The sequence below is a fragment of the Electrophorus electricus genome, chromosome 26, assembly GCF_041902795.1.
Source record: "Electrophorus electricus isolate QZ-2024a chromosome 26, ASM4190279v1, whole genome shotgun sequence".
In the NCBI taxonomy this organism is placed as follows: Eukaryota; Metazoa; Chordata; class Actinopteri; order Gymnotiformes; family Gymnotidae; genus Electrophorus; species Electrophorus electricus.
Genome location: NC_137522.1, coordinates 9,344,846 through 9,408,685, shown reverse-complemented (window position 1 = coordinate 9,408,685; position 63,840 = coordinate 9,344,846). Strand labels below are relative to the sequence as shown.

At 41.0% G+C, this 63,840-nt stretch overlaps 1 protein-coding gene, 1 long non-coding RNA gene and 10 other non-coding genes across 20 annotated transcripts; all 12 read right to left on the bottom strand.

Annotated features, from left to right (window-relative positions):
- Positions 1 to 11,993: 11,993 nt before the first annotated feature.
- LOC113591273 (C2 calcium-dependent domain-containing protein 4C) lies at positions 11,994 to 20,621 on the bottom strand. 2 transcript variants are annotated; one of them, XM_035523277.2, is made up of 4 exons: positions 20,549 to 20,621; positions 20,408 to 20,467; positions 18,725 to 19,545; positions 11,994 to 15,031 (listed from the first exon to the last, which is right to left on the bottom strand). In XM_035523277.2, the coding sequence occupies exon 4, from the start codon at positions 14,995 to 14,997 to the stop codon at positions 13,735 to 13,737; it is 1,263 nt and encodes a 420-aa protein (XP_035379170.1). In that variant the 5' UTR covers positions 14,998 to 15,031; positions 18,725 to 19,545; positions 20,408 to 20,467; positions 20,549 to 20,621; the 3' UTR covers positions 11,994 to 13,734. The 2 variants fall into 2 exon arrangements, with proteins under 2 accessions (XP_035379170.1, XP_026887531.2); XM_027031730.3 differs by lacking the exons at positions 18,725 to 19,545; positions 20,408 to 20,467; positions 20,549 to 20,621 and adding an exon at positions 16,152 to 16,587.
- Positions 20,622 to 31,506: 10,885 nt separating this feature from the next.
- Positions 31,507 to 39,132, bottom strand: LOC145653854 (uncharacterized). Of its 8 annotated transcripts, XR_014120095.1 has the most exons (6): positions 37,507 to 39,132; positions 37,246 to 37,395; positions 36,001 to 36,116; positions 35,384 to 35,544; positions 35,196 to 35,293; positions 31,507 to 35,016 (listed from the first exon to the last, which is right to left on the bottom strand). It is a non-coding gene; the product is annotated as an uncharacterized LOC145653854 (long non-coding RNA). The 8 variants fall into 8 exon arrangements; XR_014120093.1 differs by having other exon boundaries at positions 36,001 to 37,395; XR_014120091.1 differs by having other exon boundaries at positions 35,384 to 36,116.
- Positions 39,133 to 43,170: 4,038 nt separating this feature from the next.
- trnai-uau (transfer RNA isoleucine (anticodon UAU)) lies at positions 43,171 to 43,263 on the bottom strand. Its single transcript is given in 2 exon segments — positions 43,171 to 43,206; positions 43,226 to 43,263. It is a non-coding gene; the product is annotated as a tRNA-Ile (tRNA).
- An 897-nt stretch (positions 43,264 to 44,160) lies between these two features.
- On the bottom strand, positions 44,161 to 44,253 carry trnai-uau (transfer RNA isoleucine (anticodon UAU)). Its single transcript is given in 2 exon segments — positions 44,161 to 44,196; positions 44,216 to 44,253. It is a non-coding gene; the product is annotated as a tRNA-Ile (tRNA).
- An 897-nt stretch (positions 44,254 to 45,150) lies between these two features.
- Positions 45,151 to 45,243, bottom strand: trnai-uau (transfer RNA isoleucine (anticodon UAU)). Its single transcript is given in 2 exon segments — positions 45,151 to 45,186; positions 45,206 to 45,243. It is a non-coding gene; the product is annotated as a tRNA-Ile (tRNA).
- Positions 45,244 to 46,140: 897 nt separating this feature from the next.
- Positions 46,141 to 46,233, bottom strand: trnai-uau (transfer RNA isoleucine (anticodon UAU)). Its single transcript is given in 2 exon segments — positions 46,141 to 46,176; positions 46,196 to 46,233. It is a non-coding gene; the product is annotated as a tRNA-Ile (tRNA).
- Positions 46,234 to 47,130: 897 nt separating this feature from the next.
- Positions 47,131 to 47,223, bottom strand: trnai-uau (transfer RNA isoleucine (anticodon UAU)). Its single transcript is given in 2 exon segments — positions 47,131 to 47,166; positions 47,186 to 47,223. It is a non-coding gene; the product is annotated as a tRNA-Ile (tRNA).
- Positions 47,224 to 48,115: 892 nt separating this feature from the next.
- On the bottom strand, positions 48,116 to 48,208 carry trnai-uau (transfer RNA isoleucine (anticodon UAU)). The gene is given in 2 exon segments: positions 48,116 to 48,151; positions 48,171 to 48,208. It is a non-coding gene; the product is annotated as a tRNA-Ile (tRNA).
- An 897-nt stretch (positions 48,209 to 49,105) lies between these two features.
- On the bottom strand, positions 49,106 to 49,198 carry trnai-uau (transfer RNA isoleucine (anticodon UAU)). The gene is given in 2 exon segments: positions 49,106 to 49,141; positions 49,161 to 49,198. It is a non-coding gene; the product is annotated as a tRNA-Ile (tRNA).
- Positions 49,199 to 50,090: 892 nt separating this feature from the next.
- On the bottom strand, positions 50,091 to 50,183 carry trnai-uau (transfer RNA isoleucine (anticodon UAU)). The gene is given in 2 exon segments: positions 50,091 to 50,126; positions 50,146 to 50,183. It is a non-coding gene; the product is annotated as a tRNA-Ile (tRNA).
- Positions 50,184 to 52,070: 1,887 nt separating this feature from the next.
- On the bottom strand, positions 52,071 to 52,163 carry trnai-uau (transfer RNA isoleucine (anticodon UAU)). The gene is given in 2 exon segments: positions 52,071 to 52,106; positions 52,126 to 52,163. It is a non-coding gene; the product is annotated as a tRNA-Ile (tRNA).
- Positions 52,164 to 53,048: 885 nt separating this feature from the next.
- Positions 53,049 to 53,141, bottom strand: trnai-uau (transfer RNA isoleucine (anticodon UAU)). Its single transcript is given in 2 exon segments — positions 53,049 to 53,084; positions 53,104 to 53,141. It is a non-coding gene; the product is annotated as a tRNA-Ile (tRNA).
- Between the last annotated feature and the right edge of the window lie 10,699 nt (positions 53,142 to 63,840).

Below are 63,840 nucleotides of genomic sequence, written 5' to 3'. Positions count from 1 at the left end.
TCCGGGTGTAGTAGCGTGTTGCACTGATCCCGTGACAGCTTACAATCCGACTGGAGACCTGTCGGGCGGCATGGCTTTGTCAAGCGCCGGATTCCAGCAGACTGCGGGGGGAAACGCGACGGTGCGAGTCGAGACGAAGCATTAAGACGCGCAGAATAAAATGCTGGTTTTGCTGAAGCCTGTCAGAAGCAGGCAAGTGCGTTTCCCTTAAACGAGCTCCCACCGCGAAAGCGTACATTTGCGTTTTCCAAACGTCCACCCGTGTGCTCCGTGCGGCCTTGTTTCTGCGGTCAATTCAAATGTCATTTATGAGTATTTTAAGGGCAAGCACACGAGCTGACATTTTTTTAAATGGCAACACCGAATCTTAAACCTTTTATTATCTTACGTCGAGATAACCGCTCCGTTTCAAGCCATGAATATTATAATTATGCACAATAACGCAACAATGTATAAAACCAACCTGAAAAACATCAATTATAGAGACGTCAGCATTTGTGTATATGCACAGATTTATAGCCTATCTGCGTAATTGGTATTGGTAACGAAAGTCTGCTCAGTGTGATGAAGGCAGACAAGGTCTAACCCCAGTCCCCGGACCTGCCTGTTATATATGTTTATTCAAAGGGGGAGTCAAAGTCTCCTGAGGTGTTTTGCTTATTCCTGTTTGGAAGGGGATATCACGGAGAGCTGGCTTTGGGGCAGTCCAGTAATTATTCATTTGTATCTACAGGCCCTGTTCTCAGTCACAGATGAACAGCACAGAGCCTTTATATCACATATACGCTGGTCAGCATTAAAAGAGATAGCATTGATATGTAACCTAGTCTATTATATTAAGACATATGAAAATTAAAGAACTATGACTAAAGCCATTAGAGTTTCCCTGGGTACTTCATGAACATTGCCCAACTGGGGTGACTAAGGTACAGATGCTTACACACTACAGTAATAAGGCATAACTTCTCAATAATATCAGCATAGGCCTGAACTGTGGTAAAGTAACATACATAACTCTAATTACACATGAACTGTTCATTTAGAATAATCATTATTGTTATGATAAATATTATATATTAAAATTAATCATTTCACAACTTCCAGTATACAATAAAACACAGAATAAGCTACGCACAACACTGGATGGGTAACTGGGAGAACCTGGAGATTACCAGTCTCCACTGGTAAATACAATAATTTGGTATAATTTTGTAGACCATTGTGTAGATTGATGTTGCAGCTACGTAGACCATGTTAATGTACGATCTGCTCTCAGTGTCTTTCTTTCTCCTGTTTCTCTCTCTCTCTCAGACACACACTCACACACTCACACACACACACACACTCACACACACACACACTCACACACACACACACACACACACACACACACACACACTCACACACACTCACACACACACACACACACTCACACACACACACACACACTCACACACACACACACACACACACACTCACACACACACACACTCACACACACACACACACACACACTCACACACACACACACTCACACACACACACTCACACACACACACACTCACACACACACTCACACACACACTCACACACACACACACACACACACTCACACACACACACTCACACACACACACACACACACACACTCACACACTCACACACTCACACACACACACACACACACATACACACACACACACACACTCACACACTCACACACACACTCACACACACACACACTCACACACACACACACACACACACTCACACACACACACACTCACACACACACACTCACACACACACACACTCACACACACACTCACACACACACTCACACACACACACACACACACACTCACACACACACACTCACACACACACACACACACACACACACACACACACACACACACACACACACACACACACACATATAAACACACTGCTCTTGTTGAGCTACATCCTCAGCAATATAACACTCTAACTGACTGAATTATTCTCTAGAATACCCATTTACTATATTTTTGATATTGCACAGTATAAGGTATGATTTAAAGGTTTTAAGGGCTACAGTGCTTTAAATTCATGGTGCATTTGTTTGCTCAAAAATGACTGTTAACAATGATTAATAAATAAATCATTAAAATAAAATCACCAAAAATGTCCCAAATGTCAGTTTTGCATTGTGCTGACCGTGGCCAAAATGGATAGGTCAGATGCATGAATCTCTCACATAACGTAGGTTACATCATCAGTAATAATGTATGATGATGTTAAGGTCTTGTACTGTATTACAGCATTTTAATTGCATCTGTTAGGATTTGCAGCACAGCTATGGCATGTTTAAACAGAAAATAAATCTCCAGACCACAGAACAGTCTCAGGTTTATATGAATACAGTGATGCTGTACCCATCGTGACTTGGAATCTTAGCAAAGACTGTTCAAACTTTTCCGATTTGGTGACCATCATACTCATCACAGTCAGGGCACAGTGCTGGTCCTTCGTGGAGGATCTTAGCCCAAGTGTTCCTTGATATATGCCTCTGTGCTGATGCACTGCTTTCCCCAATGCCAAAAATGGAGATATGCATCACTCTCCAGATTTCCTCTCGAGCAAACAGCACTTCATCATGATTCTCGGAGAGGGTGGGCCACTCTTCCAACTGCATCAAGGGCAGCGCCTCATATGGCCCATGGCCTCTTTCGATTTTCTGCAGGTAAGACATTTGATGGAATTGTTCAATGTTTGTTCCAGAAGGCTGATGCAGAATTCATCTGATCAAGGCACTAGGGTAATTTTCATGGAAATGAGACAGTAAACAGAATAATATCAAAATAACTATTCTGAACCTCAGGGAGGGTGTAGATTACAGAGACAGAGTAGCAGGGTTAACTTGTTTAATTAACAAGCTTAATTTAAATTGAGCTAAACTAAATGGAATGTCCCCCCTCTCTCTCTCTCTCTCTCTCTCTCTCTCTCTCTCTCTATATATATATATATATATATATATATATATATATATATATATATATATATATAGTAAACAAGATTTTTAGAGAAACAGGATGTTTCGGATAGATGTCCATCATCTATGCAAGCAAAATACTTCTGGATTTCTAGGAGGAACCAGTTAATAGAAAAATAGTTAATTATTAGATATATTAGAAAAGTATTTGCTGTTTCCAGTGGTGACACATTTTAATGCTAATGGCCATTGCATTAATGACATATCTGTTTGCATTGCAAGTTGTTGCTATGGCAGCAGTGAAATTGGGAAACGCAAAGAAAAAGAACTGATCTACACTCTTGGAATTTCAGAACTCTGTGGATATTCAAAATTGTAGTAAAGTACACAGTTTCCAGAGAAACAGGACATTTTGGACAGAGGTCTTTCATCAGCTGTGCAAGCAAAGTGCTTCTGAATTAGTAGTAGGAGGAGCCAGTTTATATATGAAAAAGTAGATGTTTAAATCATAGCATTCATTCCATGGGGTTCTAAAGTTCCAAGAGTGTAGATCAGTTCTTTTTCTTTGAGTTTCCTCATTTCATTGCTGCCATAGCAACAACTGGTGATGAAAACAGATATGTCATTAATGCAGTGTCCATAAGTATTAAAATGCCTCGCCACTGGAAACGACAAATCTTTAATTCTGATGATCCAAAGGTCTCGACAAACCAGAGAAAATCATGTCTGTGAAGTACCACAGATTTCCAGAGTTTCCACAGTTGTTTCACATTGTTACAGTACATTGTTATTACACAATTATTACACAGTTATTACGCAACTACAATGTTATAACATTGTTATTATTACTCAGTGTTATTACAATATGTTATTACTGGAGATGGAGACAGTTGGAAGGAGGAGGTAGTAATAGCCTGCAAATATGTGTATGGTGAGAATGAACACACACTTTAGATGAATACCCACTGCTGACAATAATGGCAGTAATTAGAGTATTAGGAGAGTGTCCCTGCTCTGTGTGCTGTTTCTGTGGGCTCTCTGCTGAGAAATATTGGTCTATTTGTGCATAAACATGCTAGGATTTTGTGTTATGTCTTGGTGGGTTAACAACAACAGAACGCATAAAAATGATCTATCTTATATGATTTCAAAAAATAAAACTGATTTAAGAAGTCATATCCTGAACCATGTGGAAATGAATCTTACACTGCAGGTTGAACTTTTAAATTAGATGTTTGACGATCAGCAAGTTAGCAATCAAAGAAACAACAGCAACATAAAACACACTTTTATATGGCCATGCACAGGCACAGCTCTGAATGTAATTGTTTACAGTATAGCTGTATGTGTTGTGCATTATTCACCTTTTCTCTGACCTCATTCAGTGATCTCAACGACAACATCTACACAGTCTATGTGTAATAAGCTTTTATTCATTCCAAATAAGTCAAATGCATTAAGTTTTGGGTTGTTGGGGGGTTTTTTTTGTTTTTTTTTTGTTTTTTTACCACAGATTCCCTGTAAACAGATCCAAAAATGAAAAAGAAAAAAATGTGTTATTAAAATGAAAAACGTGTTATTAAACAAATGATGGATTGTAAAACTATGTATGTAGAGATTTCCAAAGTTGTTATTTCAGCTAGACGACAACACAGTGCATCTGACTCAACCACAAGAAAACTCAATGCATCTCTTGGAGCAGGTAAAAGGGAGAGAGGATCTGACAATCATCTAGAAGTGGCAGTTGTCCACACTGCTCAGGAGAGAAATAGACTACCAACATGAGTCTCTAAGGTCAAATTGTCTATGAAACAGCGTTTTAATATGTCCCATGAATATTCAGGTCTGACATTTGGATTCAAAATACTGACAGGCATTTGTGCATCTGAAGATTGAGTGGGGGCTGACCATTATGAAACCAGGTAAACAAAATTGTATTTCTATAGTTGCAATGTGTGGGTAAATAGGTATTATTAAGAGAAAGACTGAATTATTAATATATCCACAACTATTTTATATTTTAGGATCCCAAAAAACCCGAACCTTATAGCTTACGTATGTTGGTCATAAATTACATAACACGCAAATTATTTTTCTCTCACTCTGTCATTCCCTCTCTATCTTTGTGTGATACGTATACACTAAGTTTGCTTCGAATATTACCCTTCCACCTCACTCACCCCTTTGAGCTGAGATTCGAGCTGTTCCACTGATGACTCTGTGGTCGAGTTCCTCATAATTTACTTCAGGCAAGGTCGTATGCCTCGTCTTGGAGAGAACTGGGGCTGAAGCCTGACAGAAACATGGTCCTAGAAGATTGGCAACAGGCAGAAGGACTCCTGAACTCTATTCTCAGCCCAGCGAGAAGCACTAAGGCCAGGCAGAGCAGCACTCAGAGCACCAGCAGGACCCCTGGAGGGGCGAAGAGAACAGCTGCTAATGGAGTTGTGGACGACTGGGTGTCATCGTCTTTAACTGACCAACTGGGTGGAGTTGCAAGAGAGAAACTGTATAACGAATGACAGTTTCATTTAAAAAGTTTAGAAAAATGAGGGAAAGGAATGAAAAGAGAACCTGAGATGGAGTTGGTGGTTACTTTACTTGTCGTAATAGGGGTACAAAGATACGTCTAGATATAGAGAAGCACATCAGTCAGGCGAACACAGAGTTCACTCATATATACAAACTCAAATCTCAAAATTAATTAAAGCCTTAAAATTAATTAAAGCCTAGTCTCAAATTCTGATTGATCCTAGAAATTGAATGTGTGTGTAACGATTGAACGCACACACACAAGGAAGAGGATGCAATTGCAAGAGGTTTTATTACTGAAATCAAACACATCCGTGGGGTCAGGTTGTTCCAAGGTCGGGAACACTGGGCAGAGTCCGGGGGGGTGTCCAGGTATCAAGCGGGAGACGAGGTCTAAAAACAGGCAGAAGTCAAAAACCTGGAAGACAAACAAGATTCTAGACCACTCGGTATGCACCATGGAGTAGCCATATTACGCGATGTGAACACAGGGGAGGGAAACTTATAAAGTGGGCAGTAATGAGGAGAATGAGGATCAGGTGCGTGCTGGAACTCTGGTGAATCAGATCAGGGAGGGTGTGCGAGTAGGCGTATTTATCAGTAGACCTACTGATACTGATACTGTGTGCGAGTAGGCGTATTTATCAGTAGACCCTACTGATAAGCCAAATACGTCATTCATGATGAATGAAGGTGCTATTCCATTTTTATTTGTTCATTTTTGGATCAGACTTAACTGTATACTACTTTGATGAATATGGGGGCAGTGTTTGTATATTCAGGACTACACATTAGTTATGAGGGAAATACTTAATTACTTAATTACAGAGTGACAAAACCTCTGTCCAATGAGAGCCCTTGATTACTGAAGTGTCAGTTTAAAGAAACATCACTTACTGATGATATGCTATGCAGGTGTATCTCCCATCATCAAGTTCAACATCCAGAGAGATACATAACATGGTATAATTAGCAAGCAAACTAACAAACGTTAATCAAACATTGCTTGAACAATTTCTAATTTTTAGCCACTGAATTGATCAAATCAGCTGCTGACTGAAATAAATTATTGTTGTAGATTTAACACTGTAACGCGTGGTGGCCCGAGTGCCAAAAGGCGAGTGGCAGGACGCACAGACTCCAGCGCGGTGGACAAACATTTATTTACACATAACGATAGTGGCACTCAGTATTACACACAAAGAACATGAACATGTAACGGTTATTATTAAACAAGGACAATAAACACGCATACGTTTACCGATGACGAGAAGGACATTAACACGTTACATCCACATTGACCAACAATCCTGCACACACTGACGCTGGTTTAAATACAGACAGGACGAGGTGCAGGTGTGTGCCACTGCACGTGGCGGGCCAAACCACGTGACTCGCAGGAGGCGAGCGTTCCGTCACAAACACTACTGAGTATTACCTCAGCTACATTCATTGCATTAGACCTTGATATCTGCATGGATCTTTACATACACTTTCAGACCAAAAAAATGTTCATAAAGGGAGAATCTGCCTACTTGAAAAGCTAATGTGAACCTTGTGATTATCACAGCTATTCTGCCCCCAGAGGTCAGATGGTTAGTGCCCCAGAGTGGACTCGTGTTTCCTACAGTTTACCTCATCCAGCCCATTAGGAGATGATTCCACTCTTGCTCTGGCCACAGACTCCCTGCCTGTTCTTCCACAGTTCAGTTCTCAACAAACCAAACTTGCTGTTTATTCATTCATCCCATTCACACACAGATTCCCCCAGGTTCCACAGTGGAAGAGATTCCCTTCACCACCCTCCGTGAGTCTGATTTCTTTCAACTCTGGTGAGAGAAAGATGCGTAGGCAAAAACTGTTTTGTCAGGTTCTGTAAGATTCTCGTTTGCTAAACACCCTCTAAGACTCCTGCTGTTTCTATGTGAGAGCTTAATCTAGCTCCCACATACATGCACAGTTGCTATTAGTGTCTGTGTATAACTGTTAATTAATGAAACCTTTTTATCTTTCTTTCAACAAATATGAATCTCAGCTTTCTTAATATAATAAAACTTTAATAGCTAAAAGCAAATTAAAATGTATTATTAAGTATGACACTGCAATTTGGTGCCATCTTTCTTTAGAATTATCATATATAATTATTATGCTTAATTTCATAGATTTTAGATTTGACTGGTGTCTGAACTGAACATTTGGAGATTCTTGCTGCAGGTTTGAAAATCCTGTCTACTTATCTACTTATGTGTCTTAATTATATTCTTAGTGATAACTATACACTTTAAAGAACAATGGACAATGCACACACACGCACCCCCCCCCCCCCCCCAACACACACACTCACAGTGTATACATACGCAATCACACCTTAATAAAATTAGGTGTCTTGCCAACAGGGATGCATAAACAATAATATCAAATAACCCACTAGACAGACAGTGGTGTTATGTGGTAACTCCAAATAAAGCTTTAAGTGGATACCAGTAAAGGCAAAAAAATAGATGTCTAAAATGTGGATAAAGAAGAATGCAGAGCCAAAATCTGTGAAACAGGGTGGTAGGTGCTTGCTTACATTGATCAGACATGGGATCAATGTTAAGAAAGAGCCAGGCTAGTTTGGCTTTTAATATGTGTATGCCTAAGCACATATTGTGGAGTGAACGTGAGAAAATATAAGGTGCTACCAACACCAAGGTCATGGGTTCAGTTCACACACACACACATATATATATATATATATCACTCAGCCACATTAAAGTTGTAGTTACCTACAAGGAGTGTGAAATTCTTTGAAATTTTGATACTTGCAATCCTGAAATTTCTTTTTTTGACAACAAACTGTAAAAAATATATATATCCTTACAAATAAGAATCTGACCAACTGCTGAAAATGCTGACAAATAACTTATTGTCAAAACTGAGTCTCATTAACAGCTAATAATCCCTCTAAGGATTTTTTCCCATTTGCAACCAGCCAACAAGTACGATGTGTATGCACAACTTGACGGATAAAAATGTGTATGTTAAGAAAATGAAATACTATGTTTGTCAGTGCAACTTTGCTACTAGAAGTAGGTCTTACTAACAGTGAACGTGATCTACGGACTGGGGGGTGAAGTGATTCGTGACTGAAGCTCTGAAGAGTAATATTAATATTAATATGCTAATATCGTTCACTACCTAAGGGATTTATGAATCCTTGATCTTGTTCTTTTTTTTTTTCTTTTCTTCTTCTGTTTTAAAATGTTTAGCACTGACCAGTAACAAAGAGACTCAGAATTCAACCTTGCTAAAGGTACTGAACATTGGGCCTTCCATCATATGGTTCCTCCCTCCTGTTATCATGAGGGACAGACATCCTGGGGTTACCATAGGAACGTATGTCCCTCTGATTTTGATAGCACAGTCTGCGCCCCAAGGTTCCAAAGCCAGAGCTCCATGAGGACCTGTGTTCACTGGAGCGGGCTGCATCCGTGGCAAACTGTGGGAATTAGATGGTGCAAGTAGACTGGGAAGTCCACTGTTGAATCATTAAGCAACACCGATAGGTGTAATTGCAAAAGAATATACTAAATCTACAATAACCAGCCCAGGCTCCAGGCTTGTTTAGCACAACAGACACACACAACTGTTTCCAATACAGCTGATTTAAAGCTTTTAAGCAGTACAATTATCAGTATTAGAGAGGGTTTTTTTTTTTGTTCAGCATAATCTTTAAAAACAAATATATACCTAAGGTGATGCCTATGGAAATATCTTATTGATTTATAAAATATGATGCAAAAAAGATTATAAGCTCAATTAAACACTCTACCTAAGACCTTGAGGCATGGTGATCAGTAAATTCTTATATAGTATTACAGGAGTGTTGTGGAGCAAGCACAGTGTTGTCATGATATCAGTATTCTGCACATCATTAACACCTGACTTGTATGGTATCATAAACAAATAAATATTAATACATATGCTCTTGTGCGCGTCCCAGCAGAGAGCCTTCTGGAGCCATGGTTGGTCATTCTGCATGATTCGTCGCCTCATTCTCTCCCAAGTTCATTCCTCCACACGGTGGACAGGCAGAACCCCATTCTTCCTGCTCCCCAACTCAGCAGTTGCCATAGCAATCCCCTGGCCAATAATAGCCCTTGCATTTGCACCCTGAAGTCAAGAGAGACAGATGAAAATGTGCCCCCCCCCCCCCCCCCCCATACACACCCTTTGGTGTGTCTCATTCTGAAAAAGAGATTAGACTTGAATGTCTCCCAGTCTCGTAGAATGGACTGCAGAATATAAACGAATTACCTGAATGAATAACGTTATGCACGGCCAGATTTCCAAACTCATATCTGTCTAGTTCTAAACCAAAAGGGATTTTAAAATAGAAAATCACTACTGAAAGAATAATTGCATCCAGTCGTCTCTGTTCATGACACTGATGAGATTAACAAATTGAGATTATGAGAATATAAAATTCATGAATGTCTTAAACGTTTTTGTATTTCAGCATGCAGCTATCTGATAGAAACTTTGTTTGGGTATTTTACTCACACCCTCACACAAGCATACACATGCCCTCTTATTTTAATCTGGTTGACATCGACTGGAAGGTTCTTTCTCACGTCAGAGAGTTTGTGACTAAACATATTTTTCTCCTTTGCTTCCTACATGCTGGCCACACTGCAGAAAATCAGTTGCCAAACTGTGAGAGACGGCATGTGGAGAGAAATATGATGATACGACAAGTAAAGGGAAGAGCAGAGCTTCCCTGGTGCCAATAAAGACGAGATGCAGTAAATTTTATAACCAGTGCTTTCCCCCCTCGTAACAACCTGAGGAGAGACATGCATCAGAGGAAATGTTTTTGTCACCTTTAGCCAGAATAGGAACGAACAAGATTCTTATTCTATTTCCAGTATTTAGTTTTATTACATTTGATTGTACCAAACCTCAGTATGCTTGATGGACATGGACTAAATTCCATGTGTTTCTGCCAGCTGAATGTTCGTGCAGTTACATGGAGTGCCGGCTTTAGCCCCCAGAGGGACATAGACTTACACACCTAATATATTGATCACAAGCATTATGAATAGTCTACTGTCCTATTCTGTCCTATTCTTAATCTTAGCACCAATGTTGCATGTGACATTACAAAAATGAAACGTTACTTTAATAACTTGTGTAATTGTATTTGAAAATAAATATATTAGCACTCTGAGGTACTGACCTCGAAGTATAGGTGTTCTTTTTCTGCAAAAGTAGAATCTATACCAAGATTTGTTCTAGATTAGCAATGCAATTATCTAATCAGGCTTTGGTTCATAAAGAACAATCCCACTAAACCCACTGTAATATCTCTGCTTACAGAGTTTAAAACATTTTTGAGAATATTTTGGTGTTTGACACACACGAGCATGTATAGTTTGTACACCAAACCCTGGTCATTGAAATCTTGACCTCATCTTCCCCTACTGCTGTGCATATCTGTGATGTGCCACAGTGGTCACTTTGGCCGTGCCACAGGACTGAAAATCAATTCACTACCAGCTGAGGGTTCCTCTGTTACCTGATTGTTGTCCCATGGTGATGGTGTGTCACAGAAGCTGAAGGACAGCAACCATACCCCGGCCTCAACCCCAAGTCTTTCAGGAGGTAAATGTGTGCTCTGACCACCTGTAGTGCACCAGCTCTTGGGCATAGCATTTACCTTCCTGAATGACAGTCCCTATCACACTATCTTCTCCATGAGGTGTTGATGGTCTCTATCTCAGAGTGATACCAGTATGTGGTCATTTTATATGGTCAGTTGGGGCAAACTTTATTTTTTGGTCAAGATAAGTCTGAAGCAAGTCGGACTTTTAACAACATGCCGCTACACCATGCAGAGATTTTGTGGGGCAACTTACCGTGTGCAGTACAGTTCATGTTGGATGAAACAGGATGGTGCAGAAAGAATTTGTTTTGTGTGGTGAGACACAGTGAGTTGACAGAGAAAAGGGTTGTCAAATAAAGTCAAGTAAAAAGGATGAAGGCGACAGAGTATGGGTAGACAGAAAGAGTAAAGAAGAAGAAGAAGAAGAAGAAGAAGAAGAAGAAGAAATGAGGTCATATGGCTAGAAAGAGTCGACGAGGCCAAATGAAGAAAGTGTGGATAGCTCATTTGGAGGAACAGGTGTTCCATCGCTCTCTCCCTCTGCCCTAATGAGCCATGGGGACCAGCCCAGAGGAAGCAGAAACAGATTATTCCCTACCTCAGTCAGTTTACCAGCAAATGGCACCTAGACCTCCTCAGACACTTTTGATTGTCTCTGCTGACAGGCAAGTGTTATAAACTACTGGAAAAGTTCCTTCTGTGACCATAGATATGATTACTGCACTCTTTCATACAATACCATTGTTCATCCAATAAACCATTAAAATTCATGATTATAACTATATAATGAAGAACAATTATTAACTAGCATGGTGCCCAGAGACCTTCTATATACCACTTATATCTTTATTTTACTTACATTAACAAAAGTGCACAAAATAAAACTCTTACCACAAACCTGTAATTTTTCAGCATATACATTAAATGTTCCAGTACCCATGCAAAACTGTAAAGAGCATGCCACAAATATAGCACATCCAATCACCCATTCAGCATTTCACAGTTTCAAACACAGCAAGTCGGTCAAGCACACTAAAAATAACAGTTTGTAAACGAACTACAAAATACCAGAGTTGATAGAATCAACATCACGTCAGCAAAACAGTGTCTACGTCAAGTACGTTGGATCGGCGCTTTGAAAAGCTATTGCAACAGGAAGACGAGCGGCTCTGAGCCAAAATCGGGTAAAAGTGGCGGTAAGAGCGAGTATAAGCACGCTTTTCAAGCACATTAATGGCTCTGGAAGGCGCAGCTTTTCATGAGGCAAAAAAAAAAGATGGAAAGGAAAAAGATCTGCAGGTTAAAAACCTTTCACCTCTTGTTTAATTAAGTAGCATTTCATGATTTATTAGGGAGGGATCGTCAGCACGCTACAGGGCTGATCAATGGCAAGGTTATTCTGCCCGTCTTGTGGGGCATTTTAATGAGTTCCAGCACTCTAACCACTCATTTCGGACATTAAATTGTGAGATGCAGATGTGTGCTCCAGATGTGATTTATCTACAAATATCGTAGTATTTAGACATTAAGAATGCAGCAAGTACTGGCGCAAAAGTTTCACACCCAAGAGCTGCGTTTCCATGTGCATTAGCAAGGGCGCGATAGTGCCACAGTGATGCTCACATCATTGGCTCTACTCTCGTATAAGATAACAGGATACATACATTAGAACACACTGGCGCCAAAGCAGTGTTGTGCCAAGGCTAAACAAATCAGTTTCCTGAGAACTTGGGACCAATGTATACATCAATTCATGATTTTATATGGTGTCTACTAAGGAAAAAAAAACACACTAACAACATAGTGCTTAAATGTTTGGACTGAATCATGGTCCGCTATGCTTCACTATCTTTCATCGGTTCCATTTAGCGTGCAAGGAAATGTTTTCAAGATTAAACGGATAAAATTTGCAGGATGAAGACTTTATAAAATATCACCAGCATATAGTGACAGGTAACAAACACAGCCACCAGATATGACAATTAGTCCGAATACACAAACAAAGGCATGCGCAGCTCGACAGGCTGGTCTGGGCTGGTGAGGACATGCGATGCTCGTCCCTCTTCAGGAAGGCTTCTCTGGGTCTCACAAAGCTATTTACAGAAGGTGTGCATATGCCATCATGCTTCCATATTTAAGTCAGCGTCTTGGTGCAATGGCGCAACTTCCGGTGCAGCTTCTTCCACCGCGTTCCTCTTCCACATTGGTTGGCCTGCGGGGTCAAAGCCAGCGTTTGCATTTGCAGACTGGGTCATTGTGTCATTTCCGAGGTCCAGCACACCAAGGGCAAACACTTTTGATATCAAAAGGCAAATGTTCTCTCTGCATCACAAATACACTTACAAATAAGTACATAGATGAAGATGCAATATAATTTTATCTTCTATCCACAGCATATTCAAATGTAAACATATACGTACTGGAAATACCAAGCCCCTAGAGTGTGCTGGTAGTTATGAGTCGTGAAGTAGCTCTGTGACTGTCCAGTGAAGTGCGAGGAAATGGTACATGGAAGCAGTATATTTACACTAAAGATACGTTAGCCCACTCAACCCCCACAACCTCAAGCCCCTGTGCGGGATTAGAGCCCTGACAACAGCTTTCCCAGGGGGACTTCCCTCTCCCCCACCAAGCTGTCCCGTTTCAGACTCGTACCCTTATTTACCACTTTGATCTTCAGCGCCAGGTTTTTGGCCTGCACCGGGCTGATAGCATCAAAGAAGAAGTCCTCGTTGAAGACGGGGTTGCGGCTGTTCTTGATGATGGTGCTCCTCTGCTTCTGCAGCTTGCCGGGGTTGAGGTAGAGCGACACGCAGCAGTTGATGCTCTTCACGTCGACCGCCTGGTTGTACAGGTCCTCGGCAGCCAGGATGCGCACGCGCAGCCGTGCGGCACCGGCATCGTAGTCGGCATAGAGGCGCACAGCGCCACCCTTGTGGAGATTGACCGTGTGCTCCTGCTGCCACTCACGGGCGTGCGGGCGGTTGGGCGGCAGGCCGGCGCCTGGCGGGCGGTGCATACGCCTGGACACGCCGGGGCTGGGCTCGGCCGAGCTGCACTCGTCCGTGGAGAGGGAGCTGTGGCGCGCGAACGTCCTCTTGGCTTTCACCGCCTTGGCCTGCGTCTCGTGCGTGAAAAGCTTGAGCAGGGAAGCGGAGCGGGACAGCAGCGGCGAGCTGAAGGGCGAGGATTCCGCCGAGGAACACGTGTCGCTCTCGCCGCCGCTGAAGTAGCGGTACGGGTTGACATGCGCCGTGCTGAAGTCCAGCGGGTTCAGGTGGTTGCCCTCGATGCCGCTCTTGGCCTGGGACTTCCGTGGCACGCTGGGCGAGGTTACCGGGCTCGCATGGTCACAGTGGAACAGTGACTCTTTCCGCCGGGTGTGGGGGCTCTCCGTCAGCGTGGCGAAGCCATAGGAGGTCTGAGTCTTTGGAATGTATGGCAGGGACATGGCGGTCTGAGACTGCGGGTCAGCATTGGTGTCACCAGCGATGACATCCTCCGCACTCTCGATCTGGATGATGTGGCGATTGGCAGCCCTCAGCAGGTTCTTGGTGTCTCCAGCTAGCTTGCTGACCAGACGGGGGCTGTGGAGAATGCTCTCCGCCTTTGTGACGATGGTTTGCTCGGAGGCCGAGGGATGCAAGCCATCCTTGGGCTTCACGTCCGGTGACTCAGCCTCTGGGGGACAGCTGACAAGCTTGGGGGGTATGAAGAAGTCTGGGATCTTGTCAGGGGTGAGAACATTGCTGTAGGTAGGAGCTTTGTCCTGTCGGTCACCTGCTTCCCCTTGCCGGGGCACATTGTTCTCCACTGAGCTCCGGATTTTGTCCAGAACCCACATGATTTTTCTGGGATTGAACAACTGGGGTTGCTGTCTGAAAAATTAGACAGCAGTGTTGCTTACCGTATGTAAATGACAGAAAATAAAATGTGCATAAATCAGTATTCTCAGAAGAAAATGGAAAATGCTTTCCTAGTGGAAAATGTGGCACTTAAAAACACAAAATAGTCTTACTTATAAAAGTCGTCATATTGGTAGGAATCAGAACGTCTCAATGTTACTGTAAAGTACCTGAGATATTGTTATATTATGATACAACGTTACTTGTACCTCACTTACATATTACCTCATGTTAACCCAGAGCTGATCAATAAACATAATTAGCATTTTAATAAAACAAAAATATTTAAAGAAAATAAAAACGCTTATCGGGAAAGCTTGCCTTCATTCCGTATTGTGTATGTTCTTTGCGCAAAGTATGTTGCCTATAGCCAGTTTCATTAAAGTAGGCTTTAATTTCGTTAAGTAGACTATGTTTTATATTTTAAGAGGACCGTTTAAAGCGACATGAGCTGGACGTTAGCCCACATTTGTCGGACGGAGTCCACAATAAAAGAAGCAACAGGCAGTTTTGAGACAAACAAAACAATTCTGGAAATGTGCTTACAAAGACACAATACGAGAACTTTGTGTGTTCAGGGAATTGCCTTAGAGAAAAGATAGATCACTACTTTAAAATCATGCTTAAGAGACTCGAGCCTAACTGGACCTGCTAAATCAGAGAGACTGGGTTGACTGGCTCCAAGCGGCAAGCACACGCAGAGGTATCGGCAGGACAGTGTTGAAACAGACAAGCGAATTATTATAATTAAGTTTAACATTAACAACCCATTGTCGATGTTTCTTTTCAATGTAAACTGAATACAGTAAGTTTAAACTATTTTAAATCGATCGATGAGTATGTTTATTATGAATAATCTGCGTAACCATTTCACAAGCGCAAAATCGCTGCAGCTAAATAATGAATCCAAGTGACATTTCTTAATGGCTATCCGTCTGAATGAGTTACAAAGCTACAAAGTTGACTTTTAAAAAGATTCGTTTAATTACTTGATGAAAAATAAACTACATAGACTAAACCAATTACCTTACAAACACAGCGCAAGCATTACAACGGAAACATAACACCTGTTGCATTAAAGTGGGCTACTTACCCTGAGATATGAAATAGCTTTTTTTGCTTTGACCCTTTAGTAGCTTAACATTTCCTCAGTAGCTCATTGTGGGTCATAGATGAAAATGAGCTCTCTCTCCCTCCAGCCGCGGCGCGACTTAACGGACCAAGAGCGCTTGTTGCCCTTTTATAATCCCCAGCAGTTGTGTTGCGGGTCCTGACCAATGAGAGGGACCGCGGCGCTTCGCCAGATAGTCTCAGAATTTGAGATCGATCGATTAGGCGCCTGAACTGTAATGCAGACCTTCACAAAACCAGTAGGCTATTTTAAGGGTCAAATGTACAGATTACATCTTACATATAAATAAGTATGTACGTGGAAGATTTTTTTTTTTTTACAGAATTCCATAAATGAATATATGAATAACATTTAATCCTGCATTTATGTCAGAAAGAGTGTAATGCTGGCCATCATCTGCCTTGGCGACCAAACAATATCTTTAGCAACCAACAGACATTTAAAAAAATAAACAACAACAACACCACCACTCACAAGAGAACCTAAGAGGAATTGAACTACAGCTTTTAAAAGAAAATATCCCCTATTGTTTCTCAACTATAACAACTATTGTTGGACCATATCTGTGCATTTCCTTTATGTATCAGGTGAATATTCTGATATATGCTCTGAAATCCTAACACTCTCAAACAAAGCATAATAAAGACTGTTTATAAAAGCTCTGCAAAATCAGCCAAAGAGTGTGGCTGTGATTCTCTGCAGAACCACACTGTGTACCTCTTTAGAAAGAAATCTGTATAAGACAACACAGGATCTAGTTGGTCAGGATCGGTCCCTGCTGATGGGATGAGTACTAGTTGTGTCCTTCGAAAGCAAAAACCATTTACATTTCTGTTCTAATAAATGATGGTTCCCATCTCCATTTCATTCCTACTTGAAGATCACCATTCAGAAACTCATCAGGAAAGACAATATAATCGCAGTTCATAACAGAAGCAAACAAATATTTCACACAATTTGAATATCAAGCGATGCAATATACAAACCGCATGATAATAACGGAAAACATAAATGGATTGTGTGAGGAGCATGATTATAATTCTTTATGTCAATTGGCCATTTAGGAAGTCAAGCAGATAATATTATGAAATCACCTCACTAAGCAAGCATCAGTGTCTCCCCAGTCTGTATTTTCCCTTAGTTAGGGAGGGTGTCTCCTCCCTAACTAGTTTGTCCCCCTAGTCATGTGACTCTTGTTTTTGTTTTGCTGCCATCATTTTCCCTGCAACTCACCTGTGATTGATTTCTAGCCCCACGCCTAATAAATCTGTTCCACTTGTCCCTTGTCTTGCTTGCCTGCATATTCTCTGCTGTTTCTCTCTACATCCTTTGGCGTTCACTCTTTCAGCTATTCTTATTTATGATATGCTCTCCTTGTTCATTGTCTCACGTGTTCCTAGTGTTAGAGAATTTGGTTGTTTTATTCTGCCCTTGATCAGTGCCCCGTCTGGGCTGGTTTGGTTTTGCCGTTAGTGCCATTTCTTTGCCCTGCTCCTGCCGACCGTGGAGATGGGTTTTAGCACGTGCATCACGCGTTCTCCTTTATGTCGGCAGTCTTGTTTCAGTAAAACGGTGACACACTGCTACAGCTGGCCAGTTGACTGAGAAGAAAAATCATAGATTTTAATGCAAAAGCTTACCATAGAAAAATAAATGTCCAAAAGATTTGTGTCAGGCTACTAAAAATGGCTTCGTATATCCTAATGTAATTGTATATCATAAGATTCATACCGCTTCCATCAGTATGAATGTTATGATATACATTCTATATCCTCTTATTAAGAACAGAATTAGCATCCTGGTGATTTAAGCATACTGAGAGGCGGCTATGGAGAAGTTACAAGTCAACAGGAGCCAAGCCCTGAGTCACATGTCCTGGGAAGCCAAATCACTGGCCTCATTCTCCAAACAGCCACCGCGCGTCTCGGCCCTTGAGGCTTTTGTTAGGAACGTGAGTCACACAAAATGATTTAATGGCGTCTACTTCGAGTGCAGCCAAGGTTTGAATACACAGAGAGATACAATATGACGCCTATTACACAGATTGCCGCAGCGGAGAACAATTAACCATTTATTGCAGGGAGGAAAGCACTCATCAAATGGATGTTCACATAGTGAAATGTCGAGAGACCTTTCACAGTCACACGTGGAACATCTGTCTCAAGCCCCATGACAGCTAAAACAGGACAACACAGACCGGATCAGGAGTAAGGAGGGAAATGAGCTTGACCTGATGCAATTATCCTAAGGCACAGCGGGGCACCTACAAGTACAAAAAGGACCCTCCGAACGTAGTGTTCCAGTGAGTAATGTATGCTACATGGAAGCATTTTTAAATTGGGTCATAAACGTTAGGTGCCAGGATAAAAACGTCACTCATTTTCACAGTTGGGTTTATTGTTGCACTTTATTCCCCCCCCACTGGTTTCCTTGGCAACTGACTCACCATACCCTGTTGTGTGGTGTGAAGTCTGCCAAACCCATGCAGTCGTTCTGGACTGTGTGACCCTCCGATTCCAAATGGCGTTTCCTACCTGACTGAAGGGTGAGACTCTGGAGTTGATTCCTGAGATCACGGCAGAAAGCTCCAGGCCTGCTGCAGGAGCTTCTTCCACAAAACCCAGTCTGGTGGAGTCTTGCATCATCACAAATTGAAACAGTGGCCTGATTTCCTCCAAGCCTTTCAGGGAAGTCCAGGGAGTCTAGGGAAGGAGCCATTTATCTTGGTCGTCCTCCCACCACTGTGATCTACACACCACCAAACTGTCTTTGTAGTCTTTATCTTAAAACCTAATCTCCGGCTCTGCATCAAGCCAGGACGCGTCTTAAAATCCTGACTACAGCCGTATCTGTTCATCTCTGAGCTCTAAGAACACTGGCGTGAACTGGGATTATTACCCACGTTGCCACGGTTAACTTTCCTGACATTGTTGACGTGGACATTTAACTCCCTGTGTACGAGGTCTGCGGCATGGGCCTTTATCGTGCTCCTTTGTCTGCGGTGCAGCAGACCTTAAAGTTGATAGGGCTTATCATGGCTTGTGGGGTTCTTCCTCCTGTACCACTCAAAAGGATTCTTAACAATAAAAAGATCCGCTTCTACAAAGAAAGCCCAAAAGGTGGTTGAAATGTAGTTCCTTGCAGGGAGTTCTGGCAGGAGTAATGTGGACATTCTGACCACAAGATGTGTGGTCAGAAAATTTAGACAAGATTTCTTCCATTGAAGACGTCTGTTGCTGTCCTTTTCAACAGTATGACTGATTCATATCACTTTTTTTTTTTTTTTAACAATACAGTAGATCCATGCGATGTCATGATCTCATGTTGCCAAATCTCCCAAATGGGTCATGCCGTCCTGCAAATTACCGCAGTATTATGAGTGCTGTGTAGGTAATTTAGTGTTTAGGTAGGTTGTCATAGTGAAAACTAGACTAAGGAACGAAAGACTAGCACAGAATAGACTTGCATTGCCATGGTATAATAAAGCAGTCAATAGTGCCCTCTAGTGGCAATCTGACCCAATTGAGGTTCCACAACAGAGTAAATAATAAATGCGCTGATTATTTTTTTTTTTTTCTCAGGAAGAAGCATAAATGTTTTGGAGTATAGAGTTCATAGCCATAGGTATTTTCAGCGCTAGATATTCAATAACCATTACATCATAATTTATTTTTAAATGTAGACAATAGATGCACTTCAAAAAGAGGATACATTCAATTATCAAACATCAGAATTGAAATTAGTTGAATCGGCAGTAAAGATAAAATGACAATTAACAACCTATAAAGACCAACAAAAATCAACCTAAATAAAAGATTTTAGAGGTCTTAAAAACCACATGTTATGCAAACTAAATAGCACTGGGTGAACTGGGGAAAACAACTGGTCAGGCAAATCTGTTTTATATAAGTTCACGTATGACTTTTATATGTGTTTGCATAATCCACTGTATCCACAGTATCTTTTTCAGCTTCTCTAACATTAAAATATTCAGGAGGAAAGTAATTTTAATGGTACACTAAGCAGTAATACAGGCTATAACTTCTCCAAACATGGCACTCAATGCCAACTTAATGCCAAAACCCTAATGCTCATCACATCCTACAGCTTCCACACATCACCATCTGTAATATCTTAAATCAAAACAATTTACCTTACCTATACACATATTTCAAAAGACAAACATTAATGAGCAAAATACAAGAAAACACACCTACCCAAAACACCAGCACTGCAGATCTTTCTCCAAATCAGGGCAACCAATACGGACACTGAGGCTGTAACCAACAATTAACAACATTCAACAAGCACATTTGAACATGTCAAGACTTCAGTTAACATGTTAAAATAATACTTACATTGCTTTACCGTGCTGAAACCACTCAGTATTGCACCAAAACAACAAACAACAACCAAAACACAAAGATGCAGTCTTATGTGATATTACTGTTACGTGTATTACCATAAAATCTCTATTATACGTGCCTACAGTAATTATGGTAAACCCTGCACAAATTTCACAAGCAGCCAACCCAACCAACAGCACTACGTAGCATATTAGTATAGTATAGCAGTAATAGCTTCTTCAGGAAGACGACATTTCTTCTTGAAGTTGTAACTCAAGAGGAAAAAGGCAAAAGTACAAAATATTACCTTTAATTTGTGGAATTTTTTAGCATGCAGGTCAAGACCTCATTAAGAGCACAAGCATTTAGCCAGCTGGTCATACTATGGTTTCAATTAATCAGATACTTCTAGGTTTTTTTTTTGTTTTTTTTAAATCATCTGCTAAATGATCAACCACAACAGAAATTCAGTAAATGCCCATGAAATTATAACCAGAATTGTAATGCCCTAGAAAATAAGATGTAATTAGGATCATAACACAGCCTTGCTGACTTTAAAAACTAAGAACACACACAGCTGTGAGTGCTCAGTCCAGGAGATTCAAATTTTGACATACGTTTAAAATCACTGGTCAGATTTCCACTTAATTCCGTTCCAAAATAATATTTAATATATCCATTTTGTTCTATATTATATAATATGCAATCACCATTACCATTTCTGTGTGTGATTTGAACTGCACAGAAACTGTACACCTGAAACATTTAGCATCTGTTTGAGAGTCCCACTGGATGTGCCCATTTGACCACAGAATATTTGTAATTCAGGAAAGACTAATTTGAGATTCAATGTCACAGTTTAAATCAGATCTTTACTAATATAAATGTTTAATTAATAAAGTTAATTTTAGATCTCAAAAGAACTGTACATAAGCTTCCCTTGAATTTTTCAAACTCCCTATCCAACTGCATATCACAGTCCCAAAAAAAAAAGATAATTTAATGAAAAAAAGACATTAGGGTTAGAATAATCATATCACTAATTCTCTATAAGGAAGTAAAGTTTCTATAAACATTTGTGCAAAGTCTAGTTATTACCTGAGCTTCTGTGTCACCAATTACAGATTATTCCTACAGGATACAGGAAAAGCTATGCATCGATTAGGAAAAAGATTCTGTAAAAGTTCTGTCAGTGAACAGAAAAATATGTAAATTCTCTAGAACTGCTTAGAAAGATTCTGTAAAGTTTCTGTAATACAAGTCTGTTCTTTACCTGAACTCCAGAGATCTCCAGTGGGGCAATCAGGCTATCTGGATCCTCCCTGTGTATTGGATACTAGGGTTCGGGTTACAGAATATAGAAAACATACATATTTTATCTGTAAGGAAATAGAAATATTCTGTAAAAGGTCTGCCAGTGTACAGAAAAATAATATGTATTTTATCTACAAGGACATAAAAAGATTCTGTAAAAGATTCAGTGTATAAGAAAAAAAATGTAAATGACATACAACTCCTTAGAAAGATTCTGTAAATGTAAAAAAAAAAAATATTTCTAACCCGGACCTTTAACTGTTAAATTTCTTTTTCCAAAAAAATCCCTAGTTCTTTTTCCGATTCCTCAGGCATGGGCGGCTACTGGGCTGCTACTGGTGATGGTGGTGCTCCTTATGCTGCTGTCAACAGTAGCAGTGAAGATCTTTCCAAGTGATCCCACAACTGTTCATAAGGCAATTGGGAGCAGGGTTATTCTTGGATGCCATTTTACCTGGGAAGATATGGATCACGGACCTCTGGAGGTAGAATGGACACTTAAATTTGACCTTCATAAGGAAGATCCTACCATCCTTCTTTATACCTCTGATAAATTATATTCTAACTTCTATTTTTCCTTGTTGGACAGAGTTTACTTTAACTTTTTGGATCCAAGTCAAGCAGATAAATCGGTTATCATTGAGGGGATCAAGAGGTCAGATGCAGGGACCTACCAGTATCAGATGAAGAAGGTTCCAGGCACTGAACACTGGAGACAATATCTTCATCTCATGGTGGCTCCATGTTTGCCAAGCTGCACTGTCGAGGGGACAACATATATAGGGTCAGATGCATTTCTTAAGTGTCAATCAAATGGACCAAAACCGATTTTCTACTACTGGAACAAAATCAATGGACAGCAAATGCTGGTTTCTATCAGTGTGGACCATGGAGATGGCAGCTTGCACTTCATCTCAGCAAAACAAACTGATGCAGGAACATACATATGCACAGTTAAGAACTTAGCAGGCAAGCATATATGCACTCTTAAATTACATGTTACACAAGCCAAGAACATTTCAAACATCGTGTTACCATGTGCTGTTGCAGGATCCTTGGCCTTAATTCTGCTGGCAGGGCTATAATTCTACTGTTGCCACAAAAGGAACAAAAATAGCACCCAAGATATGGGCAATGGCATTTTGGAGGATGCCTTGCCTCCAAAAAGAAAGTCTGTGACCTTCAACATTGAAGACGATGATGTATAGTGCTCAAAGACATTTGGTTGTGAGACATGGAATGTTTGACAAAAACCCCTTGAATATTCTGTATAATTGTACTTTGTCATTTTGTTCCACAATCTGTCCCTGCACATTAGATATCTGTGATATCGTGTGATTAATTCACTATACAACTATTTACACAGTACCTCAAAATATTCTAAATCCACTCTGAAAAAAAAGAGAGAAATTGCACAAAATTGTATATGGTTTAATGTTTAAATGTTGTAAATTTCATTAAACTTACAAACCCTTTATGATGATTCAATATGAACATGAGTTTATGAGAAAAATTACAATGGTTACACATCATATAAAACATTTGTGTATTCTCTTTAAAGACAAATAAATATTCTGTAGAAATTCAGATTATATATAAAAAAATGTAAATTCTCTAGAACTCAGAAAGATTCTGTAAACTTTCTGAAATACAAATTTGATCTCCAGAAGTTGACATTGGGGCACATCAGACCATCTGAGTGCTGCCCACAAGAGTTTGGGTCACGGAATATAGAAATCATATGTAAATTCTCTAGGACCTACAGAGATTCTGTAAAATGTCTGTAATTCAAGTCTGGTCTTTATGTGAGCTCCACGGGTCTCCAGTGGGGCAGGTCTGGATCCACCCAGTATGTTGGATACTAGGATTAGAGTCAGGGTTACAGAATATAGAAAATAAATAAATGTATTTTTATATATGTACAATTCTTTATAAGGACATAGAAAGAGTCTGTAAATGTTATGACAGTATATACAAAAAATACGCAAATTTTATGTTAGGATAGATTGATACTATAAAAGTTATGACAGCATATATAAAAGTGTACAGAAAAAAATATCTATATTATCTCTAAGGACAACATACTACAAGAAAAATAAAAATATTACTTTTAAAAACAGAAGAAATATGTAATTGTTATTTGTTTGTTGTAGAAATATTAAATAATTTTCAATTATGTTGATGTCATTTCTATCATGCATTTTTGCTGTCAGAGGAGCTTTCTTACGATTATGTAAGTTTTATTATGTAAGTAAGAAAATGAAAAATGCAAAAAAGGAAAAAAAAAAGGCATAATGAACAGAACAAGTCTGTACAGTTATCCACCTGACACTGATCCACCTTTAGGCCCTTTGTAAAAAGCTGAAATTACCTCTGTGGTCCGCCTATTACCTAAGAGGCCCATTAGGGTTTCAGGCCTGCCAAAGCTAAAGAGGTTGCCAGGTCCATCAAATCTGACACAGAGGGTCATGAGGACGTCCTGATCAAGACTGACTGGTCAGATTGGACATTAGTCGATTTTTAGTCCTGTTTTAAAGGCTGATATTATCTATGCAGTCAGCCTATTACTTACGTGTCCCATTAGGGTCTCTGGCCTGCCAAAGCCAACCAGGTTGCCAGGACCACCAAACCTGACACAGTGTATCACGAGCATATCCGGGCTAAGAGGGTGTGGTCAGATCTGACACTGGTCCATTTTTAGACCCTTTTTGAAAGATACCATTATTCTCGTTTATTAGTGATTTATCATTTATGTATCGTTTATAAGTGACTTGACAGCTTGTCCAGCTGAACTACTTCCTTTAAAGAAGTTTGGACTTGGCCATGCTATACTAAAATGTGTAAAATGGGTTAATTTAAATACAAAGATGATTGTCATTGGACATGGTGACTATGTTGTAAAATACAACATTGTGCAAATTTGACCGATGTGATTATATTACTACAATAGTAAGATGGATACACAGACTACGAGGTGGTGTAGCATCACAAGCTACTGGACAAACATTAGCGCTTAGACTACATATTGAATGCTGCAGTGTAGACCATAATGAAATCAAAGAGGCCATTTCCTGAACTCATCAGTCAGTTTGTCCTTCACAAAGTGGGTTGAAGGAAACAGTGCTTGTACACTTAATGCAAAACAAAATAATTGTTAATGATTTGTAACCCTTCCTGGCCCATTTTGGCCAAAAGTGTTATTATAGAAGGGGTTATAAAACATACAAATGCAGAAATACATTACACACCCACACCCATCTATTATGCACAAAATACATAAAAGAGTCTCTGTCCCTGAAACCAGTCTCTGCACATGTCAAGGCAGTGCTTGATGGTTTAACTAGACAATCCTCACCACAATCCAGCATTGTTTTAGTTACCAGAGTTGTTGGTCATATAGATGAAGGTCTTCAGGAATAATAGCCAAATGGATGAACAAGGTCTTTGAAGTTGGCTTGAGTCACACAGGTGATGGGATTGGGGTTAATTAGGATACCAGCTGGAACTATAGGCCTCTCGCTACTCCCTTATGTTTTATGTTACTAATATGTCTAATTCAATGTTAAACCTCTTTTCCATGTAAACACTCTTTTTATTACCTCAAACCACCCATCTAAATGGTTTTTACAGATCAAATGTTGATGAAACATAACCTAGAACAGTTACCTAGTTAGCCAGCTGGCTGGCTAACTACATTTACCTTTTTGACATTTAGCAGATGCTCTTATTCAGCATGACTTATAAAAGTGCTTTGTCATTTACTCATAGAATGGATCCCAGACAGTACAATAGGTTAGAAGATACCATTGAATTAGAATATTCTTTAAATACAGGGAATGATACTTTGAAGTGCAAAACAAGTAGAAGCTCTATATCAGACAATGATAAGTACACTAACAAACAATATCAAACTATATGTGCTTCGGTTACCCAACAAGTGCAGGATCAATGGTCATTTAAAAAATTCCACAAATAGATAAGTGTTCAGTTTGTGTTTGAAGACTGCAAGGGACTCTGCTGTGTAGACAGTCTGTGAAAGTTCATTCCATCATCTGGGAGCCAAGACAAAGAATAATCAAGTCTTCCATAAGACCTGAAGCATAGGGTTTTAAGCCAAACCTTATTTGAGGTTCAGTGTACTCAAGGTGTACTTTGAACCTTGACCATTGTCATCATGTATGAAGGGGCTGGCCCATTTTTGGCTTTGTAGGCGAGCATCAAGGTTTTAAATCTGATGCGAGCAGCTACTGGAAGCCAATAAAACTGAAACACAGCAGTGACTTTCAGAAAATTGAAGACTAGTTGTGCTGCTGCATTCTGGATCAGTTGTATAGGTCTGATGGCCCACAGAGGAAGATGAGCAAGTAGCAAGTTGCAGTAGTCTAGCTTTGTCATGACAAGAGACTGCATAAGCACCTGGGTTGCTTCCTGTGTGAGAAAGGTCTAAAATGAGAAAGGGTCATATGTTATAAGGGAGAAATCTGCAAGTCTGGGTCAGATTTGAAACATGAATTGAGAACAAAAACTGTTTGTCCAAGATTATGCCCAACCTATGAGCAGCTTCAGATGGTGATACCAGGGAGTTCTCAAAGGAAACTGTGAGGTCATGGTAAGGGTTGGGACTTTCTCGGATGTACAGAAGCTTGGTTTTAGAGGAGTTGAGCAACGAGTGCTGGGCTGTCATCCATGATGCAATGTCAGTCAAACATGCTGAGATACACCTGGACACCTGAGTGTCAGAAGAAAAGAACTAATTGGGTGTCATCAGCATAACAATGGTAGTAGAAGCCATGAGAAGATATTAAATCCCCAAGTGAACGAGTATACAAAGAGAAGAAGGCCTAACACTAAGTGGATCCTGTCCATGTTACCTGATAGGACAGTCCCTCCAGATAGGACTGGAACCATTTCTATGCAGAGCCAATCACACTGAGGCTGGAAAGAACAGAGAAGAGGATGTTGTGGTTTACTGTGTCAAAGACTGCAGAAATGTCCAGAGGAATCAAGATAGATGATATTTTGGCAGCTTTGGCAGCATGAAGTTTCTCTGTCGCTGTTATGCAGGCTGTTTATGGTGAATGTGCCGGTTTGGGATCAAGTGGCCATGTAGTCAGATTGCTGGAAGTCAGAAGTTGAAGGATTTTGTCTGAACAGAAGAGAAAAAGAAGCCAGACACTTGGATGTGGGGGTATGAACACTTTTTGGAAGAGTGGGAACAGAGGAAAAGAACTGGAAGATTGCCGCAACCTTCTCCTGAAAGCAGGTGATGAAATCCTCGGGAGTGAAAGATGAGGGTGGAGGGGGAGGGTTAAGGACCGAAGAAAAAACACTGAAGAGCTCGTATGGATCAGATGCTTATGATTAAAATGTTCTTCTGTAGCAGCATGACTTTGCAGATGGTACTTCCAGTGAGTACTGGTATGAGCTGAGGTCTGAATCCAGGAGAGGGTTTTTTTTCCCACTGTCTCTATGCAGTCTTTTTCAATAAATATGATTGAAAACTTGAATTGTAATGACATTTTGGAGTTTTCTCCTGTGGTAATGCAGAGCACAGAAGAATCATTAATGAGGGGAGCATAGAAAGGAAAGTATTAGTAACTGTATCCAGGGAGACAGAAGAAAGCAAGTTTTGAGATCCGACATGTTCTTGGAGCTCAAACTTCACAAGGTGTATGATAAATTTTCAGGAGTTCAGAGTGTGCTGAACATTTAGGAGGTGCTCTGTGCAGCACTCTGTTTATTGTTAAGTGTGAAATAGGCAGTTTGATATCAATATAATGGATTTAAATCACAGCATGTTAAATATAACCTCAAAAATATACAGTTGTGGCCACTTTGAAGTTGCAAAATCGTGTTTTATTGAATTGTATGATTACTTACTGATATCCCAATCAAGAACTACTGCATTTGTTAACCATTCTCTGCCACGGTTTTGCATTTCATAGCCATGAAAAGTATTCATGCCAAATTACAGTGTCAAAGGCAACAAGAAGTCTCATATTCTCCAGCTTTTATTATGAAATGTGGTGCAATTTCCATCCCTACACTGAAGTGAATATTGCGCACAAAAATGCTTCTAATATTCTTTACTCTAATCAAATCTAATCATTTACTCTAAACAAATCTGTTGAAAAGCTGCCTTTGATATAGGCCCTTCTTGAACAGCATTCATCTTGTTCCCATAATAGTCTACATCGAGGATAGAGAGTGCTAGATGGTTATCAGACTCGTCCAATTCTTAAACCGTATATAGTAATGGTGTTTGGATCAGTTATGATGATATTACAAAAAAAAAAAAAAAAAAAAAAGCTCAAAACTTACCTCTGCTCTGTATGTGTATAAGTATTACACTGACTGTTCTCTGCAAGACCTGTTTGGCTACTTATTGAGAAATATAACTTGACAGATGTTATGTAACTTGTCACTTATATAGTATATAGTGTGAATTGCAACTATAGGTTTTAGGCTCTCTTTACACAGAGATGCTTCATTTTTCAAAGGCCAATCTAAAGACCATGTGAGTTTTATTCATTTGATTTATATCAAGAAATGCTGGACTCAGACCATAGACATGGTCTAAAAATCTTATATTTTCATGATAGCATTAAACACAAAAAATGTTTTTAAATATGCTGAAAATGCATTGTAATGAAAACAGGAGTTGGAATAATATCATAATAGCAGAAGGAAATAGTTAATAATAACAGTCATAGAACTGACATTTATGGTATAACTCAATAAATGTAACTGTAGACTTATATGTAATGAGTCATAATTAACTCCACCCTTACCTTATATATATATATATATATATATATATATATATATATATATATATATATATATATATATATATATATATATATGATGTGATGTGATGTGACAGTATTTCCTGTGTGACATAGCACAGCATACATTTGAATTTGCATGCTAATTTCTGCTTGACGATCATTATTCATATAATACTCAGGGGTTTAATTAATTCCAGTTTAACCGTGTCATCTCCTTAAAACTTGGGATGTCATTCATGATGGCAGGGACGCAACGTGCTCAAGTCAGCATAGTGTTATCAAGTTCTTATTATTTTATATCATTATGATATCAGAGGAAATTATGTATTTGTTGTTTCTGAGGGAAAAAAGTTTCATATTAAACTTTCATATTAATATAATTTACTCTGATACTTCAACGAAGAGTATCTGATTTGTTCACAGCATTCATTTGAACTCAAATTTAAATTATTATGCTAAATTATTAGTAAAAAGTAGTGACAGTACGTGAGGGAAATGTGTGGGGAGGCTAACATGTAAATGACTACTAATCAAGACCATTTTTGTTACCTATACAAACAGACAGTAATGCTGAATTAATTTTCTAACAAAGGTTCACAGCCATGTTACGCAGCTTTAATCGTGAACTTAAAAGATCTGATAATAGCACCACATACTAAATGATTCTCTAACTGGTTGCCCTAACGGGCCAGGCAAAAAATACATTGATAAAAACCAATGCTGCATTTTTGACTGCAGTCTACAGTTGCTGTGAAGGGGAGGAAGTTATTAAAATATTTGGTTTTTCTTTCTTTTTTTTTCTATAGAGTTTAATATGCTATTTTATTATTTTTCATTAAATTTGTATTCTACATATTTGAAAAAAGAACACTGTTTATCAGCCTATTCTGTTATTGGTTGTTACTTGACATATCTAATCTATTTTGTTTTGTTGTATATTTCATTGTTTTCATGGTTGAATCATCACCCATTATTCTTGACCAAGACACTGTAGTGGAAGCAGCAGCCCCTGCTGGTACCTGAGGTACCCCAACACCCCTTGCATAAGGCCTTCTTATCAAGATGCTCTGGAATACCAGTCTCTGCCCTACTGACTGACCAGACCTTCAACCCACTGGTAACACCCACTCTGGGAGGCCTCTTTACAACACCAGAATTCTTTTGTCTCTGCTAAAAGGGCACTCCTTTCCCTTATCAGGTCTCCAAAACCAATCTGTAAAGAAGGGTTATTACTCCGACAGGACACATGGCCCAAGACTTTACGACCCCAGATCTTGACTGAGGAAAGGCCATAATGTACCCTGCTTTGAATTTAGGGATGAGTTCACAACCTGGAATACTTATAAGATCAATAGTAAGAAAAACTTATAAAGCACATATTCTTGAAGGATTAGGGAATTTGACCTTTCCCCTCTGAAAGGCCTTCTCGCGAGCATTGCAGTGAGGCCAAAACCATATTCATAATCTCTTTTTTTTATATGTAATAGGATTTCTTTGATTGCATGAACTATGAATCCACAACTCCCCTCGGAGACAATATCAGACTCCTCCATCTGGATTTATTAAGCACATATGGCCAAAAGTGCACTGATATATACATAACAGTCTCAGCATGCTCAATTCTGAGTGAAATCTAAATAGCTATCATCACTGAACTGTTATGAAATCCACTCTCTCTAAATTTATGTTAACTTTTCTTATGTCTTGTTATTTCATTCATAAAATTATTACATCCATGTCTTAACCCTATTTTTGTAATGTTTGCATATTTTTATACATGTATTACTTAGTGACTACATCTTCATCTCAAGTATAACAGACAGAGGAACATTATTTGAATGATTAATAATAGTACAATACGTGTGTAATAATCATACTCTGTATCTTTCTTTATCGCTCTTTTCTATACTCTTCTATCTTCCTACGTGTCTCGAAGTCATGTGATTCTTGATTAAATGTAACTGCTTTCCTATATATAATTGTGGGCTTTATATTGCTTATAAGAACGTCTTCAATCTATCTATACATATTTGGACTAAATTTGCATCTTTGGTAAAGTTAGAATTAATCCTATCTGGCCAACAGAAATTAGTGCTAAATAGGCAACCTTAGATTTCTACAAAGCTAAGTCTAGGATACACTCTCGCATTGACACCTGCAGAGTCAAGGAACAATCCATCTCAGCTCTGAGTTCTCAGTGAAGCTCAGGCTCGCCAGTTCGTGATAATCTTTGGTGTGGGGTCATCGGCGGCCCAGAGAAGATTCAGGATCAGGTGTTATTTCCAGCCGACCATGGCCACACATAAACTTTAGTGACCCCCTTGCATGAATGGACCGGACAAATGAGAATTGTCCCTTGAAATTAATGCAAGATATTTTCCACTGATATTCTATCTCAGGGTGCCTATATAGAGTTTCACTTTCTAGAGATAATTCTGTCCAGGTCAATATTTCCTACCCTTGTTAGTCTATATAATAATAGAAATAGGAATCTCCTCCCCTTCAGTCAACCCACCAGTAGTGACGTTAACTTCTAGCTCCGTTAGCTTTTTTTGGTTAGGCTAGCCTTAGATGAGTTGGCACCATAGCTAAACAGTTCTCTGGCTTGTGCAAAAGTTCTCCTCTCTGATCCCAGTTCTCCCCTTTGGTGTTTTGCTTATTATTATTATTATTATTATTATTTGATTTATTTTATTCATCTCCTCAGTAACCTTTCTTTTCTCCCTCAGTTGTCATTCGTTTGGTCTGTATGCCTGAGCCAAGTCCAACATTGTAGCTTATAACACCTGTCTCACAACGTCAATAATTTGTTTATTCATTAATCAATGACCTTCACAATTATTCACCAAGTTGGTCATCGTGGCAAATTTATTTGAAGCAATGGTATTCAGTCACTGCACAAAATATGACCTAATTTGGAAATTAGACTGATATAACGTTAATAAACCTTCGGTACTTCACAAATACTTGTTGACTTATTTTCCCTACATTTTACGGTGGTGCCCCTTTAATAATTCTTACCATTATGTGCATTTGCTGCAAAAAACCCACTGAAATTCTCTGGAATGAAACAATCCAACATGACAATAAATCGCTGGGTCAAGAAATCAGCACAATTGTCTGTAATAGACAAAATCAGACAGACTCAACTCAATGTTTAGAAACTCTTCTTACGCACAACCACTTTCGAGATGCATAGGGACTTCTTGACCCAGAAATGATCCCATTCTCTTGAAGTTCATGGAGATGTTTGCGCACACCCTCTATATCTGCTGGAGCTAGGCGACGAGATCTTTCTCTGAAGGGGTTTGACGCCGTGAACCTGATCTCATGCATAGTACTTTTAGAACATCCAACATCCCACTCATGGCGAGAAAATACTTCCCCTCTCTCCATCGTCTTCTCGCAGAGACATTGCTTGGCCTCCTCGGGCATTGGAAAGTCTCCAAATCACACGCATTAGTGTATTTGTCATCTAAGGGTTAGGACATGCCTCCAGCTGTGGAACCATAGTGACAGGAAAGATATTATCAAGCGGCATTTCCCCTTTCAGAACAACAGGATTGCTGGAGACATTTCTCACAGTGACAGTAACATTCTTCTTGGCCAAGACAGACGCTAAGTGAACTTCATCTCTCACCTGTGCTTCCTCTGAGGAATATACCTCTTGATGCTGATCTACCAGTAACAGTGAGTTGGTAAGTTTAACAGGGAAATTGACTTGATTCTTCTAAGGGAGCTCCGGTCGCTTTCAGAGTCTCATAAGCTTTCCAGATCATGGGGTGTATAGTAAGAGTTTTTAAAAATCGTGCGCCATCTTGAGTTCGGCAGGAATTAAACAGTTTCCGCACTATCTGAGTGTTTGTTCCCACTAACAGGGCTACACAGAACTAAGAAACAGGATCGGGACACACTAATGCCAACGTGTCTATGGTTTCCTGCACTTCTGCACTTCCCCCAGTAAACTCAAGCTTAATTAACAGATACCCACCATAAAGATGCTTATGAGAACTCAACCCCCATATTTCCAAGTCCTCAACTGACTCTATTGGCAAATGTTTCAAATGTGCTTCATAAAAGTTCCTGTACAAAGTAGTGACCTGCGAACTATCTAAAAGTGCCGTAGTATAAATCCCTTCTATCTGAACTGGTACATCTGATGTGGGCCCCACTAAACCCTCAGGTAGCTTTGTGGTGCTTACCACTGTAGATGAACATTTGGTGAAATGTGCCTCAATTGGAGCTCTATGTCATTCCTTCACAGAGCTCCCATGAAGTTTCCCTTCTGCCGGGTCATGTTAATCAGCTTCTGATTACCCTTTCTCAAGTCTTCAGGAGTCTTACATTCTCTCCTGGTGTGTCCATCTTCCGTTCACCGGTAACAGAAAATACCTGCTGTATTGGGTCTGGATTTTGTTTTCTCTGATACATCATCATGTATCATTTGACCTGCAGTCCTAGCTTCTTTCGCTAGCCCGCAAAGTGCCAACCTCACAGTAGCCACATTCAACAGTTTAGCAACTTTAGTTGACCGTTCTTTTACCTCTTTCTTTAAACTGTCTAATTCAGGCATTATAGCAAGTTGAGATACAGCAGCAGTAGCAACTTCCGCTCTCACTCCCCGTAAGGCCTTGAGCCATTCCTCTTCTTCTCTAATTTTCTTAATCAGCTGTGAAAAAGAAATGGAATCTTGTAGGGTACGGGTCATTCAGATCCACCATATCACTGGTACGGGCACCTTTCACCAACATCCATATGGGCTTTATTCAGAAGTGCTCGATGCAGTTTATCCAACCCGTATAGGAAGGGCAGAGAGCTTCTCACCCTTATCTTGGTAGGTGTTTCTAAACTTTGCCAATAAATCTGCCCCACTCTCAGTAGTGCCATATGCAGTATCTAGGGCCACCAAACAGTCTGATATCAGCAGCTGGTCCCCTTAGACTCTCCACACTACACTGCCACTCACTGATCATTTGAGTAGCTTGTTCCATCCAGGCATCCTACTCCTCCTCTCCTGAGGGAACTGGTCTAACCTCTGAAAACACCCTTAATTTACAGTAACTAAGCTCTGCGACTGGCACATGGCCACACCTGTTAACCAGTTTGCCAATGGCATACACTAGAGCTACGCTAAGTTTGGCTTTAGGGGGTTGATTAGCTCTAGCCATGGCCAGGACATCTTGCATAAATTTGCATCCTGCTGTAGCAGCATAGACAGTTTGGATCTCCAGAGCTGGAATTCCCTACTAGACTACTCGCTAGATGCACAGGCCAGGGACCCACCTCTCCTTCAGTGCCAAAACACTTTGACTGTACCCAACACACTTTCAATAACATCATTTGCTACATCAATGGGAACCTTGCCCAGCTCAATGGCATTGGCAAGGATAATATTCTCTTGCCTACTCCACTCAACAGCTTGACTCATATCCGAACTGCTAACTCTATGCATCAACAAGTAATCTTGGTAAACAGAAGAACGAGAAAAGAAAATAAATCAATCAATAGATCCCGACGGTGCCTCCAAAAATGTAACTCCTCCCTAAAGGTGTCCTAATGAAATGATAATTTAGGGGGACCACATCTTAGTAACTGTATGTTAGCTCAATCTAAGTTAGTTCAGTGCCTCCAGAAACAATCAGCGGGGGAGGGAAACCCCCACAACTCAAACAGGAAAAAAACAAAAAAAACACCAATCATTACTTCTCTTACCCTCAGAGGCCTCAGTTATAAATTAATACATAATTCTATTTCTATTTCACCCCACAACTGACAATGTTACAAAAACACTTCAGTTGTGAGTAATGTAAATTGGCTGATGCCTCATAAGTCATGGAACATTTATATAATAGAAATCATAGGATGTCCAAAAATGATGAAGATTTTTGGGCTAGTCTGGTATTACAATCCAAAGTATTTTGCATAGCAATACTGACTCTATAATGACCTCAATTGTCATAGTAAATCATCCAGTTTTTCACCATCATTTAAGTGTGTGGAAACAAAAAATGAAGTGCACAGCAGAGACGCACCTTTTTTTTAAATCAATGGTTTAGCATCTGTTTTATAACGTCTCTGAACTGGCAATGAGCCACCAAATTATGCAGAAACAACGTATATAAAATGTAAAAGGAATCTACAAATACAGCTAAAATGTTTCTGAAAGGTTAGATAAGAATAGAAAAAGCATTGATCTTGTACATAATTTTAACCACTTTATGTGGAAAAATAAGAGATAAAAATGTATCACACGGTATGTAACAACTGCATTTTCAAGGCATGAGGGCCAGCGCATTGAGCAGCATCTGGATGGCTCCAAGAGGGTCTACGATATCCTTCTGCTGCACTTGTTGAAGAACCCAGTCTGGTACAAATCTGCGTTAAGAACAATCAAAACAAAGAAATGAGACAAAAGAAATAATTCATGAAATGAAAGTAAGTTCTCTTTAGTCTTACTCTCCAACATTAGAGCAGAGAGTTATAGGGAAGTTATAAAGCCAGTTACACAGCTTGGCTGGCTAGCTACCTGTAAAGACTTCTCAAACATAACCTGCCATTGACTTGTTCTCTGGGTGTCCATTTTGTACTTTCGCATTGGAAGGCGGTAAATGCTGCATATGCGGTCTGAGGCCCTGGGAAGTGTTCTTACCCCCTAGTGGGGGCAAAACACCAAATTAAGTACACACACCCGCATCAAGGCTTGAATTACTCCGTGTACTAATGACATCCTGGAAATACCCACCATTGCATGTCCTTCATCCTGTACCAAAATCACCAAAAGGAAACATGCTTTGGTAAAGATGCTGCCTCCTTTGTCAGCCACCTTGTCCCCAGCTTTCTCTCTGTAGATCTGGAGCAGGTCCAAGAGTGTGTCCACAGAGTCTTCCACCTCATAAACCGTATCTATGGTTTTGTTGTAGTACAGCAAACCAGTCAGACAAGAGACTTGAGAAACAGAACTCTTCTGACCACACAAAATACAAATGATTGCATTTGTAAATTAATCAATGATCTATGCATCAAACTGTACAGCAACATTAAGCATAGCATGCAAGGACAAAGCAGAAAACTGAACAGCAGAAAAAAAGTATATAAAATGCAGATCTTTGCTGGTAACAATGCAAGATGCTGCAGATGAATACTCTGTATTTGGACTTGACCATGTAACTTTGATAAATTAAGAGGAGCTTGGATTGCCAAGGTGATCTCAAGGAAGGAGATCACTGTTCACAAGGCACTCACAACACTCTGGTGAAAGTCTGTAATTAAAGATACTGCAACCCATCACAACAAAGCATCAAACATCTCTCACCTTGAAACGACAGTCATGTTTTTGTATTCTGCGCATGATTCTCTTACCCGAGTTCTTTAAGGCCATAAAAATGTCAGCATAATTGCGATATTCCAGAAAGTAACTCAGGGCAGTCTTGGTCTTGTGACACAGCTTGTCTCCTTTGGCTTCCCTGTTGACTTTCCTGAGGCAATGTCGGATGGAAATGACCTTGGAGGCATCATTGAATTTTCTTGAACTACGACCTCACTAAAGGGCCTAGTGATGCCATAAAAGTCATTGCTGCATGATATTACAGCTTCTTACAACAGCATATTGTTAGATTCTGTGTTTTCTCCTGTTCTATTGACATTCAAGCAGGACATCTCACTGCAAGCCCACCATTTGGCAGGAGACACTGTTTTTGATTGTTCACCTTCAACTATCTAGACTATCTATCCCCATTTCTCAAGTCTATAACACCATCACCTAGAACTGTATAAAGAGTTTGGCCAGCTAACAGCTCACCAGAGAATGATGCAATGCATCATCATGTGCTCTGTTGGCCAAGTGTATCTATAAATAAACTTTCTTCTTCATTAACTCACATGTTGCCAAAATTTACTGTGATGTTTCCAAGGTAATTGACACAATGAGCATCTGCAAACTATGTAATTTAAAGCATCCAGACACAGTCACCAAATAAAACTTTAAAAAAAAAATTTTTAAAAAGCACAAAACAAATATTCAAGAAAGTTCTTTCCCTGCCTGCACCTTTATAATTCTACATCACAACTTTTCTTTCCTGCATCTCAGAACAAATCTTCTGGCCATGTGCTGGATAACAGTGGCAGCTTGACTGCAGTGGTGAAACCATAGTAGCATGTCAGGTCTTTATGTTTGGCTTACTTGTTAGCTGTAAATCAACACAATATCTGTAAAATAGCTTGTGAGATATATTGGTTGTATCAGACTTGAGTCAGGTTATCCAATCTCAAAAGGCAGGCTCCTGCTCACTCATGTTTGAGTATACATACATGCTTAAATTGAAAATAGTATACTTTTTCCTCAGAAGGCACATCCATGGCCAAACTACTAGCCCCCCCTACTACACCATCCAAGAAAAGGTAAAGAATACCTAGTTAGCAGGTGCATAGTCGTTAAATAAAGCTCAGATGTTTGAACACTGCTGTTTGAGTCTATACTGCTGTTAGGACAGGACATCGGTGCACTTGGGCATGCTCGTTTTCTGGTGGACATGTACATTTCATCACAGTTGAACACTGCCAAAGCCTTAGCATTAGAATCGCCCGAGTATGGAAAGAGTTCTGTACCTGGATGTACAGGATGGAGGAGATTTGCCTCTGGGCTGCTGTCAGTGCCCAGTGAGCTCGCAGGGCCCTCTGGATCCTCACCGCACACAGATGATGATACGCAGCAGCACAGAAACGCCGGAGCCCCACAACGCGTGCAGCTTCCTTTGCCTGGAGACGGAGGTGATGAGGTGATGCAAAGTTAGAGCTGAAAGTGCATTTTCAGCCACTGAAATTCATGCAGTCCAGTTGCAATTGTGATTGCACTGAATGATGTACTACCTGAATATTTATAACAGTGGACGTCAGGGAGTCTGTTACCCAAATAAACAAAGCTCAGTTGAGGACAGGCTCAAGGGCTTTTGGGGTTAGTGTTAAAGATGACAACACGCCATGGTTTTTTTATGTGACTGACATTTTGAATCGTCACCACCCTCTTTTTAGAAGCTTGTTCTCCCTAGGATGTTGGTCAAAAACAGGCTGCAGTGGCAATATCAGGCACAGATGGTGCACTGCCCATCATCAATGCCACACTACAAAAAACGGGTAGAAATGCACATTTCACATTTACACATTTAATCTGGCCAGAGATGTCTCAGAATAAAATAATTTATTAAATTGTTCTAGAAACATACAACGTTGACCAGCTTTCCAACAAAGTGATGCTTCTCAACAAAGGTTCCCCTCCCCAATGCATCAAATGTTCATAGATACTGAAAGTCGCCTGCGGATTACTTACGCTTCGCCTCGTGAGCCTGCCACAGCAGAAGGCCTGCAGAGAGACAGCAGCACAACCCACCTCCTCCAACGCTCCTGCAGCCTGAATGACGGTGGCAGCTTTGTGCATCGCTGCTATATTATCACATACACAGGGCCCTCTGAAAGTTGCCCCCTGTAAAGATATCCTGCTCGCGTTCTTGCTGGGCTTTCTCAGTGCTGAGTACAATCTCCCGTGCCACCTCAATCTTCTGGGTCTAAGTGCTCCACACCTCCCTGGCTGAGTTCAGCTTCACGTGCAGAACCTCACCATTGACCTGAGATGTGGCATTTGCTTAGTGTAGGTTTAAAAGGAGCTTCAGTTCGTCTTCTAATCGTTCATTATATGTTTATTTGGTCCGAGGTTGTTCTTTGGTAGATTACCATACAACATGCCTTAATAATTCTATGTCAGACTTGACCTTTAGTGGAAGGGACACACGTTTGAGTGCTTTGGTTTTGTATACGTGTTGATGGCGGTTGGGGGAATGTGTTCCAGACGCATTATGGAGCTCTTCACTCAGGACTGATCCCTGTTGAGCAAGCTGAGGAGGCCGGCTGTCAGCCGTCTGCAGAAAGTACACAATGTTGACCTCGCGCTGCCCGTGCTCCGAGAGAGAGGGGTAGCCCTGTCTGATGAGCACGGTACTAGAACACTCAAGATCATCCATGGGCCCTGTACATGCATCACTGCTTCTAGATGAACCATGCACTCGTAACAATAAAATGTTGGAACCATTTTAGGGACAGTCACCGATGCCAGAGACATAGTAGATGGACACAGAAGACCCTTAATCTTCTGTGGAAAATCATCTTTCCCTTTCAGGTATTTTGTCTTATTCTGCTTTACATCCTTTGTGTGCTCTGACTGTGTTTATGAATTTTAGAACACTGGATGGCCTTCAACATGCCCTCGGAAGTGAGCAGCTGGCAAGCCGCCCTGCAAGGATAGTTCAAGTGCCATCGGGCCGTGTACATTTTGAAGGACCTCTCTTTGGTTGACGTTTTGGGTATGTTGAACTTCTCATCTCCCATGGTTAGGGATCAGGCATTCAATGCAACGTAACTTCTTGTGAAATGTATCTTAATACGTTAAAAAAAACAGAATGGGGGGGGAAAACTTTAAAGTCATCAGGAGTGAGAATATAATTTATCCATAATGTGAACCCTCTTTCCTGTTTCTCAATCCAGCGCTCATCATAAAACATGTTCTTGGCAGCAAATGGCAGTGGATGCCTCGGAATGGTTGTTTGTAGGATACATTTTGAGACCCTGAGTCTGCCACTACTGCCTCCGTTTTGCTTTTGGAGACTGTTGAAGGGTTAAAAAGCACCTTCTTGGGTTGAACACCTTCCTCATCCAATACATTACCTGCTCTATTGTAAGACTTGGTAACTGTGGGAGAGGAAAAAGCAGTAATTGCCTTGTCATCTGATACTTTGTTTGATTTGATAAAGAAAGTTAGCCTTGGCAGACCAACATCGATCTGAGCAGAGGCCTCGGCAGCACACACAGCTACTCCAGATTCACAGTCTGCGCTTGACTTTTCACACTCTAGGGAATCAGAAAAGTTGAAGCTTGAGCATGCATGCAGAGGGCTTACAGCATGAGTTAGATCGGATTCAATAACAGCCAACGCATCCTTTATTGACAACACTGTCATTCCTGGCTCTTGACCTTCACCCTTGCTTGTTTTACCAATAACAGGAAGTGGACTTTGAAAGCAGGATGTTAAGGGTCTGGAAAACCTCTCTGGGGCACTAATTGGGGAGATTGTCTTAGTTAACACCCTGATTTCTTTAAAATCAGTTTTACATAGTGGTGCAGAAGATTTCTCTGTAGCACCAATAAATTTGTCAACAGGCAGCAACAGAACAATTGGAGAATTCTTCTGAACAGCTAGCTAAAAAGGCTAGATCAGAGGAAACAAGAGTAAAACAGGGCTACGGTTAATTAAATGTATGTTTTGGACATGACTGGATAGCCACGTTAGTGACTGCATACTCACTTGGATGGTGAAAGATGTCTGGTCAACAGAGAAGCCTTTGGAGGATGGTATTTTATCCACAATTACTGTCGTTGTTGCGTCCTTGGTTGAGTTTTGAATCCGTAAAGGTAAAGATTTTGACGAACCTAACTTTATCGTCCCAAAACACACAAAAGGAGACCTTGAAAACTCAATCAAACCGAGAACTGGAACATTGTTTTCTATGTTCGTTTTATCATCGCTTGCACAAAATGGGGGATTAAGTGGTGGACTCAGATCCAAGAAACTGCGCCATTTTCTAGTTTATTTTTTAAAACTGATCATCGCAATACACAATCCAAAAGAAACACTGATAGTAAAGTGAACACAGCTGTCTGCCTGCTCTGTTAAAATCCTCTTTTAGCGTTCTGTCCACACAGGCCAACTGTAAAACCACTGCTATATTTTCAATTTAAGAACCAAATGGTTCACTATTTATATTATAGGATGTCAATTAACAGTCCAATCACTGAGAGAAAAACAAAATATAGCCTATCAGAGTTTAAGACAAGTTTAAACGTTTAAAGCCACGCCCATAATGTAGGATGTTATGACCTCATTCAGATGCTTCCCAGCGTTTGCTTGCATACGCTACCCAGATCCAGTTTTAACATGGGAGTTTAATTATTGTTGATGGCGTTTATTTATAGGTATAGGCAGCAAATATAATATTATTTAAATATAAAGTCTACAAATTGATCATTTCTAGTAAAATCATGGTTCAACCTAAAATGATACAACTGAAAACAAATGTAAATTAAATTAAATATCTGTGATTGGGTATATAAATGCTAGACCTGTTGTCAAAGAATTATGCAGCTTGCGTTCTTTACAAATGCCATACTTGCAAATTTTGGTGTTGGCTGAACACACACACTTCTTCTATCTAGAAAAGCCTCCCACATGCCAGCCAGTCATCAAAGTCTGCTAGTGGGGAAAGGGTGACCCTTGAGTGTGTGTGTGTGTGTGTATGTGTGTGGTGTAGGGGTGTGAGTAGACATTTACTCTCATTCTCTCATGCATTGCAGGGCCTTTGCTCCTCCCAATTTCAACAGTAGTGGAGGGCATTTGCTTCTTTGACCCTTTCTGGCGGACCAGGAAGTCCACAGCTCTTCTAATTTTTTTGGTACAGTATAGTTTTTGCCTTTTTCTCAATCCTTTTGTCCTCACACTTCGTCCCAGAAAGCCCTTCTCTCCTCCTCCACCAGTAATGCTGGAACAGGGAAGGGTCTTACCCAAACCTTTGCCAAAGAATTTTGTAACGTATATAATTGTCTAAAATGTTTTGGCTGCAGTATTAATAGCTTTCACTGGAACTAAGGGGCACAGCCCAAACCCTGTAAAACATCCCTACTCTTGGCATTATGCATTTGCATAGCTAATGTCCATAGGTCTTGTGCCAAAGCCAGACATGTACAACAGACTGCTTGATGGTGAATTCCCATTCATCGCTCTTGAGAACACGTTTCCAGTGCTCCACAGTTTAATGGTGGCATGCTCTCTACGGCTTGACCTGAGGTTTGGTATTGCGCATAGTAATCTTAGGATTCTGTGGAGGTGCATGGCCACGGAAACTCATTTCATGAAGCTCCTGACGCATAGTTCTTCACCAGTGATGGTCCTTGGCTTGGATCCTGTTTGAAGAGAAAGTGTTTTGAAACCTGGTGGGAATTCTATTCTCATTTAAAGGTTCACCTTTATTTATTAATCTAAGAAACTGAGTCTGGATTGTAATTGGAGCGCATTATGATATATAGGTTTTTACACTATGGACATCTTAAAGAAGCATGAATAACTGACATCAAAATATCCACGGAAAGCCATTTCATGAAGCTTCTGATGCATAGTTCTTGTGCTCATCTTGCTTCCAGTTTGGAACAGTTTAGTGAGTGATGCAGCAGAGGTTTTTTATGTTAAATGCTCACTACTCGCTGGTGCCCAACAACAAACACCTGAAACCATGTCCTTATTTACCCAGATTTGTATGTAGGCACTGATGGGGATTGTATTGTGATGTTCTTGAGTGCTGACTCCTCTTAGGAAAGGGTGTCTAAAACATTTGAACTCAACCACTTGGAGGGTGTTCACACACTGTTGGCCATATAGCATGTGTTCTCTGATCCATAATTCACACAATTGCGGCCGCGTTCATGTAACTGAGTTTTAAAAGCTCTGCTCCAGGTGAGGGTCAAACTCACAAGCTCGGCATGGCTTCAGTCGTACTGCTATATAAGTACCGCGCGCTGACCGATTGTGCCACTGGAGCACAAAAACAACATTTTAGCCCAATATTCTAATGTACCTAACTAGATAGCTAGCTAAAGTTGGTCACATTAAAATGGAAGCTGCAGCTCTGAACCTCGTGACTGATTAACTGTTCTTGCTCTTGGTGTACCTCTCACTGGGTTTCAAGGAGAAATATCTGGGTTCGGCTTTCTTGAGTATATCCTAAGCAGGATAAAAACTTGTGTGCAGTATTCATCACTGATTTTGCTGTAGGTCAGACTCCATACTGAACCAAAGGCACTCTACTAGCTGACTGCCTCTCCTCCTCCAGATGCAGGCGTACTCTTCTCTTCTCCTGCTCAACCTGCAGCACTGTGACCACTTTTCCTTGGCTTCGATCCTGTCTGAAGAGAAAGTGTGTTGAAACTTGACAAGACTTCTACTTTTTTCAAGGTTGACCGTTATGTGTTAATCTAAGAAACTGAGTCTGGATTGTATTTGGAGCGCATTATGATATATAGGTTTTTACACTATGGACATCTTAAAGAAGCATGAATAACTGACATCAAAATATCCACGGAAAGCCATTTCATGAAGCTTCTGATGCATAGTTCTTGTGCTCATATTGCTTCCAGTTTGGAACAGTTTAGTGAGTGATGCAGCAGAGGTTTTTTATGTTAAATGCTTCACTACTCGCTGGTGCCCAACAACAAACACCTGAAACCATGTCCTTATTTACCCAGATTTGTATGTAGGCATTGATGGGGATTGTATTGTGATGTTCTTGAGTGCAAACTCCTCTTAAGAAAGGGTGTCTAAAACATTTGAACTCAACCACTTGGAGGGTGTTCACACACTGTTGGCCATATAGCATGTGTTCTCTGATCCATAATTCACACAATTGCGGCCGCGTTCATGTAACTGAGTTTTAAAAGCTCTGCTCCAGGTGAGGGTCGAACTCACAACCTCGGCATGGCTTCAGTCGTACTGCTATATAAGTACCGCGCGCTGACCGATTGCGCCACTGGAGCACAAAAACAACACTTTAGCCCAATATTCTAATGTACCTAACTAGATAGCTAGCTAAAGTTGGTCACGTTAAAATGGAAGCTGCAGCTCTGACCCTCGTGACTGATTAACTGTTCTTGCTCTTGGTGTAACTGTCACTGGGTTTCAAGGAGAAATATGTGGGTTCGGCTTTCTTGAGTATATCCTAAGCAGGATAAAAACTTGTGTGCAGTATTCATCACTGATTTTGCTGTAGGTCAGACTCCATACTGAACCAAAGGCACTCTACTAGCTGACTGCCTCTCCTCCTCCAGATGCAGTCGTACTATTCTCTTCTCCTGCTCAACCTGCAGCACTGTGACCACTTTTCCTTGGCTTCCATCCTGTCTAAAGAGAAAGTGTGTTGAAACTTGACAAGACTTCTACTTTTTTCAAGGTTGACCGTTATGTGTTAATCTAAGAAACTGAGTCTGGATTGTATTTGGAGCGCATTGTGATATATAGGTTTTTACACTATGGACATCTTAAAGAAGCATGAATAACTGACATCAAAATATCCACGGAAAGCCATTTCATGAAGCTTCTGATGCATAGTTCTTGTGCTCATATTGCTTCCAGTTTGGAACAGTTTAGTGAGTGATGCAGCAGAGGTTTTTTATGTTAAATGCTCACTACTCGCTGGTGCCCAACAACAAACACCTGAAAGCATGTCCTTATTTACCCAGATTTGTATGTAGGCATTGATGGGGATTGTATTGTGATGTTCTTCAGTGCTTACTCCTCTTAGGAAAGGGTGTCTAAAACATTTGAACTCAACCACTTGGAGGGTGTTCACACACTGTTGGCCATATAGCATGTGTTCTCTGATCCATAATTCACACAATTGCGGCCGCGTTCATGTAACTGAGTTTTAAAAGCTGTGCTCCAGGTGAGGGTCGAACTCACAACCTCGGCATGGCTTCAGTCGTACTGCTATATAAGTACCGCACGCTGACCGATTGCGCCACTGGAGCACAAAAACAACACTTTAGCCCAATATTCTAATGTACCTAACTAGATAGCTAGCTAAAGTTGGTCACGTTAAAATGGAAGCTGCAGCTCTGACCCTCGTGACTGATTAACTGTTCTTGCTCTTGGTGTAACTGTCACTGGGTTTCAAGGAGAAATATGTGGGTTCGGCTTTCTTGAGTATATCCTAAGCAGGATAAAAACTTGTGTGCAGTATTCATCACTGATTTTGCTGTAGGTCAGACTCCATACTGAACCAAAGGCACTCTACTAGCTGACTGCCTCTCCTCCTCCAGATGCAGTCGTACTATTCTCTTCTCCTGCTCAACCTGCAGCACTGTGACCACTTTTCCTTGGCTTCCATCCTGTCTAAAGAGAAAGTGTGTTGAAACTTGACAAGACTTCTACTTTTTTCAAGGTTGACCGTTATGTGTTAATCTAAGAAACTGAGTCTGGATTGTATTTGGAGCGCATTGTGATATATAGGTTTTTACACTATGGACATCTTAAAGAAGCATGAATAACTGACATCAAAATATCCACGGAAAGCCATTTCATGAAGCTTCTGATGCATAGTTCTTGTGCTCATATTGCTTCCAGTTTGGAACAGTTTAGTGAGTGATGCAGCAGAGGTTTTTTATGTTAAATGCTCACTACTCGCTGGTGCCCAACAACAAACACCTGAAAGCATGTCCTTATTTACCCAGATTTGTATGTAGGCATTGATGGGGATTGTATTGTGATGTTCTTCAGTGCTTACTCCTCTTAGGAAAGGGTGTCTAAAACATTTGAACTCAACCACTTGGAGGGTGTTCACACACTGTTGGCCATATAGCATGTGTTCTCTGATCCATAATTCACACAATTGCGGCCGCGTTCATGTAACTGAGTTTTAAAAGCTGTGCTCCAGGTGAGGGTCGAACTCACAACCTCGGCATGGCTTCAGTCGTACTGCTATATAAGTACCGCACGCTGACCGATTGCGCCACTGGAGCACAAAAACAACACTTTAGCCCAATATTCTAATGTACCTAACTAGATAGCTAGCTAAAGTTGGTCACGTTAAAATGGAAGCTGCAGCTCTGACCCTCGTGACTGATTAACTGTTCTTGCTCTTGGTGTAACTGTCACTGGGTTTCAAGGAGAAATATGTGGGTTCGGCTTTCTTGAGTATATCCTAAGCAGGATAAAAACTTGTGTGCAGTATTCATCACTGATTTTGCTGTAGGTCAGACTCCATACTGAACCAAAGGCACTCTACTAGCTGACTGCCTCTCCTCCTCCAGATGCAGTCGTACTATTCTCTTCTCCTGCTCAACCTGCAGCACTGTGACCACTTTTCCTTGGCTTCCATCCTGTCTAAAGAGAAAGTGTGTTGAAACTTGACAAGACTTCTACTTTTTTCAAGGTTGACCGTTATGTGTTAATCTAAGAAACTGAGTCTGGATTGTATTTGGAGCGCATTGTGATATATAGGTTTTTACACTATGGACATCTTAAAGAAGCATGAATAACTGACATCAAAATATCCACGGAAAGCCATTTCATGAAGCTTCTGATGCATAGTTCTTGTGCTCATATTGCTTCCAGTTTGGAACAGTTTAGTGAGTGATGCAGCAGAGGTTTTTTATGTTAAATGCTCACTACTCGCTGGTGCCCAACAACAAACACCTGAAAGCATGTCCTTATTTACCCAGATTTGTATGTAGGCATTGATGGGGATTGTATTGTGATGTTCTTCAGTGCTTACTCCTCTTAGGAAAGGGTGTCTAAAACATTTGAACTCAACCACTTGGAGGGTGTTCACACACTGTTGGCCATATAGCATGTGTTCTCTGATCCATAATTCACACAATTGCGGCCGCGTTCATGTAACTGAGTTTTAAAAGCTGTGCTCCAGGTGAGGGTCGAACTCACAACCTCGGCATGGCTTCAGTCGTACTGCTATATAAGTACCGCACGCTGACCGATTGCGCCACTGGAGCACAAAAACAACACTTTAGCCCAATATTCTAATGTACCTAACTAGATAGCTAGCTAAAGTTGGTCACGTTAAAATGGAAGCTGCAGCTCTGACCCTCGTGACTGATTAACTGTTCTTGCTCTTGGTGTAACTGTCACTGGGTTTCAAGGAGAAATATGTGGGTTCGGCTTTCTTGAGTATATCCTAAGCAGGATAAAAACTTGTGTGCAGTATTCATCACTGATTTTGCTGTAGGTCAGACTCCATACTGAACCAAAGGCACTCTACTAGCTGACTGCCTCTCCTCCTCCAGATGCAGTCGTACTATTCTCTTCTCCTGCTCAACCTGCAGCACTGTGACCACTTTTCCTTGGCTTCCATCCTGTCTAAAGAGAAAGTGTGTTGAAACTTGACAAGACTTCTACTTTTTTCAAGGTTGACCGTTATGTGTTAATCTAAGAAACTGAGTCTGGATTGTATTTGGAGCGCATTGTGATATATAGGTTTTTACACTATGGACATCTTAAAGAAGCATGAATAACTGACATCAAAATATCCACGGAAAGCCATTTCATGAAGCTTCTGATGCATAGTTCTTGTGCTCATATTGCTTCCAGTTTGGAACAGTTTAGTGAGTGATGCAGCAGAGGTTTTTTATGTTAAATGCTCACTACTCGCTGGTGCCCAACAACAAACACCTGAAAGCATGTCCTTATTTACCCAGATTTGTATGTAGGCATTGATGGGGATTGTATTGTGATGTTCTTCAGTGCTTACTCCTCTTAGGAAAGGGTGTCTAAAACATTTGAACTCAACCACTTGGAGGGTGTTCACACACTGTTGGCCATATAGCATGTGTTCTCTGATCCATAATTCACACAATTGCGGCCGCGTTCATGTAACTGAGTTTTAAAAGCTGTGCTCCAGGTGAGAGTCGAACTCACAACCTCGGCATGGCTTCAGTCGTACTGCTATATAAGTACCGCACGCTGACCGATTGCGCCACTGGAGCACAAAAACAACACTTTAGCCCAATATTCTAATGTACCTAACTAGATAGCTAGCTAAAGTTGGTCACGTTAAAATGGAAGCTGCAGCTCTGACCCTCGTGACTGATTAACTGTTCTTGCTCTTGGTGTAACTGTCACTGGGTTTCAAGGAGAAATATGTGGGTTCTGCATTCTTGAGTATATCCTAAGCAGGATAAAAACTTGTGTGCAGTATTCATCACTGATTTTGCTGTAGGTCAGACTCCATACTGAACCAAAATCACTCTACTAGCTGACTGCCTCTCCTCCTCCAGATGCAGTCGTACTCTTCTCCTGCTCAACCTGCAGCACTGTGACCACTTTTCCTTGGCTTCCATCCTGTCTGAAGAAAAAGTGTATTGAAAATAGACAAGACTTCTACTTTTTTCAAGGTTGACCGTTATGTGTTAATCTAAGAAACTGAGTCTGGATTGTATTTGGAGCGCATTATGATATATAGGTTTTTACACTATGGACATCTTAAAGAAGCATGAATAACTGACATCAAAATATCCACGGAAAGCCATTTCATGAAGCTTCTGATGCATAGTTCTTGTGCTCATATTGCTTCCAGTTTGGAACAGTTTAGTGAGTGATGCAGCAGAGGTTTTTTATGTTAAATGCTCACTACTCGCTGGTGCCCAACAACAAACACCTGAAAGCATGTCCTTATTTACCCAGATTTGTATGTAGGCATTGATGGGGATTGTATTGTGATGTTCTTCAGTGCTTACTCCTCTTAGGAAAGGGTGTCTAAAACATTTGAACTCAACCACTTGCAGGGTGTTCACACACTGTTGGCCATATAGCATGTGTTCTCTGATCCATAATTCACACAATTGCGGCCGCGTTCATGTAACTGAGTTTTAAAAGCTGTGCTCCAGGTGAGGGTCGAACTCACAACCTCGGCATGGCTTCAGTCGTACTGCTATATAAGTACCGCGCGCTGACCGATTGCGCCACTGGAGCACAAAAACAACGCTTTAGCCCAATATTCTAATGTACCTAACTAGATAGCTAGCTAAAGTTGGTCACGTTAAAATGGAAGCTGCAGCTCTGAACCTCGTGACTGATTAACTGTTCTTGCTCTCGGTGTACCTCTCACTGGGTTTCAAGGAGAAATATGTGGGTTCGGCTTTCTTGAGTATATCCTAAGCAGGATAAAAACTTGTGTGCAGTATTCATCACTGATTTTGCTGTAGGTCAGACTCCATACTGAACCAAAGGCACTCTACTAGCTGACTGCCTCTCCTCCTCCAGATGCAGTCGTACTATTCTCTTCTCCTGCTCAACCTGCAGCACTGTGACCACTTTTCCTTGGCTTCCATCCTGTCTGAAGAGAAAGTGTGTTGAAACTTGACAAGACTTCTACTTTTTTCAAGGTTGACCGTTATGTGTTAATCTAAGAAACTGAGTCTGGATTGTATTTGGAGCGCATTGTGATATATAGGTTTTTACACTATGGACATCTTAAAGAAGCATGAATAACTGACATCAAAATATCCACGGAAAGCCATTTCATGAAGCTTCTGATGCATAGTTCTTGTGCTCATATTGCTTCCAGTTTGGAACAGTTTAGTGAGTGATGCAGCAGAGGTTTTTTATGTTAAATGCTCACTACTCGCTGGTGCCCAACAACAAACACCTGAAAGCATGTCCTTATTTACCCAGATTTGTATGTAGGCATTGATGGGGATTGTATTGTGATGTTCTTCAGTGCTTACTCCTCTTAGGAAAGGGTGTCTAAAACATTTGAACTCAACCACTTGGAGGGTGTTCACACACTGTTGGCCATATAGCATGTGTTCTCTGATCCATAATTCACACAATTGCGGCCGCGTTCATGTAACTGAGTTTTAAAAGCTGTGCTCCAGGTGAGGGTCGAACTCACAACCTCGGCATGGCTTCAGTCGTACTGCTATATAAGTACCGCACGCTGACCGATTACGCCACTGGAGCACAAAAACAACACTTTAGCCCAATATTCTAATGTACCTAACTAGATAGCTAGCTAAAGTTGGTCACGTTAAAATGGAAGCTGCAGCTCTGACCCTCGTGACTGATTAACTGTTCTTGCTCTTGGTGTAACTGTCACTGGGTTTCAAGGAGAAATATGTGGGTTCTGCATTCTTGAGTATATCCTAAGCAGGATAAAAACTTGTGTGCAGTATTCATCACTGATTTTGCTGTAGGTCAGACTCCATACTGAACCAAAGTCACTCTACTAGCTGACTGCCTCTCCTCCTCCAGATGCAGTCGTACTCTTCTCCTGCTCAACCTGCAGCACTGTGACCACTTTTCCTTGGCTTCCATCCTGTCTGAAGAAAAAGTGTATTGAAAATAGACAAGACTTCTACTTTTTTCAAGGTTGACCGTTATGTGTTAATCTAAGAAACTGAGTCTGGATTGTATTTGGAGCGCATTATGATATATAGGTTTTTACACTATGGACATCTTAAAGAAGCATGAATAACTGACATCAAAATATCCACGGAAAGCCATTTCATGAAGCTTCTGATGCATAGTTCTTGTGCTCATATTGCTTCCAGTTTGGAACAGTTTAGTGAGTGATGCAGCAGAGGTTTTTTATGTTAAATGCTCACTACTCGCTGGTGCCCAACAACAAACACCTGAAAGCATGTCCTTATTTACCCAGATTTGTATGTAGGCATTGATGGGGATTGTATTGTGATGTTCTTCAGTGCTTACTCCTCTTAGGAAAGGGTGTCTAAAACATTTGAACTCAACCACTTGCAGGGTGTTCACACACTGTTGGCCATATAGCATGTGTTCTCTGATCCATAATTCACACAATTGCGGCCGCGTTCATGTAACTGAGTTTTAAAAGCTGTGCTCCAGGTGAGGGTCGAACTCACAACCTCGGCATGGCTTCAGTCGTACTGCTATATAAGTACCGCGCGCTGACCGATTGCGCCACTGGAGCACAAAAACAACACTTTAGCCCAATATTCTAATGTACCTAACTAGATAGCTAGCTAAAGTTGGTCACGTTAAAATGGAAGCTGCAGCTCTGAACCTCGTGACTGATTAACTGTTCTTGCTCTCGGTGTACCTCTCACTGGGTTTCAAGGAGAAATATGTGGGTTCTGCATTCTTGAGTATATCCTAAGCAGGATAAAAACTTGTATGCAGTATTCATCACTGATTTTGCTGTAGGTCAGACTCCATACTGAACCAAAGGCACTCTACTAGCTGACTGCCTCTCCTCCTCCAGATGCAGGCGTACTCTTCTCTTCTCCTGCTCAACCTGCAGCACTGTGACCACTTTTCCTTGGCTTCCATCCTGTCTGAAGAAAAAGTGTATTGAAAATAGACAAGACTTCTACTTTTTTCAAGGTTGACCGTTATGTGTTAATCTAAGAAACTGAGTCTGGATTGTATTTGGAGCGCATTATGATATATAGGTTTTTACACTATGGACATCTTAAAGAAGCATGAATAACTGACATCAAAATATCCACGGAAAGCCATTTCATGAAGCTTCTGATGCATAGTTCTTGTGCTCATATTGCTTCCAGTTTGGAACAGTTTAGTGAGTGATGCAGCAGAGGTTTTTTATGTTAAATGCTCACTACTCGCTGGTGCCCAACAACAAACACCTGAAAGCATGTCCTTATTTACCCAGATTTGTATGTAGGCATTGATGGGGATTGTATTGTGATGTTCTTCAGTGCTTACTCCTCTTAGGAAAGGGTGTCTAAAACATTTGAACTCAACCACTTGGAGGGTGTTCACACACTGTTGGCCATATAGCATGTGTTCTCTGATCCATAATTCACACAATTGCGGCCACGTTCATGTAACTGAGTTTTAAAAGCTCTGCTCCAGGTGAGGGTCGAACTCACAACCTCGGCATGGCTTCAGTCGTACTGCTATATAAGTACCCCGCACTGACCGATTGCGCCACTGGAGCACAAAAACAACACTTTAGCCCAATATTCTAATGTACCTAACTAGATAGCTAGCTAAAGTTGGTCACGTTAAAATGGAAGCTGCAGCTCTGAACCTCGTGACTGATTAACTGTTCTTGCTCTCGGTGTAACTGTCACTGGGTTTCAAGGAGAAATATCTGGGTTCGGCTTTCTTGAGTATATCCTAAGCAGGATAAAAACTTGTGTGCAGTATTCATCACTGATTTTGCTGTAGGTCAGACTCCATACTGAACCAAAGGCACTCTACTAGCTGACTGCCTCTCCTCCTCCAGATGCAGTCGTACTCTTCTCTTCTCCTGCTCAACCTGCAGCACTGTGACCACTTTTCCTTGGCTTCCATCCTGTCTGAAGAGAAAGTGTGTTGAAACTTGACAAGACTTCTACTTTTTTCAAGGTTGACCGTTATGTGTTAATCTAAGAAACTGAGTCTGGATTGTATTTGGAGCGCATTATGATATATAGGTTTTGACACTATGGACATCTTAAAGAAGCATGAATAACTGACATCAAAATATCCACGGAAAGCCATTTCATGAAGCTCCTGATGCATAGTTCTTGTGCTCATATTGCTTCCAGTTTGGAACAGTTTAGTGAGTGATGCTGCAGATATTTTTTATGTTAAATGCTCACTACTCGCTGGTGCCCAACAACAAACACCTGAAAGCATGTCCTTATTTACACAGATTTGTATGTAGGCATTGATGGGGATTGTATTGTGATGTTCTTGAGTGCTTACTCCTCTTAGGAAAGGGTGTCTAAAACATTTGAACTCAACCACTTGGAGGGTGTTCACACACTGTTGGCCATATAGCATGTGTTCTCTGATCTATAATTCACACAATTGCGGCCGCGTTCATGTAACTGAGTTTTAAAAGATCTGCTCCAGGTGAGGGTCGAACTCACAACCTCGGCATGGCTTCAGTCGTACTGCTATATAAGTACCGCGCGCTGACCGATTGCGCCACTGGAGCACAAAAACAACACTTTAGCCCAATATTCTAATGTACCTAACTAGATAGCTAGCTAAAGTTGGTCACATTAAAATGGAAGCTGCAGCTCTGAACCTCGTGACTGATTAACTGTTCTTGCTCTCGGTGTACCTCTCACTGGGTTTCAAGGAGAAATATGTGGGTTCAGCATTCTTGAGTATATCCTAAGCAGAATAAAAACTTGTGTGTAGTATTCATCACTGATTTTGCTGTAGGTCAGACTCCATACTGAACCAAAGGCACTCTACTAGCTGACTGCCTCTCCTCCTCCAGATGCAGTCGTACTCTGCTCAACCTGCAGCACTGTGACCACTTTTCCTTGGCTTCGATCCTGTCTGAAGAGAAAGTGTGTTGAAACTTGACAAGACTTCTACTTTTTTCAAGGTTGACCGTTATGTTTTAATCTAAGAAACTGATTCTGGATTGTATTTGGAGCGCATTGTGATATATAGGTTTTGACACTATGGACAGCTTAAAGAAGCATGAATAACTGACATCAAAATATCCACGGAAAGCCATTTCATGAAGCTTCTGATGCATAGTTCTTGTGCTCATATTGCTTCCAGTTTGGAACAGTTTAGTGAGTGATGCAGCAGGTTTTTTATGTTAAATGCTTCACTACTCGCTGGTGCCCAACAACAAACACCTGAAACCATGTCCTTATTTACCCACATTTGTATGTAGGCATTGATGGGGATTGTATTGTGATGTTCTTGAGCGCTTACTCCTCTTAAGAAAGGGTGTCTAAAACATTTGAACTCAACCACTTGGAGGGTGTTCACACACTGTTGGCCATATAGCATGTGTTCTCTGATCCATAATTCACACAATTGCGGCCACGTTCATGTAACTGAGTTTTAAAAGCTCTGCTCCAGGTGAGGGTCGAACTCACAACCTCGGCATGGCTTCAGTCGTACTGCTATATAAGTACCGCGCGCTGACCGATTGCGCCACTGGAGCACAAAAACAACACTTTAGCCCAATATTCTAATGTACCTAACTAGATAGCTAGCTAAAGTTGGTCACGTTAAAATGGAAGCTGCAGCTCTGACCCTCGTGACTGATTAACTGTTCTTGCTCTTGGTGTAACTGTCACTGGGTTTCAAGGAGAAATATCTGGGTTCTGCATTCTTGAGTATATCCTAAGCAGGATAAAAACTTGTGTGCAGTATTCATCACTGATTTTGCTGTAGGTCAGACTCCATACTGAACCAAAGGCACTCTACTAGCTGACTGCCTCTCCTCCTCCAGATGCAGTCGTACTCTTCTCTTCTCCTGCTCAACCTGCAGCACTGTGACCACTTTTCCTTGGCTTCCATCCTGTCTGAAGAGAAAGTGTGTTGAAACTTGACAAGACTTCTACTTTTTTCAAGGTTGACCGTTATGTGTTAATCTAAGAAACTGAGTCTGGATTGTATTTGGAGCGCATTATGATATATAGGTTTTGACACTATGGACATCTTAAAGAAGCATGAATAACTGACATCAAAATATCCACGGAAAGCCATTTCATGAAGCTCCTGACACATAGTTATTGCTTCCAGTTTGGAACAGTTTAGTGAGTGATGCAGCATACGGTTTTCTTTTATGTTAAATGCATCACTACTTGATGGGGCTCAACAGCAAACTCCTGAAAGTCCCTGTCAGGCCTGTGGGGCCTGACAAATTTGCAAATTTGTAAGGGGTGACAATATCAGAAAGGTTCTTACAGAAACAGCAGTAGTAGCCTGCCATACATAAAAATAAAAAAAACCCATCTAAGTTGCCTTTTCGTTAGGGGAGGAGGAAAGGAACATATGGCTTGCACTTTGGCATTTAGAGGGCGCACCATACCATGACCAACAACTTTTCCAATATAGGTGATCTCACCTTTACCAAACTCACATTTTTACAAATTTAGAACAAGAGAAGCTTCTTGCAGTTTCTTTTTTAAGTCATTAGCTGCAGAAAGGTGGACAGAGCATTTCGGAGACCAAAAGGCATGACAGTATATTGAAGAAATGAATCAGGTGTGGCAAAAGCAGATATAGCTGATGCACGAGGGGTGAGTGGCACCTGCCAATAACCTTTCAATTGGTTAAGTTTACTAACAAAATCAGCCAACCCAATCTTCCATTCTAGGCATTGGAAACGGGTCCGTGACGGTATCAGCATTAACCTTACAGTAATCTGTACAGAGATAAAAAGTACCATCAGGTTTTGGCACCAGCAGACATGGAGAACACCAAGGACTACAACTAGGGAGAGCAAGACTATGTTCTAAAACATATTCTGTTTCTTTCTGCATTATAAGAAGTGCAAATGGGGACATCAGAAAACAAAGAGGGGAATTTATCTATAAGAGCAGTTAAGTCAGCCTGAGCTGCGAGGGGAAGGCCAGACAACTTTTGCGGAAGGGCTTACAAAGCAAGGGAATTGGGGAGATGGGCACAGGTAAGCAATTCGGGCCAAGATGCAGGTCATCTCGCTCAGGTGAATATTCACTGGTCACTGTGCTGGTAACTACTGGAACAGATACAGGAGAAGGTATGGTAGCAAAATGATCCGAGTTATGTGACTGTTGGCGGTCTAGATATGGTTTTAAGAGGTTTATATGGCAGACGGTCTGGGGTAGCTAATACATAATTATTGGGATAAATCTTTGATTTCACAACATGCAGGCCAGAAAATTGTGTATTAAGAGAGCCTGAAATCGGCAAAAGGACCAGCACACGATCTCCTATTTCAAAAGAACACGAGACCGTTTTCTGATCACACCGAGATTTCATAGCTGCTTTGGCTGAACATAGGTTTTTGCTAACCAAATCACGAATGGCGTATAACCTCTTTCGAAGTTTATCAACAAAGTCACTTGCAGGTGAACTCAAAACCAAGGGAGGAACAGACAACCACTGTTCGTACAGTATCTTAAGGGGACCTCACACTGATCGGCCCAAAGGCAGGGTGTTTGGACTAAAGCCAGTAGTTTCCTGCACTGTATCTCGAATGGCAAACAACAACAAGGGCACTCCTTCATCCCAATCTTTATCAAAATCATGACAGTATGTTTTTAACATTTTTTTGAATGTCTGGTGGAATCTTTCTAGGGTTTCTTAGGTCTCTGGATGGTAGGCGCTAGACACCTGAAGCTGAATCTTCAATTTGCAAACTACTTGTGCAAACAGGGTCAACATGAAATTAGAACCTTGATCTGTCTGTATGCATTTAGGTAAACCAAATGTGGTGCAGAACTTGATTAATGCTTTTACTATAGCATTAAATTTAAGGGGATGCAGGGGAATGGCCTCAGGGAACCTGGTAACAGCACCCATAAGCGTAAGGAGATACCCATTTCCAGTGCAGGTCTTGGGCAAGGGACCAACACAATCTACTAACAATCTCTCGAAAGGCTCACTGACAACTGGTATGGGGCAAAGTGGAGCAGAAGGGATCACTTGGTTAAGTTTTCCAACCATTTGACAAGTGTGACAGGAAGGACAGTAATGAACTACGTCGCTATTTTCATAAGGTCAAAAGAAATGTGACAAAATGTGCTGTAGAGTTTTCCTAACCCCTAGATGTCCAGAAAGTGGGTGCTTATGAGCCAAATACAAAACATGAGACCTAAATGGCGTCGGGACAACTATTTGGTGGACAGCCTCCACCCTTCACTTACAGTAGACGAAGACCAGGTTCTCATTAATACACCATCTTGAATAGAGTAACGCCGTTGCTGAGAGGGGGTGCCTGTTTTTCTCTCAGCCAACTCAAAACAGCACATAAGGGATTGGGCTGCGCTTTGTGCAGACCTCAACACAGCTCGATCTAGTGGCTCTGTTGAAATGGGGCCAGACAGAATAGGCTTATGAATAGCAGTACACACGTTGTCAGATGCTGAGATAGCAGGCTTAAAGACAGAGTGATCCCTCATAAACGTGTCTGCCAATGACACAGTATTTTCAAATTTGCGAGCTTGAGCACGTGTTAACACACGAGCAAGGAATACTACCTGTTCAACAGCAATAAGACAGTCATAAATAGGGCTTGAAACTACTTCAGGTAAGGGGAATACAGTTCCATCAGCAATGTAATTTCCTGATATAAAAGGCACCCCATTCATGGGCAAAGCTGAACTAACAGCTACTTTAACCATGCCTGTGACTCTCTCAGTTCTAAGGTACATGTTATGCAGTGGGAGCCGGAGTACTCCTAGTTCAACACCTTGCACTAACACATCACTACCACAATACGACTGAGTTGAAAAAGTCAACACAGTATCCAACATAAGAGACACAACAGCACCCGTATCACAAACATGTGACGGGCTGTTTGTGTTCATCTGCCTTGAAAAAAGAAACATATCGCTCAAAAAGAAAAGGCTGAAACAGCATCTGGTGGATGAAGCGCAGACTTATAGGTGTATACAATGCTTACAGCACTTACCACTTTTTTTTTTTTTTGTGAGTGGGCATTCTTGTGCTTAAGCGCAGGACAATTAGCTAGAACGTGTCCATGTTCATGGCAGTTCATGAATTCGGGGAGTTCACAGGAATCCTTGAGCGAGTTGCACGACTCAGAGCTTCACTATGGGAAACAGGTGCATTAAAAACAGTTCTGAGAGTCAGCACAAATTCATCAGCAATTGTAGAAGCAGCAGATAGGTTACACACTCTCTGTTCATTTAAATACATTACAATGTTCTCAGGAAGACAGCTCAACCAGTTCTTCAACCAGTATGAGCTCTTTAAATTGATCAATTGTGTTAATGTTACAAGAAGTACACCACTTCTCTAATAAAACATTCTTTTCCCTAGCAAATTTCACAAATGTCTGGCTGTTTTTTTTTAAGCGTCAGAAATGTTCATATCTAGTTCATATATTCAGAGAACAGTTGTTTTCACAATGTCGTAATCTAGGCTCTGCTCAAGCGTTAGGGAGGAACACACATCTTGGGCCTTACCAACTAACTTACACTGCAGTAAGATAGACGATACTTCCTTGGACCAATCTAAAGTCAATCTATGCGCTCCAACACTGGGAAATATGCATCAACTTCATGTTCCCTAAAGGTAGGGACCAAGGCAATCTGTCGACTGATATCAAAATGTCCAGTGGCAGAGTCAGAGGGAGCTGGGGTAACGGCAACCCTAGGAGAACGGGGCTTACTGGTGCTGGAGAGACAGCGTTCCGAGGAAGAGGTATGGGTTTTCCCAAGCCCATTCTCAAACGTTTAAGTGTCACCTCCCTTTCTGCCTCTACCTGTAGAGCCCGAAGACGTAGCAGCTCAGCCTCTCGTTCCTGCTTTTTTTTAAATTTCCAGCTCCAACTCCTTCAATTTCATTTCTAGTATGGGGTCAACCCTGGAAGATACCTTGGGAGAAAACTTGGGATCCACGTGTGGCCTGACTACAGGGTCGTCCACAGCTTCTGGCGTGTCCACAACCCAAGCTGGGCCAACATCAACACCCAGAGAGAGCTCCCGTTCTGGCAGAACTCCAGGGGCAACAAGGGAAGACTCGACTATTCCTTTAATCTCCCTCTTATTCGCAGAGCGAGACACAACCACGTTATAAAAAGCAGCTACCAACAAAAGATCAGCCTGTCGACAACGGTCTAACTGCTCCAAAGACGGACAAGTAGAAAAAGTAGACAAATCAAATGTGGCAGCCATAGCACACAATAGCCAGTACAAACAGCACAAACACACCCCACCCAAAAAAAAAAAAAAATCACCAGCCAGAACCAAACAACCAACACAAAAAATAAATTAATTAATTAACAGGCAAACAAAACCAGAGGGGAAACAAGGACAAGCCCCCAATTGTTACGACCCCATCTAGGCTATGAGGTCCTTACAAGGAAAAAGAAATGTGAATGGCTAACAGAATGTGAGTGGTGAAAAGCAAATATTAACAGAACAAAAGCACAAATGGAAGTCTCTTTTTAGGTATATTTTACAGAGGATATTATTTACGAACAAACTTACTGGTGCAATTTCTTCAGGAGTGACCCAGGCCAAAACAATAAACAAAACTCACACTAATGGGAAAAAAAAGCACCGTAAATAAACCTAACAAACAAAAGAAACATACAACAAACCTTCCTAACACATAAACAGAGGCAAAACCCACACCCAACAAAAATGGCAGTCACTCCCTACCACCAGTGTCCAACACCAAAGTACCAAACAAACAATATTTACACTCTGTATACAATCTCTATATGTCTATATATATATATATATATATATATATATATATATATATATATATATATATATATATATATATATATATATAAAACAGCTACCAAAGCAGGAGGGGCGAAGCCAAAGACGAAGTCTAAAATGGGGAAAACAAGGTCATACACGAGGTTATACAAAATTGCAATAACAAGCCAAACAACCAGCAAACACAAAAGCACTTTTGTATGTCGCTCTGGATAAGAGCGTCTGCCAAATACCATAAATGTAAATGTTGGGCGAGTCTTTTCTACCTTATTCCTCCAATGTGCATGAGGACTAGTGTTTGCTGTACGAAGCTCTTGATGATGTGTGAAAGAGTCAGAGAAGCAGAGTAAAGTCATCATAAGAACCCGACCGAGGAAGATGAGAGTGCTTCTCTACAGTGGCAGAGCAGCTTTTAAAGCGTTGCCATGCAAATGTTTCCTCTAGGGTGTTGTTGCTGCCTTCCTGTTTTGAATGCATAATGATGTACTCACAGCATGCCTGCTCTGGAATAGTAATGATTAGACTTGTACCAAATATGGACTGTTATTTGATAACATGCACAAATTATCATATTTAAGTAGTCATGTAATACTTGGAGCCCTACATTTGACACTCCACTAAAGTGCTCTGCTGTACATGTCAAAAACGAGCTGGAATCAATCATTCAGCAAGCACACGAGTGGCCCTTAAATCAATTACCACAAGACAATACAAGAAATAAGGTAGTGAACAAGTTTAGGCACCTACATGGTAATTCTATTAAATTTATGTCTGTTCACATTGTACCTTCCAGACCTGAATACAAACCTGATCTGCCTTAATCAGGTCACACCCTTAGAGATTACTTGAGTTTGCTTTGTAGTTCTTTGAAGTGTTTAGAATGAAAATTCGGATAATTTAGCTACCTCTTTGATTGGAGCACAAGGCACAAAACATTCAGATTCTGTTTTTAATATTCTAGGTTCATAGGAATCCAGATAACATTCTAATATGCAATACCAAATATCAGTAAAAATTACTTAATGTGATGTATGAAATTCTATGGATTACATTCACTCTTAGATTAGCAGTGTTTTTATTTAAAAATAATTTTACTGAAAACTAAGATCCTTGGGGCACTTGAACTTCCAGGGCTATATGTGCTCTTTTGCATGCAAGACTTTGCATTAATAACTCTAATAAATATTTCACTGAAGACAAAAAAGACACCTCTCTCTGGTTAAAGGGAATCCAGTTCAATGGAGAGTGTGCAATGAGTTTGCAGGACTCATAATTTGGGATAAACAGGTTGGTCTTTTCCTTTGAAAAGTTCTTAATCCTTGAGTACCAAGAGTCAGGAGTATAGAAATCAGTATTGCGCTTGACAGATTAAGTCAGGATTTATTTTGTTGCCATTTCTCAACTAGGGGTTTCTTTAGATCATGGATCTGCTCACATGATTTAAATTATATATATAATCTGCACTGTGTACTGTGCAAACGTCTTAGGCCAGCATTAGATTTGTTGTTTTAGTAACAGTATAATGACCATATATATTATTTCTCAGTCTCTTTATTAGAATACAACCAGAAAACACAGGAAATTTGTATGCAGCATTAAAAAACAGAAATAAATCAGAAAATAGACATTGTTTGGGCTACAGTGGCAAGTATTTAGTGTGACCTCCACTTACATTTGAGCAATAGCAGGAAAAGACTCACTCTTAAAATTCGTACTATTGTGGTGACCGTTGTCAGCCAGAGGAGGATCAGACCCCCTGTTGAGTCTTGGTTCCTCTCAAGGTTTCTTCCTCATGCTTTAGGGAGTTTTTCTTTGCCACTGTCACCCCTGGCTTGCTCACTGAGGGCTTGGACTTAGACATTTGTAAAGCTGCTTTGTGACATCTGTTGTAAACAGAGTTATATAAATACATTTGATTTGGCTTTGACCACTGGCTCGTTAGCGGAGCAAATTCTATTGATTCCTATGGCTGGAGCGCCGCCTGGTGGACACGCGTAAACAATGCAGCGATAACGTTAAAGGGCTATCCGACTTTGAACGCTTATGTCTTAGCCACCGAAAATCGAGTTCCCCTGAAACTGCACAGACTTAAAGATCATGTGCCCAGTTTTCCAAAGCCCAGTTTTCCAAAAATATTAAGGGACAAATACCGGGACACATTAAAATTAATTGCCCGGCTTCGGAAACACCAATCTTTTTAGTGAATATGCTTCCCTCATGGAAGTGTCCAAAGGGACCAGCCACAAATGTTTCCCCACAACGGGGACCAAGAACGGGGACCATGTCAAAACTACCCGAACTTTGGCGCTCGGATCTCGGACAAGTAATTCCCTTTGGACTGAGCCCGTCAAAACGCGAACATTGGCGTATCTCAAGGACCGCTGAGAAATTAAGAATTAGGCGTGCAATTTCCCCGCCGCCGCTTTTAAAAAATGGCATCGGGAAAATCGCTCTACAAGCTACGTGTTTAGGTTCAGACCTTTTCAACGAGCCCAACCACGCGTGTCTCCTCCCAGGGACCCTGGAGATACTAAAGGATAAAACCATTTTGTGCCAAGAGACGTGCCCTCCCTTTGCACACGAAGAAGCGGATCTATAGCGCGTCACACACACACACACACACACACACACACACACAGCGATATAAGGGTAAAGGGTAATTCGACTTTAAATGCTTATTCTTCGGCCATGCTACATCCAATTCCCCTGAAACTGTATTCCCTCGAAGTTCAGATCCTCGGCTTTCGAACGTCACCAGTCCCGCTTCTCTGCTACCAACGACCACGTATATATTAACGGACAAATTCTGGATAAATTATATAACCCCACTAACCCCAACTTCTGAGCCCTAGTCCAGGAAAAACAATCTTGGTTTATACAACAGTTGGATGGTGACCCCCTAAAAATAGTAGTAAATTAAACGTTAGAGACCCAAGTGAATTTTAGAAAGTTTTACTGGTTAAGTGCCTATTGAATTGACATAATCTGTTGTTTTCGACTTTGAAAGGTAATATCTCAGGAATGGTAGCACCTATAATCAAGTGTTTTTTGCATTAGAAAGTTTGCAATCTCCTCTACAATAATTGCTCCCATAGAGAACAGAGGGAGGTCACAGAGAATGGAAAATGTATAAATAAAATAGACTCCCCATAGCTAACAGAGAGGTGGAAGGAGCGCCAATGGTAGAAGCCTGGCTCTTCTGGAGCCATTGGTGTACATGGCTGTGGGGTCCAAAGCAATTTTTCTTTCTAGTGTTTAAAAGGCCGAAACATCAGCTGATTCTGAGGTGTCCTACTGATGATGCGTCCAAATTCCCCATACATTAGCTAAAATGCCCCCTTGATCCAAACTCCTAAGCACAATAATGTAACCCCCTAAAACACAATTCTCTACCTCCCATTAAGCCAAGCACAGGCACATGGAGAGAGACACACCGGCCAAACCCCTTAATCACTAATAATGGGGGAGGAAGATAAAAGGCCCGTACGGGGCAAAACAATTATTTTATCTTCCCATAATGCACCACTCTAAAGCCCTCAAATGGATAACCAGCTCTTTGTCTAGGCCCTAAACCTAAGACCTGACCCCTGACACCAACCAGCCACACAACCCCATGACATCATAAAATAGATCACTTTAACATCCCAACTACATCCCTTAACTCCTGCATGCTCCACACACACCCAACTTCCAGCCTGCTAAATGAAAGTAAGGAGCATGTGTAGGCGAGCAGACAGTGCCCAGACAGGCGGTGCTGATGGGAGGACAGGCATAGACTGCCATTTACCGGGATACTGGTATCCGCCCTTGGGCTGATGACCCTTCCGGTTGTCATTCTTTGACCCTGACTCATCCCACGGTTTCTTACGGCAGTCGCGAGCAAAATGACCCTTTTTGTGACAATAATGGCACTCCAAATCCTTCTTAGACTGGATCCCAACCATGGCAGGGACCTGTTTCTCAGTTGTAGCCAAATGCTCTGTTGTAACGGGAAGGGCGCCCGCAGCCTCTAATTTGCGCGCGCTGGCAGCAAACTTAGTTGGGGACTTACTACAGAGGTTCTCCGTGTTACACCGCAGAGTTTGTGCGTGTTGGGAATTCATATTTTGCAGGCAAGTTGATACGAACAGGTTCCTGTCTGACTCAGAGGTGGATCCAAGGCCAGCCTGCTCAATCCAGGCCTTAGTAAAACAGGAAACAAACACTGAGCACAGCTCATCAGGGCCATGTTTGCAGTTGGTTGCTACATATATGTCTGTCCGAGAGGCCTGTAGTTTAAGTAGGAATTCCCCCAATTCCTGATAAAAGGTGTCAACATTAGTATGCTGGGCCCAGTAATAAGCATGGGCTGCATCGTTATTTGAATTTGGGAGGGTGTCGTTGCTAAATGATAGTGTCTTAACGCTATTAATCAGCTCCTACTCAGTAAACCTGTACTTTAAACAACGCATCAGGATGGTCCTGAAATCAGGTCCTGTTAATTGAGCATATTTGGTGCATCCCTTTAAAGCATCCACAAATGCATGAACATTAGTCGGATCAGGTAAACTGTCACAAATATTTTTAATATCAGTCATGTTAGGAGGCATAACTCTACACAGTTCCTCACCTGGCATCAGGAATGGAGCAGAAATACTCACGGGGGGGCTGGAGCCATGCTCCGAAGTCTCACCCTGCGAGGTTAGGATAGAGGGCGGGTGCGGGCGTGCCGTCCACTCCTATTCCAGAAGCCCCCCTCTCAGCTTCCTGATTCAGCTCAGATGTGTCTGTGGCCTTCGACACAGAAACATCTGCCTGAGCAAGAGCTTGTCTTATCAGTGCACGCATCACAAGTAGAGGAGGGGATCCTTTCAGCTGTGTAACAGCAGTAACAGCTATTTCAGGCCCAGGCGTCTTATTGGGTTTTACACCGTGCGCCTTTTCCCACACTGGCTTGGCCTTATTCCAGGTCTGCCATGAATTCTTCATATATTGAAAATCCCAGCTAGGGTCCCCATACCCCTCATAAACAAACATAGCACTAAGCACTGTAAACTCCCTTTCAAACGAGCCTGTACGTGGATAGTGTCTAAACCCAGCACATTCAGCCCAACCAGCCAGACAATCAATGTACGGATCACAACGTGAGCTCAGACTACACCGGAACATCCAATACTTTGGGGTCTCCCCCTTTTTGGGTATTACATAATTAACAGCAGACCCTATGGGTCACCCAGCAAAATTCACAAGTATACAATTATACAAAGAGCTCCTAAAAAAGTACAGAGGAAGGGGGGTTCACTAAAACAATAAATTGCGTTTCAGTATGTCTCAGGCAGGAGAACAAGTATGTTCAGTACTAAAACAACATTACACAGTGTACACAGAATACAGCTTGTGCCAACATATGAGACTTCTTCCGCCTTATCAGAGACAAAAACGCTCCTAAATGGAATTCAAACTAAATTTATG

Bases quoted from the DNA above. Each gene is read 5' to 3' on its own strand.
- LOC113591273 (XM_035523277.2), bottom strand. From the start codon at position 14,997: ATGTGGGTTCTGGACAAAATCCGGAGCTCAGTGGAGAACAATGTGCCC.